General features: G+C 46.5%; 4 protein-coding genes across 4 annotated transcripts in view; all 4 read right to left on the bottom strand.

The window, feature by feature from the left end:
• LOC132583174 (vomeronasal type-2 receptor 26-like) overlaps nucleotides 1–4,388 on the bottom strand; it is a 7,674-nt gene extending 3,286 nt beyond the window's left edge. Inside the window, exons 1-3 of the mRNA XM_060254845.1 lie at nucleotides 4,315–4,388; nucleotides 2,965–3,142; nucleotides 295–1,155 (exon numbers count right to left, since the gene is read on the bottom strand). Coding sequence (XP_060110828.1) covers nucleotides 295–1,155; nucleotides 2,965–3,142; nucleotides 4,315–4,373 — 1,098 coding nt within the window. The 5' untranslated portion in view covers nucleotides 4,374–4,388. The remainder of the gene's footprint in view (nucleotides 1–294; nucleotides 1,156–2,964; nucleotides 3,143–4,314) is intronic.
• A 39,086-nt stretch (nucleotides 4,389–43,474) lies between these two features.
• LOC132583173 (vomeronasal type-2 receptor 26-like) lies at nucleotides 43,475–48,589 on the bottom strand. The gene is made up of 3 exons (XM_060254844.1): nucleotides 48,529–48,589; nucleotides 44,762–44,916; nucleotides 43,475–44,125 (listed from the first exon to the last, which is right to left on the bottom strand). Exons 1-3 carry the CDS (start codon nucleotides 48,587–48,589, stop codon nucleotides 43,475–43,477), a joined length of 867 nt encoding a protein of 288 aa, XP_060110827.1.
• A 178-nt stretch (nucleotides 48,590–48,767) lies between these two features.
• Nucleotides 48,768–57,423, bottom strand: LOC132583172 (vomeronasal type-2 receptor 26-like). The gene is made up of 6 exons (XM_060254843.1): nucleotides 57,206–57,423; nucleotides 55,703–55,994; nucleotides 51,811–52,671; nucleotides 51,134–51,361; nucleotides 50,294–50,420; nucleotides 48,768–49,675 (listed from the first exon to the last, which is right to left on the bottom strand). The coding sequence occupies exons 1-6, from the start codon at nucleotides 57,421–57,423 to the stop codon at nucleotides 48,768–48,770; spliced, it is 2,634 nt and encodes an 877-aa protein (XP_060110826.1).
• A 5,648-nt stretch (nucleotides 57,424–63,071) lies between these two features.
• LOC132583171 (vomeronasal type-2 receptor 26-like) lies at nucleotides 63,072–69,245 on the bottom strand. The gene is made up of 5 exons (XM_060254842.1): nucleotides 69,087–69,245; nucleotides 66,646–67,506; nucleotides 65,453–65,680; nucleotides 64,251–64,377; nucleotides 63,072–63,982 (listed from the first exon to the last, which is right to left on the bottom strand). The coding sequence occupies exons 1-5, from the start codon at nucleotides 69,228–69,230 to the stop codon at nucleotides 63,072–63,074; spliced, it is 2,271 nt and encodes a 756-aa protein (XP_060110825.1). The 5' UTR covers nucleotides 69,231–69,245.
• Nucleotides 69,246–70,415: the final 1,170 nt, after the last annotated feature.

Raw genomic sequence — 70,415 nt, 5'->3', positions numbered from 1 at the left:
TTTTCCAACTTGCTCAAGTCAGACCAGGAAACAAGGAAGGGGGGCGGGGGGAGCAAGAAATGCATCACAGGGCTGGGGCCTTCTTCACTGCCGGGGCCTGGGGTCTGTGGGGGGAGAGAAAATAAAGCACTACGCTCTTTTCTGATGTGATTTTGTGCCCTGTGACCCCCTCCCCCAATCTAAAATTTTCTGGCTATGGGCTCATTTTGCAGTCTGGGGTCTCTAGTTCCCTAATGCTGTCTGATCTCTAATTTTGGGGAGCTGCCCTGCAATCAAGAGCCTTCTAGGCATTACCTGCGATCGCTGTTGATTCAGAAACTTTTTTATCCCTCCATCTGCCAGCGTTCTGTGTTTGAGCATGGATGAAGACATAGCCTGTAACGCATGTGCCAGCACATAGACAGCAGTGTAGATGCTGTAGCTGTGGCCGCTCATGCTCATTTCAAAGACAGACCCAGGAAGACTCTCCAGCTTCTCCTCCCCAGTGCAGATTTTTTCATCAGTTGCGGCTTCTGTGGTACTGGGGAGTGAACAGTCAAAAGCCCGTTTCCAAAAATCCCCAATAAAGCCATCTTCTTTTTCAGAGGCAGGATCCCTTTCCCGAAGAAACTGAACAAATCCTAAGACCTCTTTTGAGTTAACTGCAAAGGATAAAGCACCGTGGATGAAGTTGATGTCCCAACTTCTTTGAATATCAATTGATGTGAAATCTACCTGGGCTGTCAAAATCCAGACTTTGGCTTTCATCCTCATAGGCATTTCTTCAAATTCTGGAGTCCTCAGCAATATTTGGAAAATAATCATGGTTTGAATTTCACCATGCACCACCACTGCTTGGGCTGTGCTTCCCATAACAACTGCGGTTAAGTTGTCGTTTTCTTCTACCATTTTAAAAAAAGCATTAGTAAAAGTCATTGTAGGAAACTTTGCTATAAAATCAAAGCAGACACCATCCTTGGAAAAGATTGGAAGCACCTCCTGTACAAATCGCTGCCCATATCCATCATCCACATAGATCACCCCAACCCATATCCATCTGAAATGAAGAAGTAACTTCACAATCCCCATGTACTGAGTGGCCCAACTCGGAAACATCTTGTAAAGGAAAGCCACTTCATTTTGGCTGGGCATTACTGGAGCAGTGCCATAGAGGAGCTAAAGGAAAGAAAGGAGACAGCAGAGAGCTATTTCATACTCAATTCCCTGGTTTGATGAATGTTCCAGGGACAAATAGTATACATGCCCGATCGTAACGGTTGCTACCAAGATCCACAGTGCATATTTTGCCTTTACAGAGCAGTATATATTAATGAACCTATGTAAATGAGAAGAGAATCTGTCATGGTATAGCCCAATGTCCTCACATCTGAGAAGCTAAGCAGGGTCAGTATTGAGATGGGAGACTACGGGGAAAACTCTGCAGAGGAAAACACTAACAAGCCATCTCTGCTTCTCACTTGTATTGAAAGCCCCTTACTGGGGGCACTGTAAATTGGTTGTAACTTGATGGAACTCAGGTACCATGTAAATAATCCTTTATGTGTTCAAATCTCTTCATATACCTATTCTGCTGTAATCCTTACAATGGTATTGTAATGTGATCCATGTTAGCTCCAGCTTAAAGCTGGGGGGTGGGAAACATTTGCTTAAGAAATTAACGTATAAAAATCATATCTTACTCCTACTACTAGAGCTTTTTTGCTGGAAACAAGAAGATCTGGCATCGAGTTAGAATAATTCTCAATAGAAGCTTTTGTATCTGGCTAAAAAGAACGATGGTCTTCATTTTATAGCAATGAATGTCTAGGAGAACTCTTAGATGAGACAGGCAACCACCTCTGCTCATCTCTTGCTTTGAAAAAACTCATAGTCCTGTGGTCTCCATGAATCAGTTATGATATGAATGCACTGAACTGTAAAAGCATACAAGATCATTAAAAGCAATATGAGTCTGTAAAGAAAGAGCAGGTTATTGGTTCAACAAGTGTTTCTATTATGCTTGCATTGGGCCACCTACAACGTCAATAGGGAGAGGGAAGGGAGTAGTATGGACATGGTGGCAGTTCAGAATATTACGTGAAATTTTCACTTGATAAAAACATACATGGGTAAAGAGAAACTTAGGCTGTCCTTTATGATATACTACGAAAACAGGTCCAGGTGGGCAGCCGCGTCAGTCTGAAGCAATAGAACCAAGTGGGAGTCCAGTAACACCTTTAAGACCAACAAAGTTTTATTCAGAATGTAAGCTGCCATGGGCATGCACACTTCATCAGACAATGAAATGGGGTACAGTGATCAGAGTTACATAAAGCTGGTGGACAGAGGTTAAGCATGCAGTGGTTAAGCATATTAGTTTGCATGCTTAACTACTGCCCACCAGCTGTATGAAGATACGAAGCTGCCTTATACTGAATCAGACCCTTGGTCCATCAAAGTCAGTCTTGTCTACTCAGACTGGCAGCGGCTCTCCAGGGTCTCAAGCTGAGGTTTTTCATACATACTTGCCTGGACCCTTTTTAGTTGGAGATGCCGGAGATTGAACCTGGGACCTTCTGCTTACCAAGCAGATGCTCTACCACTGAGCCACCATCCCTCCCCTGAGCCACCGTCCCTCTCCTAACTCTGATCACTACTTAAAAAAGGGAAACAAGATTCTGCATGCCAAAAACCAGAAAACGCTTCAAGTTGAAGAATATGCTTTAGTCACTTCCACAATAACTTGGTCTAAGAGATGGTGGAAATGTTTTCTAGTATCACAGCAATTACCGTCTGCATAGACAAACCAATACCCATGAATAATTTTGTCTCTCGGTACTAAGTGACCTATCTCTAATATTTTCCTTGGCCATCATGCAGGATGTGTCTCTGGTATTTCAATGAGCCAATTTCTACCTTCAGACTCTGAGACCAAGGAAATGTTGAAGGCTTCTTATCATTCATTGAACCATGAGGCCATTTTACCTGTGGAATCTTGAAGATGCCCAGAATTCCTGCCAAGTAGATACACATATTAGAGCTTGGTCCCCCCAAAACTGCCACTAAGTTGTTCTGGTGGTTGCACTTATAGTTAGGAATGAACCTCCCCTTTGTGGAGAGAAGTTCCATTGCAGCGTGATAGGTCAACCTTGGACTAAAATAGTTATTATAGGCGTGGATACCCAAAGTGATGTTGGGTAAGAGTTGAGGATTTTCATTGATCTCTTTTACAGCAAACACCAAAGCCAGGATGTTCTGGTAAAGCTGAGGCATTACTCTGCAAAGAGAGTGAGATGCTGCATTACAGCAAGTTCAGTTCAAATGATAACATTTAATGCATTTCAGTGCAACATCACTTTACAAAATGAACTCAAGGAAATCAAATCCTATAGCCCTGAGGCCTGGTAACTATGAGCGGTCCCTTAGCTGACCTCGAAATATCAGTTCAACAGTGGAACAGATTGTTAGCATACATACTCATTGGCAATAGGTTCAACTCAGGGCTTTTGTTGTAGCAGGAACTCCTTTGCATTTTAAGCCACACACCCCTAATGTTGCCAATCCTCCAAGAGTTTACAGGGCTGTTCTTACAGGGCCTACTGTAAATCTTTTGGAGGATTGGCTGCATCAGGGGTGTGTGGCTTAAAATGCAAAGGAGTTCCTGCTACAACAAAAGCCCTGCTTTAAATTATTAGTGCAGTCTCATTCTGTTGTGTTAGTGTAGGGGGTATATTCTTTCTTGTGTTCAATATGCTATAGAAATGCTCATGAGGGGAGTCAAAATTGAGAGGCTGGTTCCATACAATTTAGGAAGCTTACATTTGAGAAACAGGTACACATGATGAATCTTATATTGAATCAGACCCTTGGTCCATCAAAATTAGTATCGTCTACTCAAATTGGCAGTAGCTCATCAGTGTCTCTGGCAGAGGTCTTTCACATCTCATATGGCCAGATTTTTCAACTGGATATGCCAAGGATCGAACCTCCAGCCTTCTGCATGCAAAGCAAATGCTTTACCACTGAGCCATGGCCCTAACAATGGAACATCATCCAGTGAAAGTGTATTCTACAGGTGGATGGATCCTTGAATCAGGGAGAAGATTCCAGTGTTAATGCAACAGTAAATTTTAGAGTTCTACAAAAGTTTGTTGTTGTTCTTTTCATGTGGGCATAAAACGCAGAAGATACTATTTGTTTTCTAATGAAACCCATGCAGTTTAAGATGAAGATTTATTGGGAGGGAGCCCATGAATATCATAGCTCACATTTAGCCTTCCATTACAATACACAGAATACAATAAAGCAATACTGTGGGAAAAAAATCATTCTTACATGACTTCATCCGAGAAACTGGAAGAAGGATGTGCTGTAAATGTCACAATATCTGACATCTGAAATGCTTGCGAAACAATGCCAGCAATGAGAAGGTCTCCTGATTGATAGTACTTGTGAACAATAGGAAGTGGCTTACTAGTGAGGCATTGAACAGGTGGAGATTTGCACACCGCCTGCACCAGCAAAACTGACATAGAAGTGAGAAATAACACCATCTTCCATGAAAATCAGAGACACCGATTCATCTGTTCTCTTGTTAATATTCAAACACCCCTTAGAACATCTTGAGATGGAAGGCACACTCACTAGACTGAATCAAAGTCAGGACAGTACAAGTGTAAAATATCAGTGAACAGACAGCCCCTCTCTGTCTTTCTTTCCAGCTGTTGATGGAAGAGGGAACAACAATATCGTACCCCGCCCCCCCACCCCCATGATCACTGAAACTCCCAGTAGATGGAGAAAATAAGTAGAAGTGTTGATGATGAATTTGCTGATTACAGGGAAGGTAATTGACTTACTCAGGTGATAGATTTTCTGTAACTTTGCCAAAGAAAATATTAGTAGACCTGTTCTCAGAATCTCTTCAGGGAACAATGAGCTCCCATTAGAGATCCGGTCCCTGTGGGATTTACCTAAATTTCGCAGGGCCTGTAAAACAGAGCTCTTCCATCAGGCTATTAATCTACCAGGCATCCTCTTGAACCTTCCCCCAGGGCTTTACTATCCATGTGCTTGAGTTGGGTCAAGAGTCAGAGATACAACCTTAAGTAGTGTCAATGACCTGAAGCTGTGCTAAGTGGTGTTAACTAGCTGAAGTCATATCAACTGCTGAACTATGGCCTTTGGCTGGACTATTATTGGAGTTATGACTCTCTATTTTATGTATTGTGTTTATGAGATATTTTAAATTTGTTGTGTTTAATTGGATATGTTTTATTTGTTGTTATTGCAATGTTTTGATGTTGTAAGCCACCCTGAGCCTGCCTTGTGGGATATGGCGGGGTATAAACTGCAAATTAAATTAAATTAAATTAAATTCAGTTGTACACATATTTGTAACAACAGAGAGAAAGGAAACCAGGAAAACAAGGCATCATTTCTAGTGGCATCATAAAACCTTCTATATTTCAAACTGTGCCTGTTTCTAGGGTTGCCAGATGACCAGTAAGGGGGGGGGGGGGAGTCTGCTGAAAAAAATGAAAAATGAAACACAAGGTTGTAACGTACTGAGACAGGAGACGTTGGTAGGGCACCATGCTTTAATGGAGGCACGTTACAAGAGAGAGAACACGCGGCCGGGTTCCGCTTATATACATTCCCGGAACTTTTCCCCCGACAGGCCAGCCCAATCCTGGCCTTTTGAACTTCCCGCCACTGCTGGTGATTGGCGGGCTCAGCGCTCCCGCGGAGTCGCCTGGGTGTCCCCAGTCGCCTCCGCTGTTCGGCTGCACGGAATAACGTTATTGTGTTGTAACGAAATGGTTGTCAAGTTATGCTATCGCAATACACTACACTCCTCCCCCCATAGTTAATGTACATAGTCCTGGAGGTAGGCGGGAGGCCGGCGCTCCCGTGTTGACCTCCTAGGTGCTGCTTGAGGTATAGGGGCGGCTTCTGCAGTCGGGGCATCTCCGGGGAGTGATGCGTCGGCTTGCTGCTGGTCTGGCTCTGGTGGTCGCCCGGCCTCCGCTGGTGTGGGCAGGTGCGGTGCTGGCTCAGCGGCCTCGGGTAGATCCCTCGCTGGCTCCCCCCCGAGCATTGCTTCTCCCGCTTCGGTGGGCCCCTCCGGTAAGGTGCGGTGGCGCATTTGGTCAATGTGCCGCCGTAGGTCTTGGCCCCCCTCTGTAGACACCTCATAGTGGCGGGACCCTATTACCCACAGCACTCGTCCTGCTAGCCACCCCGGTCCCCCGGCGTAGTTGCGGGCAAACACCAGGTCCCCCGCGAAGAAACCCCTGGCTGCATCCCTGGTTTCCGGGGACCCCCTGATGTCGGAGGCTCGGTCGGGGTGTAACCTGTCGAGGCTCGTAATGAGTTTGCGCCCCATGAGGAGCTTTGCCGGGCTCACTCCCGTGACCGGGTTGGGGGTTACCCTGTTGTCAAACAAAAAGGCGGCCAGCCTGTGGTCCCAGTCGCCCTGTACTATCCGGCCCAGGGCTTCCTTGGTAGTTCGGACCATGCGCTCTGCCTGTCCGTTGGTGGCGGGGTGAAACGGGGTAGACCTTATGTGTCTGATCAGGTACCTCTGCAGGAACGCCTGAAATTCCCCAGAGGTGAAAGCCGCCCCATTGTCGGAGACTATAGTGTCTGAAATCCCGTGAGTGCTAAGTGCCCTGCGCAGTGCCCGGATGGCGGCTGCTGATGAAGTGGACGCTACTGGAATGACCTCCAGCCATTTTGTGTAGGCGTCCACCATAATCAGGAAGATCTGTTCCTGGAATGGCCCCGCGAAGTCTAGGTGGAGCCTGGACCAGGGTTTCCGCATGGTTTCCCATCGTGTAACCGGGGCACTGGGTGGCTCTGGCTGTGACTCCTGGCACACGCTGCACCTCCGAACCCAATTCTCGATCTCCTCATCCATTCCTGGCTACCAGACGTAGCTCCTGGCTAAAGCCTTCATTCGGACTATGCCGGGGTGGGTCTCGTGAAGCGACTCTAGCACTCGCTTCTGCAGCGTGGGGGGGACCACCACCCTGCTTCCCCACAAGATGCACCCTTTGTGAGCTGCTAGCTCCTCTCTCCTCGTTTTGTAGAGCCTGAACTCTTCCCCCATGTTCCCTTCCGGCCACCCCCTCACCACCCAGTCGAGAACCCTTGCCAGTGTTCTGTTCTTCCCAGTGGCCTTCGCAACCTCCGCGGCGTGGAGGGGCTGCTCCGGGAGGGACTCGACCAACATGACCTGGTGTGCTGGGGCTGGGTCAGGTCCTGTTTCAGGCAGTGGCAAGTGGCTGAGCGCGTCCGCGTGGCTCATAGCCTTGCCGGCCCGGTGGACCACTGTGTAAGTGTATGAGTTGAGGAATTGGTTCCACCTCAACACGCGCTGTGAAAGGATTTGGGGGGTTTGTCGGTCTGGGGCCAACAGACCTAGGAGGGGCTTGTGGTCCGTGGCTATTGTGAACCTCCGCCCGTACAGATAATCATGGAACTTGCGGACCCCCGCCACAATTGCCAGAGCCTCCTTGTCTATCTGCACGTAATTGCGCTTGGCTGGTGTGAGTGTACGGGAGTAGTACGCTACCGGTACCTCCCTCCCGTCCGGGAGTTGGTGCACCAGGACTGCTCCCACCCCATAAGGCGACGCGTCGCAAGCCAGGATGACGGGGAGGCCCTCGTCAAAATGGTGGAGCACTGCATTAGACACCAGGACGTCCTTAACCGCCTGAAACGCGGCGGCTTGTTGTTTGCCCCAAACCCAAGGGGCTTTTTTGTCCAGCAGCCGGTGAAGGGGCTCTGCTAGGGCTGCCTTGTGGGGGAGGAATGAATGGTAAAAATTAAGCACCCCCAAGAAGCTTTCTAGCTCCGCTTTGCAGGTGGGGGCCGGGGCTTGCACGATGGCTCGGGTCTTTTCCTCCGTGGGGTGGATTCCCGCTGCATCCACGGCGAAGCCCAGGAACTCCACCCGTGGGACCCCCAGCAAGCATTTCTCCCTCTTGACCTTGAGCCCCGCTGCCTGGAACCTGCGGAGCACCTCTCTTAGGCGGTTGCCAAATTCTTCGGGGTCCGGGGCGGCGATTAAAACGTCATCGAAGAACGGTTGTACTCCGGGGATCCCTTTAAGGAGAGCGTCCATTATACTTTGGAAAATCCCCGGAGCGACGCTAACCCCGAACTGTAGCCTCCGCACTCGGAAGGCCCCCCTGTGTGTCACAATAGTTTGGGCCTCCGCCGTCTTAGTATCTACTGGGAGCTGTTGGTAGGCCTGTGCCAGGTCCAGCTTCCCGAAGATCTTAGACCCCGCTAGGGCAGCCAAGACGTGGCTCACCACCGGCACTGGGTAGGGGTTATCCTGCAGTGCCTTATTTATTGTGCACTTATAATCGGCACAGATCCGCACCTCCCCGTTTGGCTTGATTGGGGTTACGATGGGGGTCTCCCAGGTGGCGTAGTCCACCGGCTCCAGAACTCCTTGGGCAGTGAGGCGGTCTAGTTCGGCTGCTATTTTTGGTTTCAAGGCAAACGGGACCCTCCTCGCCTTGAGCCGGATCGGCCTGACCATGGGGTCTAGTGGTAGGGAGATGGCCGCCCCTTTGTAGCTCCCTAGGGAGCCGTCTAACACGTCTGGGAACTCTTGGCATATCTCCCCAAACCCCCTGGGTGTTAGGGTTTGCCCCACCCCCTCCAAGCGGATCCCCAAGGGTTTGAACCACGCCAGTCCTAGCAGGGTGGTAAGCTGGAGCTTTACCACCAGGATGTCCAGCGGGCCGAAGAAGGACCCTCTCTCGACTTGCACCCGGGCCTACCCCACGATTTGCACCGGATTCTTCTGAAAGTCCCGGAGTATGAAGTCCGCCGGCCTTAGTTGAAGCCGCTGGCGGGGGCACAGTTTCCTCAGGGTCTCCTCTGCTATAATGGAAATGGAGGAACCTGAGTCTACCTCCATTTGGCAGGGGTTCCGTTCAATGAGGACGGCCATTTTAATCTTGTCGGGGGTGGCGAGGGGCAAGTTCAGTACCTGTAGGGTTGTGGAGGCTGTGGAGTGGAACTCCGCCGACTCGTGATGCGTGGTCGGCCTCCGGCGGTTGGGCTCGGCAAGCCCTTGCAATGTGGCCGGTCTTTCCGCAGCTCCGGCAGTCCCAGGTCCGGTATTGACAGTCCCTTCGGTCATGGGGGTCACCGCAGCTGGTGCATCTGGTGGCCGGCGGCTTCTCCGTCACTGGGGATCGTTCGGCCTCTCGGGGTCGTTGCGGCGCGTGGTTGGTTGCCCCTGCTCGGCGGCGCAGCTGGAACACTTCTCCCTCGTCCGGCCGGTCGGGGTCCAGCTCCTCATGGTGGACTGCATCGGTCCTCGCTCTGGGGAAGGTCTTCGAGGTCCTCTCGAACGCCACGGCTTTGCTGAAGGCGCTCTGGAGGGTGAGCTCATCCTTCGCGAAGAGCCGCTGCTGGAGCCTTTCGTCGCGAAGGCCCCACGTGAACCGGTCGGCCAGGGTCTCCTCCAAGTGAGGGAAGTTGCAGTTGCCTGTGATCTGGCATAGGGCTGCCAGGTAGTCGGCGGCCGATTCTCCGGTGGCTTGGTCCCTCCTGTGGAAAAGGAACCGGCGAGCCACCCGGGAAGGTTGGGGCAAGAAGTGGCCCGTGAGGAGCGTGACGACTTCCTCGTAGGACTTCTCCGTGAGCCGGCCGGGGGCCAAGAGACCTTTGGCGATCTCGAATGTGGCCGCCCCGCAGACGCTCAGGAGAACGTCCCTCTTCATGCTGTCTTCGGTGATACGGTTGGCCATCAGGTAGCATTCAACCCGTTCCGAGTAGGACTCCCAGGCCTCGGGATGCGCGGGGTTGAATGTCTTGATGTGACCGGTGGTTCCGCTCTGTTGAGCCATGCTGATGGCGGCGGCGGTCGTGGCCTGTGGGTTGCCCTGTCTCTGATGTAGCCGACGTGGCTAGAATCCCACCTTCGTTGCCACTGTAACGTACTGAGACAGGAGACGTTGGTAGGGCAACATGTTTTAATGGAGGCATGTTACAAAAGAGAGAACACGCGGCCAGGTTCTGCTTATATACATTCCCGGAACTTTTTCCCCGAGAGGCCTGCCCAATCCTGGCCTGTTGAACTTCCTGCCACTGCTGGCGATTGGCGGGCTCAGCACTCCCGCGGGGTCACCTGGGTGTCCCCAGTCGCCTCCGCTGTTCGGCTGCGCGGAATAACGCTATTGCGTTATAACGAAATGGTTGTCGCCTTATGCTATCGCAATACACTACAAAGGTCTTGGCTGCTTACCATAAGTTCTGACCATAGAGTTCCTGGTGATTTTTATAATTCCTGGAAGAGACAAGGATAGCTCTAACAATCACTAAAAATCTGTGGTAAAATGAGGCACTATAATAAGGGTAGAATATTAATTTAGATTGTTATCATTAAAGGTACCTTTATAAGTGAACTTTAAGTACATGTCATGGGTGCTGGGGGCCCTGCAGAAGAAGCCGAGCCTGCAGAAGAAACTGTGCCCCTGCCACCTGCACCAGTGCCCCTGCCTCCTGCTGGAGAAGATCCAAGCCCCCCTGCCTCGCCCTCTCGGGTGGCTCGTGTGCGTGACCACCTTCGTCAGGACCTCAGGGATCGGAGGAGGGTGGCACGCTCACAAGCAAGACGCTCCCTGAGCCCTGAGTTTTGAAAGGATTCTGGCCCTTCTAGGAGTGAGGGTGCTTCAGTCCCAGCAGGATCCTGGCTGCCCTCTGAGTCAGCAATTAGCCCAAATGGGCAACAGACAGCAGAGGGCTATATAGCTGTAGGCTTTGAGAGAAGGCTTTGTGGAAGCAACTAGTCATCTACCTGACGTCCTAGCATCCACTTCGGCTTTTGACTTTGGACCTCCTGACCTTGGCTTGACTTCTGGACCCCCTGACTACGGCTTCTGAACCTCTGACCTACGATACCTGGACGATGATTTGGCTTTGGCACCTTGGACACTCTTGCTCACCGGTTACAGACCTTGGACTGCCCCTGGACTTCGCCTGGCCTGGCCCCAGCTCGTGACAGTACATAACTTCGGCGGGAGTCTAGAAACGGAGGGAGGGGGGATTAGAAAATATCATATGGGTTAGGGATAGTGATGATTTAAATGGATATTGTTACCATATGATATCAATAAAATTGTTTAAACACATTCTGTCCTTGATAATGGTTTCTACCAACTTTCTCGGTATTGAAGTCAGACTGACTGGCCTGTAGTTTCCCAGATCTCCTCTGGAACCCTTTTTAAAGATAGGGGTGATATTTGTTACTTTCCAGGCCTCAAGAATGGAGGCAGATTTCAATGAAAGATTACATATTTTTGTCAGGAGATCCACAAGTTCAACTTTGAGTTCTTTTAGAACTCTTGGGTGTATGCCATCCGGACCTGGTGACTTATTAGTTTTTAATTCATCAATCAGTTGTAGGACATCCTCTTTTGTCACCTCAATCTGACTCAGGTCTTTCAACACCCCTTTCAAAATTAGTGGTTCTGGAGCGGGCAAACACTTCTCATCTTCCACAGTAAAGACGGAGGCAAAAAATGCATTCAGTTTCCCAGCCATTTCCCTAACCCCCTTCAGTAATCCTTTTACCCTTGGTCATCCAAGGACCCCACTGCCTCCCTGGCTGGTTTCCTGCTTCTAATATATTTGAAGAAATTTTTATTGTTGGTCTTTATGTTTTTTGCAATATGCTCCTCATAGTCCCTTTTTGCCTGCCTGATCACAGTCTTGCATTTGATTTGCCACAGCCTGTGTTCCCTTTTATTAATCTCACTTGGACTAGCTTTCCACTGCTTAAAGGAGTCCTTCTTACCTTTTACAGCTTCCATTACTTTGTTGGTTAACCATGCAGGCTTTTTCTTATACCTGTTTTTGCCTTTCCTAACTTGTGGTATATATTTTATCTGAGCTGCTAGGACTGTTGTTTTAAATAGCCTCCAAGCTATTGGAGTTTTGACTGTATTTACCTTTCCTTTCAGTTTCCTCTTCACATGCCTCCTCATCTCAAATAATTTACCCCTTTTAAAGTTAAACATGGTTGGGCTGGTCTTTTGGGGCAACTATGGTGAAATCAATAACGTTATGGTTACTGTTCCCAAGTTACTGCTCACTTTTACATCTCTTACCAAGTCTTGGGCATTACTTAGGACCAGATCTAGGATCGCCCCACCCCTGGTAGGTTCTGTGACCATCTTCTCCATCATGGCTTGCAGTGCTGGAGTACTCAGTTGTGTCTTTCACCCAAAATTCTACATCACTATGATAAGGCCTGATCTGAACAAAAGGGAGAAGATAATAAAGGGGTGGGAAGATTAATACATGTCCTTTGTTGTTCGTTGTGCTTGAAAACTGTGTCCATGCACCACAGTGTTTCCAAGATCTTCTCTGTGTGTTGCCGTTTGAGGCAGTGCACAGGTTGGGGGAACAATAAGATGAAAACAAAATTGTCCATTTTTAAACATTAAATAATTTAATTTAATATTGTCACAGTCATGGGGATGTCATTTCCACTCTTTTGTCGCTAGTCTCAATGTCATGTTCCTTATGCTGTGTATCATGAGAAACACATGTGTCTCTTGATGTCCTCTTATAGACATGCCATTCTTCAGGGCCCTATCCACTAGGACCAGCATTGGACTGGATCAGATCTGACCAAAGCCATCTGGAACAAACTGCCTTTCAAATCAGCAGGGAAATCCCAGAGAGAAGTCCATTAGCTGGGCTTCATAAGGCCCTTGGTCCTGTACTGTCCCGGCTTTAGATTCCTTCAGGCTGGTGTAGCAAAATCTATCTGCTTCACTACACTGGCTCTCAACTAGACACAATTCAGGGTGCTGGTGCTGACCCTTGAAAACCTTGTAATGCTTGGGAATTGGGAGGGAAAAGCAGCATGGAATAGCCCAATTTTGTCAGATCTTGGAAAGTTGGTATTTGGATAGGAGAACAGTAAGGAAGACTCTGCATAGAAAGGCCATGGCAAATCACCTCTGCTCTTCACTTGCCTAGAAAGCCCCTTGCTGAAGTTGGAATAAGTTGGCTGCAACCTGTTGGCATTTCACACACAAATGGTGAGGGATCTACTGTCTTATGAACTCAGCCATCATATTAATCTTTGGTTGCTCTGCTTTGGGTGCCCCGCCTTCTGAGATTAGGTGGGTGGCAAAAGGAAATAGGCACCTGGAAAAGGCACCCAGTTGCAGCTTTGGCATTGTAAGCCCAGGGATGAGGAAGGGTGGGTAGAATTGTGCCGTCTTCCCCAGCTCAAGTGGCATATTTATTTTCAGGGGGGGGGGGGTGCATTTTCAATGCTAAAATCCAAAATATGCCTATTACAATAATAGCCCTTGCTCCAAGGGATACTTCATTAAGGCAATGTGAACCATTTCTAGCTGTAGACAGCTGGGCAGCCCTTAACTGTTACTCATCCAATGTAACTAATCCAATGTAACAATTGATTTTGTTGTTCAAGTCCGACTCTTGGTGACCCCATGGACAAAGTCACGCCAGGCCCTCCTGTCTTCCACCATCCTCCGAAGTCTACCCAAATCTTTTGCCATCCCCTACTTCTTTTGCCTTCTGTCTTTCCTAGCATCAGGATCTTCTCCAGGGAGTACTGCCTTCTCATTTGGTGGCCAATGTATTTGAGCTTCAGCTTCAGCATCTGACCTTCCAGGGAACAGTCAGGGTTGATTTCCCTTAGGACTGACTGACTGGAGCTTCTAGCAGTCCAAGGGACTCTCAAGAGTCTTCTCCAGCATCACAGCTCAAAAGTATCTATTCTTCTGTGCTCGGCCTTTCTTATGGTCTAGCTCTCACAGCCACACATTGATAAAGGCAGGCTAACAGCTGATTCACCCAAGATGGGCCATCAAAAAGACATTTAAGCTAATCAATACGCGAATCATTCACATCCAACCATCATCCCACCTTGGAATGTTGGATACTGTCCTACTAATCTTCTTATCAAAATTTGGCACCAGTTACTTTCAAACTGCCCATTCAAATGCAAGCTGTATATCCAAGAAAGTGGGTTCCCATGTCTAGCTATGGGACCCTTCCTCATAAAAAGACCATGCTGACACAGTGGGAGGTGTGCCAAGTTCCCTACTACCCAAACACCCCTCCAACTGTGTTGCAAACTCTTCTCTAGACTTCAAGCCCAGGTTTTCAGATTGAATCCGGCCCTTTCCTGCCCCCGCCGCCGTCAGGCGGCTTAGGGCGGGGGCCGCGTTTTGCCTCCCCGGATGGAGCGAGTCAAACGGTCCCCGTCCATCTGGGCATTTCGTAGGGCGTGGTCTGGGGCTTTATAAGCCCAGCCACGTCTGAGAGCACGCACTTCGTTGCGTCATTGGTCTGATCAGTGCGTGCTCTCTTCGGTTCAGCCGCTTCGAGGCCTGTGGCTGCGACGTTGGGCCTCCTGGGCCTTTTTAGAGCGCGCTTCCTTTGCTGTGGCTGGTGCGGCGCTTGGGCAGCTCCCGCTGGACGGCGGAATCGCTGGCGGCAACGAAGTCGGGCCTCGTGGGCCTTTAAAGTGGCGTGCTCCTTTGCTCGGCGCTTGGGCGTACGTCGGGGCGGCTCTCGCTTGAACTGCGAAATCGCTGGAGGCGGTAACGGCGGCTTTCGGCCACGTGCGGGTCCCTGTTTGTAGCATTAGGCCGGGGGCTTGTTTACTGTTTGTTAGGGCCTGAGGGGAGCTGGCATTTTTTCCTCCCTGCTGCTGCCTCTTCATTGCTTCCTATCTTTATTGCGGGGGTCGTCACCCCTTTACCCCCCCTTTTTTCTCCTGAGAGGTTTTGCCAGGGTGGGGGACTTTGATTAGTGGGAGGGCATCTGCTTGGTAAGCAGAGGGGCCCACGCCTCTGGCCTCTGTATCTTTGGTTAGCTGCAGGGTGCAGGCAGGTGGACCTCTAAAGCCTGGTGGTGCCATTGGATTGCAAGCCCGTCTGTAATGGCTCCTAAAAAAGGCCAGGGGACCTCTAAGGGTAAGCAGCCTGCCAAGGCCCCTGGCAAGAAGCCTGCTCTTAGCAGGCCGGGAGAGGACGAGGAGGCCCGTATTAGACAGGCCATTGTTGAATGCTTAGAGGCATTGGAGCGCCAACAGGGCTTGGACCCTGGCGCATCTGGATTACCCCGAGGGCGGAAAGCCGCGTGGGCGTCCACCAGGGCTTTCGAGCAGGAGGTCCTGGCCCGTCTTTCTACCTTGCAGGACATGGCCGCCCGCCCGGGCCCGTCCGGTGAACCGAGCCAGGTACCTGTCGAATCCACCTCGGATTCCGAAGATGGGGACGTTCCTCCGGAGGGCCCTGCTCCTGCTGAGGGTCGCAGAGGTTCTACACCTGTCGTGGTCGCGGTTGGCGTGACCAATCAAGAAGGTAAGCTTGGGGGGTCGGGGTCTTCCGAGGCATGGCCTTGGGGTGGCTGGGGCCCCCTTTACCCGCCCGCAGCATCCCTGCCACCTTCTTCGGTTAACTTGGGTGCCGCTGGGGGGCCTTTGGCTCTGGTGGCGTCCACCTGCAGTTGAGGTCCTTGTGGGCAGCGCCAGATACTGACTTGGGTGGACTTGGTCTCCACAGGGTGGATCGCTGCTGTGGGGGCAGCTGTGGGGGGGTCAGTGGCCTCTCGGTTGGTCTGGCACCCATGGCGGTATGGGAGGTTGGGCCCAGGCCACACTGGGGTCGGTCCCTTTTCAGTGCCGCCCTTTTGGTGACACGGCCATGCCAGTGGGTGACCACTTGACGGTGGCCACCCGTGAAAAGATACTTCGGGGCGAGTATGTCGACGTCTTTGGCCTTCTCTACAGGGAGCTGGAGAAGAAGGACAAAGATGAGCTTGATGAGAGGGACAAAGAAAAGATTAAACGTAGGAAAGTGGAAAGGAACTGGGCAAATTGGTTGCCTGGATTTCTAATTTATGCTGGTGTGATAGCGCGTGCACAGTCTTTACAGGCGGCACCGCTATTCCAGTACTGCGACATTGTCTACAAGGCATACACGGACTTCTCGGGCGCTGCGTGGCTGCAGTACGACGAGGAGTTCCGGATGAGGACTGCTCTCAACCCAGCCATGCCTTGGGATCAGATAAATCAGCAGCTCTGGCTGCAGCTTATGTTTCCTGCTAAGCTCAACGCGGGGGATAGGTCTGACAGTGGGCACCTGGTCAGTAAGCAGGCAGGCACGTCTGGTCCCCACACCTGAGCGGGGCATCTGGTTCAACCCCGGCTCTTGTGCTGGGAGTATACATCTCAGGGAGTCTGCAACCGTAAGACCTGCAAATACAAGCACGAGTGCCCACTGTGCGGGGGCTCGCATGCTTTGTCGGCGTGCATCCGGTCCAAGCCCCGAGGCGGACCCAAGCGCACTGGGAGGGGGGCCAGAGCCCACGACTCTGGTAAAGGGCCCCAGCCCCATCAAGGTGAGGGTTCTCAATAAGTTGTTGGTGGCTTATCCCAGAGTACGGGATAGGGTATACTTACGGGATGGTTTTATGTTTGGTTATCGTATTCCATTTCAGGGTCCACGCGGACCCTGTATGGCTAAGAATTTAATGTCCATTAAGAGGATAGAACAAGTTGTTAGGGAAAAGATTTTGAAGGAATGCAGAGAGTGCCGGGTCTTGGGCCCTTTCGACGCTCCCCCGGTTCCTTATTTGCGGGTATCGCCCTTGGGGGTGGTGCCTAAGAAGGCGCCGGGTGAATTTAGGCTAATTCATCACCTCTCTTACCCCAAGGGGGGGTCGGTGAATGACGCCATCCCGGACTTCCTGTGCTCGGTCCGGTATACTTCCTTCGACCAGGCTGTCAGGGTCGTCCGGCGATGTGGGCGTGGTGCTGAGATGGCGAAGTGCGACATAAAGTCCGCATTTCGCCTGTTGCCGGTGCACCCGGACGATTTTGAACTCCTGGGTTTTGCGTTCGAGGGCAAGTTTTACATGGACCGGGCCTTGCCCATGGGGTGTGCTATTTCGTGTTCGGCCTTTGAACACTTTAGCACTTTTTTGGAATGGGCCCTCCATGAGCGGGTTAGGTCCGCCAACACTGTTCATTACCTGGATGATTTTTTGTTTGTGGGCCCCCGGGGTTCGGGGCAGTGCACCCAGCTTCTTTTTTCCTTCCTCCAGTTGGCAGTGGACCTTGGTGTCCCGCTTGCCCACGAAAAGACGGAGGGCCCCTCTCCTGTTTGACTTTTTTGGGCATCGAATTGGATACGGTCAGGCAGGCGTCTCGCCTGCCGGCTGATAAAATTGATGGCCTCCAGCAGAAGCTAGCGGGGGTTAGCGGTAAACGTAAGATCTCGCTTCTCAAGCTCCAACAGATTGTGGGCCACCTCAAGTTTGCTTGCAAAGTGGTGGCCCGAGGGAGGGCGTTTCTGCGGCGTCTGTGTGACGCTATGGGGGCCTTCTGTCTTCTCCATCATCGTGTCAGATTTAGTCGGGGAATGCGGGAGGACCTTGAGGTATGGGAACACTTCCTTTCCGACTTCAACGGGGTCTCCTTTTGGTGGGAGGATATGCGGATTGAGGCCGATCTGCAGATCATGTCCGACGCCGCTGGCGCCACTGGTTTTGGGGTTTATTTTCGCGGACGATGGTGCGCGGAGATTTGGCCCGTTGCATGGTTGGATACGGAACTTTGCCATAACTTAACCTTTTTAGAGTTTATTCCAATAGTTGTTGCAGTCCAATTGTGGGGTGAGGAATTAGCCAACCATGTCGTGCACTTTTGGTGCGACAACATGGCGGTGGTTCAGGTGATTAATACCCTCACGTCCAAATCAGTCCCGGTTATGCGCCTAGTTAGGTTTTTTACCTTGCGTTGTTTACGACTAAACATTTTGTTCCTTGCCAAGCACGTGCCCGGTGTGTGCAACGGGGTCGCAGACGCTCTGTCTCGTCGGCAGATGGAGCGGTTTCGACTTCTTGCACCGGAGGCCGACTTCCTGCCTGCCCGGATGCCCCCAGAGATGTGGAGGCTTGGAGAGTCGAGGCCGACCGGGCAATAATGCTGGCCTTAGCCCTTTCCACCCAGAAGGCCTATGATCGCTCTGTTGAGCAGTTCACGGCTTTCAGGGAGCAGGTAGGATTGGCCGACTTGTGGCCGATTCCAGCAGCTCATCTCATGCAGTTCTGCGTTGAATTGAAAGGTAAGGGGCTTTTGGTTAAAACCATCAGGGCAAAGCTGGCTGCACTAGCTTTCACTAGCAAGGTGAGGGGCCTGGCGGATGCTTCCAACGACTTCAGACTTCGTAAAATGTTGGAGGGCTGGTCCCGCGAGCAAGGCCCGCGGCCTGACACCCGGCACCCCTTTTCACCTGAGGTGTTGAAGGGTTTTCATAGAATTTGGCCTATAGTTTTTTTTTCCAAGTTTGAGACAGTTTTGTTTCAGTCCGCTGCAATGTCTGCCTTTTTGGGTGCACTTAGGGTCAGCGAGCTGGTGATCCGCTTGCGTACGGATGGGTCCGGTCGGGCTCTCCAGGCTGGTGATGTAAAAATTACAGGGGATCGCGCATCCATCAGGGTGCGCAGGTCCAAGACTGATCAGAGCCAGCGGGGTGTAACGATCACCTTGGGTTCGTGCCACGACCGTGATATTTGTCCGGTTAGGGCCCTGATCGATTACTTTTCAGTTCGTGGTGACGATGCCGGCCCCTTTTTCCGGCACGAAGATGGGTCCCCTTTGACTAAATTCCAATTTTGGTCGGTTACCAGCCAGGCCTTGGATAGGCTCGGGCTGTCTGGTTTTCTGTTTGGGACCCATTCGTTTCAAATCGGGGCGGCATCGACAGCTGCGGCCATGGGGTACCCGGGGCCGGCTATTCAACAGGTTGGGCGATGGCGGTACTCAGCGTATAAGGGTTATGTCCGCCCTATTTTGCCTGGCAAGTATTAGCAGGTTTGGTTTAAACGTTGTTGCTTTGTTCTTCTGTTTTAGGTGCTGTGGTGCATGGCGAGAGGCAGAGGATAGTGATTGCCGGCCACAGCATGGTTTTTTGGGCTGCCCACCAGGCCCGGCATTCAAGTATTGGATCACAATTGTGGCTCAGTGAGTGGGCAGTCGTCGAGTGGCAGGGTCGTCGGGGCCTCCGCTGGGAGGGGCTCCTGCCACTCCTGTTTCGGGGGAGGAACAGTCCTCTGCCCCATGTTCTTGTAATTCACCTTGGAGGCAACGATTTTGGCCTGGTGCAGGGGAGGGCCCTGTCACTTCAGGTAATTGAGGACCTCAAGGTGATCCAGAGCAGGTGGCCCGAGGTGCAGATACGATGGTCCGCCATCCTCCCGCGGCGGGTGTGGCGGTCGGCTTGGGATCCCGCGGGGTTGGAGAGAGCCAGGCGCAAGGCCAACAGAGCGATTAGGAAGGCGCTTTGTGGGGGCCTTGGCGTTTATGTACCACACCAGGCCATTAGGTCAGATCGGGCGGACCTGTATCGGCAGGATGGTGTCCACCTGTCCGTGTCCGGAAACAGGGCGTTTTTGGGTGAGCTGCAGCTGGGGCTGCGGCAGGCGTTAGGCCTGCCGGTGGGCCCAATAGCCTAAGCTGAGGCTTGGCTTTGGGATGGCGGGTGTTTAAGTAGGTTACAGGTTTCAGTGAGCACCCACGGTTTTCCCTGTTTTAGGGAAGTAGCGGGATGGGACGGTAGCGGGTTTGCACGGCCCTCTACTGTCTTGCCCACTATCGGGTCACCTCTTCTGGCAGGCCATTCCTGGGTGGGCGGCCGCGCCGTTGGGTGTGTACCTGGCCTTCGCCGGCCAGGCTGCAGCCGGCTCTAGCTGGCTGCTGCCGGGGGCAGGGTGGCTCGCCCATCTGGACAGGGTAGGGTCCGGGGTGTTTCCCTTGGCCTGTCCGGTACCAGTTTAGTTTTGCCCCATGCTGTTCAGCTCAATAAAGTTGCCCTGTTTTCATCCAATTACTGTGTTGTCTCGTTCTTCCAACTGGGGGGGGGGGCAATAATTCTTTCCTAAAACTTCCTTTTTATCAAGTGCACCCTCTTACACCATAAATCTGTTTTGCCATGGATCCTGGAGGTTTTAGCCATCTTCTGAGCATGGACCAAGGGTCAAAGAAGATGTGGGAGGGGAGAAGTAGTTGTGAATTTCCTGCATTGTGCAGGGGGTCAGACTGGATGATCCTGGAGGTGCCTTTTAACTCCTGACTGGTAATATTTGTGTACAATAGGAAGCGGATAACTACTGGGGCATTGAACATTCAGAGATTTGCAAACCACCTGCATCAGCAGCGCTAACGTGGAAGTGATAAATAGCACCATCTTCTATGAAAATCTTTCTGATAGACACCAGTTCATCTGTTTTCATGTTAATATTCAAGGATTCCTTAGCAGCACATCAGGAGATGGAAGGCACACTTACTAGCCTTATCCAAAGCCAAGTTGGAACGGTATGAACATATGAAGCTGCCTTATACTGAATCAGACCTTTTGGTCCATCAAAGTCAGTATTGTCTTCTCAGACTGGCAGCAGCTCTCCAGGGTCTCAAGCTGAGGTTTTTCACACCTATTTGCCTGGACCCTTTTTTGGAGATGCCAGGGATTGAACCTGGGACCTTCTGCTTCCCAAGCAGATGCTCTACCACTGAGCCACCATCCCTCCACCGTTTATATCTTCCAAGTATAAAGTATCAGTGAACGCAGTCCCTCTCTGACTCTCTTCCAGCTATGAATGTCAGGGTGAATAGTAACATCATCTTTGAGTGCTTCTCCCCTCCCCTTTCCTAGTGATGACTAGAACTCCCAAAGGATGGAGAGAAAATGGTGATGAATTTGCTGATTACACAGAAGGTAATTTACCAACTCAGATGAACTACCAACCTGTAGAGGTTGTCAGCCTCTAGGTGAAGAACTCACAGCATTAAAATTCACTTCCTCACTATGGAAATCAGTTTCCCTGGAGAAAATGGCACTTTGGAAGGTGGAATTTGTGGCATTATACCCTGCTGAGGCCTCTCCCTTCACCAAATTTCATCCTTCCAAGGTTCCAGTCACCCACTCCTCAAATCTCCAGGAATCTCTCAACCCAGAGCTGGCAACCCTACTTAGGCCACATATACGCTCTGTCCACTTAACAGAACATATGCTCACTCTTGGTTATTTTGTTGGCTTAACAAATGGAATCTTGGATCCAATGTTCCCTCTAAGATGTGGAGTCTTGTGAGCAAAGAATTGTGAGCTAATGGCATTTAAAATTGTGATATGAGACAAAAATGTGTGAGCTGGAGGCTAAAAAATTGTGAGCTATACTAACTCAGCTTAGAGGGAGCACTGCTTGGATCCCCTACTCTTGTTTCTTTCTTTTTTTAATGCAAAGAGGCCTTACAATACCATGCTAATAAACAAGTATGATAGCTACATGATATAAAATATCTGTATTGCTATAAGAAGAGCCCTGTGGCGCAGAGTGGTAAAGCTGCAGCACTGCATTCAGAACCCTCTGCTCATGACCTGAGTTCGATCACAGTCAAATTCAGAGCAAATCTAGGTGGAGTTCCCAGTGTGGAAACAGTTTAAAGGTTTCCACACTTTACTGATAGAATATCCTGTCTCCTGATTCACTTTTTCAGGGTGCTGCTGTGCCTAGTTTCTCTTCTAAATAAGTTATAATAGCCATTAACCTTTGCAATTACTTCTACTTTATCGAACAAGATATTGTGGTTTTCTCCTATGGTGTGCTGGGCTACTGCTGATGTTTCTGGTCGTGTCAATCATTTATAGAGTTTCTGTTCAGTCTCCCTTATAGCTACTGAATGATCTGTCATCCCATTATAAACCTTGTCACACTCAGTGGACTTCCATTCAAGTGCTAGCCCTTTTTAGACTCATGATCTGATGAGATCAGCCTATATCATGCCACCTTCATAGTAAAGTCTCCTACCAGTATGCCCATCCACTGACATGATTCATGCACATTGCATTTCATTTCTATGAACAAATGAATCCGCCTTTGACAATTGAGAACACAAGCTGATGTGTATATCTGGAATTCTCTTAATGGCACTGACCACGATTGCTCCTTAATGAACAAATGGAAATAACATTTGGTCTGGATACCATTTGCGTGGGAAACCAATAAAACAGTAACATGTCAGAATGGGAGAATGATGGTGACAGTGTTATAAGGCAATGATTGCTGTCTGTTAATTGCTCTATTGCTTGCAAGTCTGGGTTAAACTGAAAACATGTCTTTCCCAGAGGTGTTCCTGTCCACCTAATTTACTTTTTAACATGTAACATACATTATAAACATCATTCTAGTTTGCCAATAGGAAAAAAAAAAGAATACATTAAAATATAATGGAAGATGAGTTAGTATATGTAAAGAGATAAACAGCCAATATCCCTTATTTGGGTACGTCAATACAAGAAACATTGTTCTGATACACTATTCTAAAAGAGAAATACATTGGAATATTGTGGATATATAGCTATACTAGGTGAGAATCGGTTCAGTATATGTAATGAGATTAAAAACCCAATATCCCTATTCAGTCCTGGGGAGGTGTTTGTTCTAAGTTTCATAATAATTCCCCCCCCCCCATGTCAGAATAAAGAGGCTGACACAGTATGTTGGGGTAAAACGGGCCACTTTATTAAACATAACTAAATAAATTATCATGGCAAGGGCAACCTACATTGGACAAGCCCTGGGGTTGTACCCCCGACCCCTCCTTGTCCAATAAGGGCGAGCCTCCCTGCCCCCTGCGAGAGCCATACATTAATATTGCTAACGTTGGGTCGCCTAGGGCAATACTACCCCTGATCCCCGCCCCCCAACTCAGGCCTTGATTACTAGAAGGAGGTGCTTTGGGGAGGGGCAGCTTACATACGATTCGCAATATGCGGCATTGAGCTGTACAGTCTATCTGTCACTCCTGCAGATCACTTGCACTCAACAGGTGCATAGCCCCGGGTGCTCACCAGAATTTGATTAAACAAATCAGCCAGTATCATAATGCCCCTGTATAAATCGATGGTGCGGTCTCATTTGGAATACTGTTTGCAATTCTGGTCACCGCACCTCAAAAAGGATATTATAGCATTGGAAAAAGTGCAGAAAAGGGCAACTAGAATGATTACAGGTTTGGAACACTTTACCTATGAAGAAAGGTTAAAACTCTTGGGGCTCTTTAGCTTGGAGAAACGTCGACTGTGGGGTGACATGATAGAGGTTTACAAGATTATGCATGGTCAACCAGGAAGGTAGAGAAAGAAGTATTTTTCTCCCTTTCTCACAATACAAGAACTTGTGGGCATTCAATGAAATTGCTGAGCAGTCGGGTTAGAATGGATAAAAGGAGGTACTTCTTCACCCAAAGGGTGATTAACATGTGGAATTCACTGCCACAGGAGGTGGTGGTGACTACAAGCATAGCCAGCTTCAAGAGGGGGTTAGATAAAAATATGGAGCAGAGGTCCATCAGTGGCTATTAGCCACAGTGTGTGTGTGTGTGTGTATGTATATATAAATTTTTGGCCACTGTGTGATACAGAGTGTTGGACTGGATAGGCCATTGGCCTGATCCAACATGGCTTCTCTTATGTTCTTATGTTCTTAACCCCTTAAACTTCCGCCAACGCCAATGCCAAGCCTCTGCTCAGGTATTCGCGGCCACCTGGCTGCCCAGAGCGGCCCAAAGCCCTTGCCGCAGATCGTGCAAAAAGGCCCGATTACCCCATCTGGTTGGTACAGCTCGCTAAACTCCACTCTAATGTCAGGATGAAGGAAGAAAAGTGCCCATGCCACCCTCCATGGCCTTCTGCAGAGCACAATTAGCTTTGCACCTGACCCACTCGATACCAGCTGGATCCAGGCCACATGCCAGACTCTGCATGGAAGAATGGCTGACCAGACTAAGCAGACCCCCGGCCACCTCTGCACGATGGTCCGGAGATCTGCCACAGCCTGCAAGGAAAGGACTTTCCCCTTCATCAGCCCCAAGTCATTCCCAATGAGGTGGATGACCAATAAGAGGGGCGGAGGAGCGTTCCTCTCTTGAAACAGCAGTGTCAGGAGCCCAGGCCACCTCAGATCCCACTGACCCTCCCACTCAACTACAGTCCACTCGCTCAGTCCCAACTGAGAACCAAACGGGGACCTCCTGGCATAGTTGGCAGCCCAGAACACCATACTGTGCCCACAGATAATCCTCAGCTTCTCCTGTCGAGCCACAGCACTTGGAACAGAGAAAATGGTCAACCAGGAATAAACTTGCCCAACATGCTTAACTGCTTGTAAATCCCCCCAAACTCCCTCATGGCCCAACCAGGGGGTGAACATAAGACCAATAAGCTGCAGAACGCCAAGGGCCCATCCGTTGAATAACTGGGCCTGGATAACACTTTGCTGCTGCCATGGACACAGCCCCAATCCGAAAGGAGTGGGTCCCGAACTTAAGCCCCCCTAATCCCAGTTTAACAAGTGCCCGCAAGGTGGCAGTCCAAAATTGATATTTTGTAAATGGGGCCCCGTCCCTGTGACAAAATAATGGTCACTCTGCCTCCCCCCCTAACCACCATGTAGCGGCGTAAGGCCTTTGCCGGGCATAGTCCAGTCTCCCCACAGGGACCCTTGTGACCCTGATCAGTCTTGGATCGACGAACCATCAACATGACAGCTAGTTGCTTGGGGACCTCATAGGAGCTCTCCAGCCTGATTCAGTCCCCGGGCTGCATGTTAGACACCCCTGTGTTAGCATATTGTGGGGCCATGCGGGTTTCCATGGCTGTACCATTGATCTGTAGGAACAGTTCATTGCCCAATCTGAAGTAGTTATGGGTGAGAACGAAATAGCATATTTGGTGGCTAAATCAGTTGTGTTTTTGTCAGAGATTATATTACTTATGGCTTGTAATCCATTTTGGTGTGGGATGCTGGAATACAGAGATTCCACATGCCAAGATAACAGATTTTCATGAAACTTTTATTGCATTAAGAAGCAACTCTCAAGCATTCTCAATTCTGATACAAGCAATGTGTATTTGCCTCTTTGGACTAATTTTATGGACTTTGTTTGGTTTTCTCATGTAGCTTCATACATTTCTGAGAGATGTCTCCTTCAACAACAGTTCTTGGGAACACATCGCCTTTGATCAAAATGGGGAATTAATGAGTGGGTTTGATGTTCTGAACTGGATGACATTCTCCAATCAGTCCTTTGCTAGAGTCAAAATTGGAAAGATAGATCCAAACATTCACTCAGAAAATCTGTTCACCATTCGCGAGGATGCCATTGTATGGCCCCAGCAGTTCAACCAGGTAGAGTCCATGCATGTTAGTATCATTAATGTACTCATTTCTGGAGTAAATAAAGAATGGGTCTGAGTATGGATGCTGTAATACCTCTATACTCTATGAATTAGCTGAGGGCCAAGATCTCCAGATTTTTATCTGACATGTATAAAACTTCCCAGCATTCTTCTTGTGTGTCCATATAGATTTGTTTGTGTATGAGTGTGGGGAATTCTTTCATAATCCTATTTTAATTCCTTTTGGTATTCCTAGGTGGGGCTGGAGGATAATCATTTGTAGAAAATGGTATTGGAGAGTTGTCTTTCAGTTTCCCAAATGTAGCCTGATTTGTTCACAAGAAAAAACTGCTCCTCCTTTGTTGGCTTATTTAAGAACAGAGCTTGGATTGTTTCTCAAGCAGTTTATTGTATGTCCTTTGGTATAAGTCAGGTTTAGTTATGAGGCATGATGTTTTTTGATCATGTCAGTTTGGACTCAGTGGCAAAAATATTGTAGAGATCAGGGGTCATTTTGTAGAAAAATAGGTGGTGGAACTCATCCAGGGATTGTTATGCAGCTGCACCCACTATTCAAAGGACAAGGTGGCAAGGAGAAGGTGGAACTCTCAGAAAGGTTCAGGAGCTGCGCTCCTGTGAGCTCCCACTGAATTCAAGGCCTGGTAGAGATGTACCATGACATTGTTGTTATCACCAGAAGTTTCACGATACAGTCCTTTGTGTGGGTGGCAATTGGTGGTCATTGTGCCCTCTGTTGGTGAGTTGGACAGATGGCAGCCATTCAGCAGTAGATTGTCAATTGTTATGTTGTGAAGATGATGCCTGTCCATCCAAGTTCTGTTCTGAGGCTTGATTAAAGTACTCCTTGAGATGCAGATGGTGTAAAGGGCCACCGTTTCCGCATAGAATAGTATCACCTGAGTGCATTTAGTGGGACAGTAGGATATTCCCATGAAAGGATAGATTTCTCTGCGAGGCTGAGAGTGTGATGTCAGAGGCTGAAAAAACTGCTGGAGGAGAAGTTAATTTCAAGTGAATTGCTGGCAGTAGAAAAGCAAGATTTGAGTCTAGTAGCACTTAAAGACTGACAGGATTTCCAGCATATAAGCTTTTGAGAATCACAGCTTTCTTCATCGGATAACCTGATGGAGAATTAAAAACATAAGAACAATAACTAGCAACCATTATATCAAACAACAGAAAATTTTGTGCAGACTTCCCTTGTATATGTTAGAAGAAGAAGACGATATGAATATGTTACAGTAGATAAAGCATTGGATTGGCACCAAATACACTTGTTTGCCTGAGAACCCCATTGCATGAAAACACAACTGAAGCTTACTTCTACTGGAAATTGATGGCCAGAAGGCTGGAGAGGCAAGAAAGATGCAGCCACTCAAATGGCAGTGGGAGATGAGATGGATGAAGGATGGAGTTGGGGAGGAGAGGGCTCACCGATTTAGCTGTGAAAGATAGGCTGGGGTGGGACCAGAGCTGGAGGAGAGGTCTTTTGATCTCTTCCCTTTCTGGACTCCGTCCTCTTTTGTCTCTGGCAGTGACTTGCCTACCTCTTCCCTTTGTATTTTGCTAGTAGTTAACATTGCCAGTATTAACGTTTAGTTATCACTACCATTTTGTTGCAAGTTCTGGTTCCGGGAGTGGTCGGGGCGGACGGCTTCTTTATCACGGCTCAGTGAGACTGTATATTTTATCTTGTTATTTTATTTATCCTTTCATTTAACTTCATCCATTTGCTCTTAGTCTGATAAGGAAACCTCAAGGAGTTTGTGTTAGATTTTCAAGCTGTCGCCTTGATGCTTTGGTGTTGATAGTTACTATCTTCTCTAAACAGCTGCTATCTGTTACCGTATCCACTCCCTCAAGAGTGAAAAACTAGAGTGATTTATGGAACCAAGAATGGGAGCACTTAAAAGGAGGAGAGAAAGAGAGGATGAAGGAGAGGTGACAGAAAGAGGAGGGGATGATTTACAACTTCCTGCAAATAAACAGACAAAAATTTGCGACTTTTTTGAAAAAGAAAACACAGTTATTTATAACGTGCCAGTCGCAAATTATTTTTCTCCTCTGGCTGAATGTCATGAGGATTTGGGGTCTGAGCCTGAAACGCCTGATGCAGTTTGTTTTGAAACGCAGTGGGAAAAACTACTGGAACCGCAAATCGTTAGAGAAGAAAAGGCTAGAGAGTCAGACATAACAATTGATAAGCATGCAGACCTTACAGCGAAAACAGTGACTTTGATTTTGGAAAGAGTTTCTGAAATACAAAATAACATCAACAAACTCTCCTCAAAAATTGAACTGTTAATTGAAGACAGGAATCTCCCAGCTGCTGCATATTTTCATGAGAGACGGAGCTCACCTGTAAAGGGAGCTAATGAAGTTAAAAGACAAATGCAGTCTCACTGGGTCGATAGACCCATAAAACAAATCCTTGGTACTTCAAAAGAATAAGATATGTTTAACATTTTGTTGCTTGGTGGTTTGCCACTATTGTCCCAACTTGGCTGTTTTGGGCATTGGGACAGGTTCCTTTGGGGGAGAGGTGGGCTTACGTGCATGCCTCCCCCAACTGGGAGGCCTCCATAAGGGGACTTGGGGCAGGGGGCCACCCAGCCACAGGCCAGGCAGGGTCTGTTGGCTGGCTCCCTCCCAGGTGGCAGAGGGACCAAGAAGAAGCCAGTACCTCTGTGTCCTGGGATGCTGCCACTACTTGGACAAGCCCTCAGCAGGCATGCTGGGGGACGGCAGGCTCTGGGCAGCAAATGTTGCCTGATATGGGAACCATCCCTATACTGAGCCACTGCTCCTTCATCTGTAAAACAGATTTATTTTTTGATTTGTATCCTGCCCTCCCCACCAAAGCAGGCTCAGGGCGGCTTACACGTGGAGGCCACAAGGCCAGCATTAAAACAAGATAAACCATAACTGCATCATAACAAAACAAATGAAACAGTTACATAAAATTGTAATAGGTGCTATTGATCTATTGATAATGGTGTGATAAAGATGGCGGATACTTCCAACTATGTTGATATTAAAATGTTGTTATTCAGTTACTTCTGCTGGATGTCCCGTGAAAGGAGTTCCCCAGTCACACTGTGATGTTTGAGGCGGGCCAGTGGATTTGTTCTGCTGTCCTGTTGTTATAGATTTTGATTCGAAAATGCCTGGCGGAAAAGCGCCGTTTTACAGGCCCTCCGGAACTGTGTGAGCTCTCACAGGGCCCTAACCTCCTCCAGCCGCTCATTCCACCAGGCAGAAGCCGCAGCAGAAAAGGCCCTGGCTCTGGTCACCTTGAGTCTGGCATCTTTGATGCTGGGGATCGAGAGTAGATTCTGCGACCCCAACTGAAGGGCTTTCTGGGGTACGTGCGGGAAAAGGCGGTCCCTAAGGTATGCAGGTCCCTGGCCATATAGGGCTTTAAAGGTAATAACCTTTAAATAAATAAACTGTGGCTATATTTCCTCCAAATTAGAAGTGTGCGTGTGATCTTTGGTGTAGCGATTAAGTGTGCAAACTCTTATCTGGGATAACCAGGTTTGATTCCCCACTCCTCCACTTGCACCTGCTGGAGTGGCCTTGGGTCAGCCATAGCTCTGGCAGAGGTTGTCCTTGAAAGGGCAGCTGCTGTGACAGTCCTCTCAGCCCCACCCACTTCACAGGGTGTCTGTTGTGGGGGAGGAAGATAAAGGAGATTGTGAGTCACTCTGAGACTCTGAGTGGAGGGCGGAATATAAATCCAATGTCTTCCTCTTCATCTTTACCCCTTATACCCTTCTTGAATCTGCAAACAAGAGTTCTGCAGTAGTGAAAGTTCCCAAGAAATCCCATAAGTTAAACAGTTACATATACTTGGAGCAGCTATCCATTGCTTGCCTATTCACATATTCGGGGGGTGGTGGTGGTGGTGTTGAGCAGGAACGCACAGGAACACAGTTCCGGCTGGCTTGGCCTCAGGGGTGTGTGGCCTAATATGCAAATGAGCTCCTGCTGGGCTTTTTCTGCAAAAAAGTCATTTGTGAAACAATGGTGACATCAGGGGGTGTGACCTAATATGCAAATGAGTTCTTGCTGGGCTTTTTCTACTAAAAAAAGCCCTTGCCATGCTAAACCTGAAAACATTTCTGAGAGCATTCTCTTCTTTCTTTTCTGGATAGATGAGACCACTTTCTCATTGTAATGAAAACTGTCATGCTGGTTATGTTAGGAGGATGAAGGAAGGGAAGCCATTTTGCTGTTATGATTGCCTTCCATGTCCAGAGGGGAAGATTTCCAACAAGAAGGGTAAGATATGTGGTGAAAGAATTTCACAAAAATACTTTCTGTATTTTATACTTGGTCATCTGTGGATACAGGCACAGGCAGCCCAGTCCTAACCTCCATGGCGCCCAGCCATGGGCGTAACTTTGGCGGCACAAGTAGACTTCCTACAGGCGTTGGCACATTCAGGCATGGGGGCAGGGGAAGGGAAGCAGCATAGCTTATCAAGAGGGAGACTGTCACCATGGCAACTCTGATGGCATGGGACTCCCAGTGCACAGGAGTGGGGCAGCACTCCGACGGGGCCCTGCCCACGTAAGTTGCCTCTGCCATGGCACAACTGGGCTTCCACCGGCGCAAATGTGACTTGCACCAATTTATCGGCTAGCCTGCTTCCAAAACACCTTTGCTCCCCACCACCCTTAGGACTGAGCTGTAATTCTGCTACTGTCTGAAGAATAATTTATGTGATGGGAGGTGATTTTAAATGCTTGGAAACTTGTAGGTGATCTGATAACAAATCCCTCTTTTCATTTCTGCCATGCACCAGAACAAAATAATAATTTTGGACTGGTATTTATGTTGGACTTCCAGTTCCTTTAATTAAAAAAAAGTATGTTAAACTGATGAATCTTCAAAAGACATCACCAGAAATTGTGAGTAAAAGTAAGGTAAGGAGAGCAGGGATGGGAGAGAGAAAATTAAAGTTGGTATTGGGGGAGTGCAATTTAAAAAAAAAATGAAAGGAAAAGTTGTCATAAAAGCTCAGGGAAATTTGAACAGAGGTAGGATTGATTTTATGTTTGTCCAATAGAGAAAATAAATGTTTTTAAACTCCCAGTCTAGGCAATTATCTCTGGGGGATAGATCATTATGGCCAGGACTTTTTTTTTTTGGTAGCAGAAACTCCTTTGCATATTAGGCCACATGTCCCTGATGTTGCCAATCCTCTGAGAGCTTACAGTAGGCCCCGTACTAAGAGCCCTGTAAGCTCTTGGAGGATTGGCTACATCAGGGGTGTGTGGCCTAATATGCAAAGGAGTTCCTGCTACAAAAAAAGCCCTGATTATGGCTAACTTCCTTAGATTTAAATGAAGACAAAATATGCCTCATAGCAAATAAGGGAAGAGAATAAGTAAAAGATACCTCCATTTACAGAGGCAGCAAACTTCTGAATGCTAGTAATTGTAGCAGAAACTCCTTTGCATATTAGGCCACATGTCCCTGATGTTGCCAATCCTCTGAGAGCTTACAGTAGGCCCTGTACTAAGAGCCCTGTAAGCTCTTGGAGGATTGGCTACATCAGGGGTGTGTGGCCTAATATGCAAAGGAGTTCCTGCTACAACAGAAGCCCTGATTATGGCTAACGTCCTTAGATTTAAATGAAGACAAATATGCCTCATAGCAAATAAGGGAAGAGAATAAGTAAAAGATACCTCCATTTACAGAGGCAGCAAACTTCTGAATGCTAGTAATTGTAGCAGAAACTCCTTTGCATATTAGGCCACATGTCCCTGATGTTGCCAATCCTCTGAGAGCTTACAGTAGGCCCTGTACTAAGAGCCCTGTAAGCTCTTGGAGGATTGGCTACATCAGGGGTGTGTGGCCTAATATGCAAAGGAGTTCCTGCTACAAAAGAAGCCCTGATTATGGCTAACTTCCTTAGATTTAAATGAAGACAAATATGCCTCATAGCAAATAAGGGAAGAGAATAAGTAAAAGATACCTCCATTTACAGAGGCAGCAAACTTCTGAATGCTAGTGCCAGGAGGCATAATTAGGTCAAGGCCTTGGCCCATATGTTCTGTTTGTTGGCATCAAGAGCAACAACTTGGAGTTCATGTCAAAATATGCACCGGACTAGGTGGACCACTGGACTGATCCATAAAGCTCTACTTATATTCCTATGTTTTTGTGAGCATCATCTCAGCTAGTGGGATATACAGCCTGGAAGGGGGCAGATCTTCATATCTGCATCCCTGTACCACCATTTGTAACAGTCAGCAGGCTCTGGGAATTTTTACAATAAGTCATTATTTAACGGTAAACATTATTTAATGGTGTTTTTTTTTACAATAAAAATATTATGTAACGATAAACTGGATGGACCTGTGTGGGTGAGGAAAGCCATCCAAATGTCACCCACAGAGAAGATAGAGGTGTCTTTCTACACTGTACATTTATCAAGTCTAAGAGAGAGATTGGTTTTGTATATTTATTGAATTTATTTATTTATTTAATTTATATCCCACCCTCCTCACCAAAGGCAGGCTCAGGATGGCTAACAAATCAAGGGTCGACACTAACACATTAGTGCGACCGATCCAATAAACAACAAGAAAAACACAGAACATAAAAACAATTTAAAACATTTGCATGTGCTACTATCATAATTTCAGGCAGCAATTTAAATTCTGGTGATCAGCTATACTCAAAGGTCTCAGGATCGCCATAGTGTAGTACAGTAGGCCATTGGTGGTGTTCTTATAGGTCAGTCCCATTGCTGCAGATGTTACTATTCATATAAATACCTGGTGGAAGAGTGCTGTTTTGCAGGCCTCGTGGAACTGTAGAGGCTCTCTCAGGGCCCTAACCTCCTCTGGCAACTCATTCCACCAGCTAGGGGCAGCAATGGAAAAGGCCCTGGCTCTCGTTGTTTTGAGCCTCGCTTCTCTGATGCTGGGGACTGTCAATAGGTTTTGAAACCCTGACTAAAGTTCTCGCTGGGGCATGTGCAGGGAAAGGCGGTCCCTAAGGTATGCAGGACCCTGGCCATATAGGGCTTTAAAGGTAATGACCAGCACCTTGAAGCAAATCCGGTACACTATCGGTAGCCAGTGCAGCGCTTTCAGCACAAGCTGGATGTGTTCCCATAACGAAACTCCCATTAACAGCCTGGCTGCAGTGTTCTGCACTAGCTGAAGTTGCTGGATTTGGGAAAAGGGCAGCTCCATGTAGAAAACATTACAGTAATTCCGTCTCGAGGTGACTGTTGCATGCCATCACGTTCAAGAAAGGGGACCAACTGCTTTGCCATCCACAGATGGTAAAAAGTTGACTTGGCAGTGGTTGTCACGGGCTGGGGCCAGGCCAGGCGAAGTCCAGGGGCAGTCCAAGGTCTGTAGCTGGGTAGCAAGGAGGGTCCAAAGCGCCAAAACCGAATCACCGTCCAGGTATCATAGGTCAGAGGTTCAAAAGCCGAAGTCAGGGGCTCCAGAAGTCAATGCCAGAGTCAGGGGGTCCAGAAGCCGAAGTCAGAAGCCGAAGTGGATGCTAGAACGTCAGGTAAGTGACTAGTTGCTTCCACAAAGCCTTCTCTCAAAGCCCACAGCTATATAGCCCTCTGCTGTCTGTTGCCCATTTGGACTAATTGCTGACTCAGAGGGCAGCCAGGATCCTGCTGAGACTCAAGCACCCTCACTCCTAGAAGGGCCAGAATCCTTTCAAAACTCAGGGCTCAGGGAGCATCTTGCTCGTGAGCGTGCCGCCCTCCTCCGATCCCTGAGGTCCTGACGAAGGCGGTCACGCACACGAGCCACCCGAGAGGGCAAGGCAGGGGGGCTTGGATCTTCTCCAGCAGGAGGCAGGGGCACTGGTGCAGGTGGCAGGGGCACAGTTTCTTCTGCAGGCTCGGCTTCTTCTGCAGGGCCCCCAGCACCCATGACAGTGGTAGCTACTTGGGCCTCCATTGTTAAAGAGGGATCCAAGAGCACCCCTAAGCTTTTAACCTTGGGTGACAGCGTGAGCTGGGCTCCGTCGAAGGTTGGTAAATAGACCTCCAGTCCCGGACAGTAGCGACTCAGATACAGGACCTCTGTCTTCGTCAGATTTAATTTCAGTCTACTCAGTCTGAGCCACCCCGTCACAGCTTGCAATGCTGTGGACAGATCTTCCGGGGTGGAGTCAAACTGGCCGCCCCTCAACAGATAGAGCTGGGTGTCATCCAAATACTGGTGACAACCCAGCCCCTACATCTGGGCAACCTGGGAGAGGGGGAGCATGTAGATGTTGAATGACATCAGAGAAAGAACTGCTCCCTGCGGCACATTACATATAAGTGGGTGTAGTCAAGATAGTTTGTCTCCTAGCGTCACCCTCTGTCTCCAACCCTGGAGGAAGGAGGAAAGCCAGTTCAAGGCCAACCCCTGAATCCCAGCATCGGTGAGGTGACAGGTCAGTAGCTGATGGTCGACCATGTCGAATGCCACTGACAGGTCTAGCAATATCAGCACTGCTGAGCCACCTCTGTCCAAGTGCCTCTGGAGGTCATCTGTGAGGGCAATCAGAACCGTCTCCATCCCTTAACCCGGACAAAAACCAGATTGATGTGGGTTAAGCACAGAAGCATCGTCCAGAAAACTCTGAAGCTGCACTGCCACAGCCCTTTCAATAATCTTGCCTAAGAATGGCAAGTTAGACACCAGCTGGTAATTAGCCAATTCAGCTGGGTCCAAAGATGTTTTTTTTTTCTTTTTTTTTCTTTTTTTTTTTAACATTTTTTTTTTATTATAACATTGCACAACAACAAAAAGAAGACAACAACAATAAACAACCAAAGAAGTAACAACTAAACAACAATTCAGCATTTACAACAATAACAACAACAAAACAAATAACAACAACAAAAAATATGTTATTCATAATCCTATATACATTTTATCTTCTGGAGCGAATATACAAGAAACTAAATATTTATAATATTAATATCTCTATTCAAGACCATTCAAATCCCAATTTTTTTGCCCATTCATACATTTTTTTTTCAAAGGGGATGAACTACTGCCTCTTTTAGAGGCTGGGGGAAGGTTCCTTCAAGAAGGGACCTGTTGACAATTTCCCTTAGCGGAACCCGTAGCTCCTCTCGGCCAGCTTCCCAGTTGGGAAATATTTACCCAACAGGGAAGGTCTTCATTTTTGTACAGATGAAGTTTTGGGGAGAATAAGATTTCAAAATCCACCCCACCCACCAGTGATTCCTCACAAAACCCATCCTATCTGCATAACACTTTAAGTGGCTGGCTGCAATTATACTAATGAAAACAGGACAAAAAACACCAAGCATTTTTTAATGAAGGGATATACATACACTTCAGTGTCTTCATGGGTATACAGAGAAATATAATTTTGTACCTTTATCAGAAGAGAATATGTGGGGGTTCCATAAACACAGACTAATCTGAGTAGGATTGAATGAATGTATTCCACAAGGAACAGAATGATGAGACCAAATGGGAGTAGGTAAGGGGTGGCCAACAGTAGGTCTCCAGGTGTTTTTTGTCTACAACTCCCATCACCCCCAGCCATCAACCATGCTGGCTGGGGCTGATGGGAATTATAGGCAAAAAACCTCTGGAGAGCTACCATTGGCCATCCCTGGAGTAGGTTGAATGGGAAAACGAGGGAAGGAATTACCAGCTGACCAAGCCTAAAGACTGAATATGCCTTCAGTTATTACATACCTTTTGCCATTGAGGGTTTGTTAGCTCTTGGCAAATATAATGGCAAGAGAAAATAACATGTCTTTGTTGTTTTAGCCTGTTTCATTAAAGGTTTTGCAGAATTTTACTGGTTATCAGCTGATGCACTCCATGCGTAGAGTTGGCATGGATGAAAATTGTATTTTCTTTTTCAGATATGGATGACTGTTTTCCATGTCCAGAAGATCACTATCCAAACAATGAGCAAAATCAATGCCTTCCAAAAGATATAAGTTTCCTGTCTTATGGAGAACCTTTGGGGATCAGCTTAGCCATTTTTGCCCTTGCCTTCACGTTCATCACAGCTTTGGTGCTCAGGGTCTTCATTAAGTACTGGGACACTCCCATAGTCAAGCTCTGGAAGGCCTTCCGGGACCAGCGCCGGGTGCTCCGCGGCCTCCCCGCGGCCTCCGCTGGTCCCTGGAGGCCCTCCAGAGACTCTGGAGGGCCTCCAGGGACCAGCGGAGGCCGCGGGGAGGCCTTCGCTGGCCGGCGCTGGTCCCGGAAGGCCTTCCAGAGGCTCTGGAAGGCCTTCCGGGACCAGCGCCGGCTGCTCCGCGGCCTTTCCGCGGCCTCCGCTGGTCCCTGGAGGCCCTCCAGAGACTTTGGAGGGCTTCCAGCGACCAGCGGAGGCCGCGGAGAGGCCTCCGCCACCACTGCCGGCCCCGCGCGCGGGCGGGGAAGGCGGCGAGGGAGGGAGGGAGTGTCCCTGCGCGTGCGCAGGGGCCCTGCGCAGGCGCAGGGATGCTCCCTCCCTCCCTCGCCGCCTTCCCCGCCGGCGCCCGCGGCCCACCGCCTCCGGGGCTGGCTAAACCGGGACCTTTAATGGTCCCGGTATAGGCAGCCCGGGAGCCGGGATTGGGTGGCCAGAACCGGGAATGTCCCGGGAGACCGGGACGGTCTGGCCACCCTACTCTTTCTCTCCACAGCACTTATATGTTATATTTCCTTAAATTAATCTACTTGTATTAATTTCTAAACTTAAAGTAAAGGCTGAGCAATTTGTGAGATAATGTGGAAACCATTAGACTAGGCCATACTGCTGTGCCGAAGCTCAGAAAGAGCACTCTGCTAAGTGAAGGTAAGGACCAGTCCAGCAATCTTAAACCAGACCCAACAGTACTGAGAGAAGAAATGGTGAAATATGAGTTGCTCAGTGTAGGGGGGAAGGTAAAGAGGAGAAACCAGTGCCTCCAGTCCCTCAGTGCAAGGGACAAATAACTAAGAGGCAAAATACAGGGAAACAACATTTCAAAACAAATGCACAGGCCCTCGGATAAGTTCTTACTCAGGACAAGGACAAGTTAAAATATAAACAGGGTTTTTCAAGAGATGTTAGTCATCTCCTTCTTATGGGGGGGAAGGAGGCCCTTCCACCAGAAGGCCAGTTATAGAGTGTTCCAAGCATATCAAGTGGGGTGGTCCCAAATGATTCAAGATGGAAGACTGTCTAGCTCCTATCTCATTGGGCTCACAAGTGGCAAATAGTAACAGAGAAGAATTCGGCCCCTTCCCTGCCGAGTGGTCGATCGACCGCTAAGGCAGGGGGCCATCCATTGCCTTCCCGGACGGATTGGAGGTAGTGGACTTGTCCTACCTTGGGTGAGGGCGAGGCGTGGCCTTAAAAGGCCGGCTCCGCCCTCAAGTGTGCAGATGGAATTAGCTCTCGGATGGCAGAGCGGCGTCTGCTGTGTCTGGAGCTTTTAGAGGGCCTCAGCGTCAGGTGTCAGCTGCGGTAGTGGGTAGTGGCACCCAGGACGAGCAGGCGGCGGCTTGTTGAGCCGTGCAGTTGAGTTTTGCACAGAGCAGGAGCCTCGGGGGAGTCCAGCACCTGATCGAGCTGAAGTGAAGGCCCAGGCGGTGGGGGTGCAGGGCCCTTTGGAGGCTTCAAGGGCATTGGGTTGTGCCTTATAGAAGTCCGTTGCCCATATTGGGGAGAGAGTGGGGTTTCTTGTGGCTTAAGGGGAGTAGGAGAGCCCCTCCTAGATAGTTGTGGCATTTTCTAGTCTGGGTAGGTAGCAGGCCACTGCAGTATTTAGTATGGGGCCTAAGAAGGGCCAAGGAAATTCTAAAGGCAAACAGCCTGCAAAGAGGCCTACTAAGAGCCACCCCCCCTGAACAGCCCCCGCTGGATGAGGGCGAGGAGGCATGTACCAGGCAGGCCATAATGGAGCAGCTGGCTGCCTTGGAAGAAGCAAGAGGGGTGGGTGGCCCTTCTCGGAGAGCCACTGGGCTCTTGGGTTCTGGGAGAGTGGCCACCATATCCTTCCAAAAGGAGGTGCTTGCTAGGCTTTCTGTTTTGCAGGGTGCCGAGGGAAGCAGTGGCGGCACAAAGGAGGTAGTGCCGACGGAGGATGAGCAGAGGGACGAGCCTGATGCAGTGTGGTAGTCCCGCCCGAGGTTGAAGGTAAGTTACCTGCACGGCAGCAGGGGGTGGTATGGCCATGGGGTCCCAGGGGTCCCAGTATGGCATCATGTGCTAGGTCGGTTCCGGGGCCCCAGGCATTAGGGACTACCTATTTTGGGGCGAGGCCACCTGTGTCGCGGCAAGCAGTTTTAGGTACTGCGTCTCCGCAAGCATGCAGTTCTTCCATGAACCCTGCTTTGGAGAGTGCTTGGGTGCCGTGGGGTTCAGCTTCTGTGGGAGGAGATAAAGCTAGCGGCCTTGGGTCAAGTGGACATACTACAGCAGGGGGTGCTTTTCCATGGGGTTGGCAGCAGTCCCCCTCTATGACATCATCTTGGTCCCCACAACAGAGCGGGTTTTGGGGGTTTCCATCTCACCCACCAGTCCCTTACAGCATGGTGGATTTTCACGCATTGCCGTTTGGAGACCTGGTCATGCCCTTGGGTGATCATCTTACCGTTGCCACCAGGGACGAGATTTTAAAAGGCAAATATGTGATGTTTTTAGCCTTTTGTATACGGAATTAGAAAGGAAGTCAAAGGATGAGCTCGATGAGAAAGATAAGGAGAAGCTGAAGCGGAGGAAAGTGGATAGGATGTGGTCGAATTGGCTACCGGGTTTTCTTATTTATGCGGGAGTCATAGCCAGGGCCAGCCATGGCGGGCTGCCCACCTCTTCCACTACTGTGACATTATATACAGGGCGTATAATGACTTTGCTGGTGGGGTGTGGCTTCAGTATGATGAGCAATTCCGCATGCGGGCGGCGGTTAATCCTGGTCTCCCCTGGGACCAGATTAAACAGCAGCTGTGGCTGCAGCTCATGGCGCCTGCAAAGCCAAACGGGGGGGAGAGATAAGATAGCGGCCACCTGGTTCAGAAGACAGCGACTCCTACTGGTTCCCGCGGGACTGCGGGGCAGTCGGTTCAGCCATGGCTGCTTTGCTGGGAGTTTACCTCCCAAGGCAAGTGTGCTAGGAAGGCTTGTAAGTACAAACACGAGTGCCCGCTTTGTGGAGGGCCGCATGCATTCACAGCCTGTAACAGGTCCAAACCAAGGGGACCTAATAAGTGGCTGAGCGGAGGGCTGGGGCAGCATACTGCAAAAGGGGCCCAGCCCCATTCAGCTGAGGGTTCGTAGGGAATTGTTGCGGGATTATCCTTGTTTGGATGAAGCACATTACCTTTTGGAGGGGTTTTCTCACGGTTTCAGAATCCCTTATCAGGGTCCACGGACCCCATTTTCTTGTTCTAATTTGCATTCGGTTAAGGGTTTAGAGCACATTGTGAGGGCAAAGATTAAGAAGCAGTGTGCTGAGGGCAGAGTGTTAGGCCCGTTTATGTCTCCTCCGCTGCCAAATTTGCGGGTGCCCCCTTTGGGGGTGGTGCCTAAGAAAGCGGCTGGCGAATTTCGGTTAATTCATCACCTTTCTTATCCCAGGGGGTGGTCCCAGGGGGCTATCCCAGCGAAGCTTTGCTCGGTAAAGTACACCTCTTTTGACTGGGCAGTGCAGATCGTTCGACGGTGTGAAGTGGGTGCGGAATTGGAGAAGTGTGATATTAAGTCAGCATTTCGCCTTCTTCCTGTGCACCTGAGGAATTTTGAATTGTTAGGTTTTGTGTTTGAAGGGAGTTTTTATGTTGACAGAGCATTGCCGATGGGGTGTTCAGTTTCATGCGCTGCTTTTGAGCGGTTTAGCACCTTTTTGGAATGGGCGTTATGTGTTAGAGCTGGGGTGCGGGACACAGCACATTATCTTGATGATTTTCTCTTTGTGGGCCCTACGGGCTCGTGGCAGTGCCTCGCTCTGTTAACGGCTTTTGAAGGGTTAACTAAAGAGTTAGGGGTGCCACTGGCTTTGGAAAAAATGGAAGGCCCAACTATGGTTTTGACCTTTTGGGGTATCGAGCTTGATACTGTGCACCCGTTTTCCAGGCTGCCCGAGGACAAGCGTGAGAGCCTGTTGGCCCGGGTTAGGTCTTTTCGTAGTAAGCGTAAGGTCACCCTCCTTGAATTGCCGCAGTTGGTGGGCCATTTGAACTTTGCATGCAAAGTCATGGCCCCAGGCAAGACTTTTTAATGGCAATTTTGTGACGGAATGGCCGCCCTGCGTCTGCTGTATCATTTTACCCGGGTTACTAGGGAGATGTGCAGTGACCTTGGGGTTAGGGAGACATTTTTGAAGGAGTTCAATGGGATTTCCTTTTGGCGTGGTGATATGCTGTTAGAAGCAAAGCTCCAGATAGTATCGGATGCTGCTGGTACCACTGGTTTTGGAGTTTATTTCAGGGGGCACTGGTGTGCTGGACAATGGCCACAGGAATGGTTGGGTTCCGAGTTATGTCGGAACTTAACATTTTTGGAATTTTTTCTGATTGTTGTGGAGGTTTTCCGTTGGGGTGAAGTTCTCTCTAATCACACGGTGCACTTCTGGTGCGACAACATGGCTGTTGTGCATGTGGTTAACAGTTTGACATCTAAGTCACCTCCGGTGATGAGGTTGGTTAGGGCATTTACTTTGCACTGTTTGAAGTTAAATACCTTGTTTTTGGCAAAGCATGTTCTTGGCATCTATAATGGTATGGCGGATGCCCTATCCCGTCAACAGATGGAGCGCTTTCGTCAGTTAATTCCGGAGGCCGACCTGTTTCCTGTGTTCATCCCAGCAGAATTGTGGCAGATTGGAGGGATGAAGTTAGCCGGGCAATCCACCTCGCCATAGTGCCCAGCACTAAAAGGTTGTATGACCGGGTGGTTAGCCAGTTTTTAGCCTTCAGGGAAGGGGCCAGGTTACCGGATGTATGGCCCATGCCTGTCGAACAGCTGCTGCAATTATGTGTTCGGCAAAGGGAACAGGGCCTTGCAGTAAAATCTATCCAGGATCAGATGGCGGCGTTGGCTTTTGTTAGTAGGGCGCGCGGGCATCAGGATGCGACTAAGGATTTTCGCATACAAAAAATGCGGAGGGGTGGTCTCGAGAGTTAGGTCATCGTGCCAATAGTAGGCAGCCTATTTCACCATCTATCCTCATCGGGCTTCATGCCACATGGGCCCTTGTTTGTGGCTCCATTTACGAGGAGGTGCTTTTCCATGCTGTAGCATTGACGGCCTTTTTCGGGGCTTTCAGAGTATCTGAGTTGGTAGCACTCTCTCGTGGTGATGCGGAGGATCGGCTGGTCCTCTTTCCCGCCATGTGGATATGTCACTTTTGACTAAGTTTCAATTTTGGACCGTCACGTGCCGGGCTTTGGCCCGGCTAAATCTCGGTGGTGGGGGGGTAAAATTTGGTACCCATCCCTTTAGGATTGGAGCCGCTTCCACAGCCTGCAGCGCTTGGTTACGGGGGCAAGGACATTTGTAGGGTGGGACGTTGGAAGTCCGGGGCCTATTGTTCTTACATTCAGCCATTACGGCCATGAGGCCGGGACCTCTCCACGTTAGCTGCCCCCCCTTTTTTCCTGTTTAGCTGTTAATGTGTTATTGTTATGTTTTGTCATTCAGTTTTAATGGCTTTTTTCTCCTAGGTGGCGTTGAACGGAAAAGGATCCTTATATGCGGCCACATGTGTTTTGGGCGGCACATCAGGCACGACGGACGCCAGTTGGTTCACAGCTGGGCCTGAGCGACAGAGCCTTAATTGAGTGGCAGGGCCGCCGTGGCATGAGGTGGTCCAGGCTCCTGCCTCTTTTGTTCAGGGGCGTGAGGGGCCCTCCTCCGCAGATTTTGGTGATGCATCTGGGAGAAAACGACTTGGGCCTAATGAAGGGGAAGGCCCTTTCGATTAAGGCCCAAGCTGACATCGCCTTGATTGGCAAAAGATGGCCTGGCATTCGTATACTGTGGTCGGCCATGTTGTCGCACTGGGTTTTGCGGGCAGCTTGGGACCCAGTGGGTTTGGAGCAGGCTTGGATTAAGGCCAATAGGACCTTGCAGAAAGCCCTAGCCAGGGGACTAGGCATTTATCTGCCTCATCCTTCCATCCAGTCTAGCCTTCTGGACTTGTACAGGGAAGATGGTGTCCATCTTTCGGTAAGGGGCAACGAGGCCTTTTTGGCCGACTTGCGGCAAGGGCTGGTTCAAGTTTTAGGGGTTGGTTTGGGTACAGTGGCCTAAGCAGAGGCTTGGCACTGTCAGTGGCTGTTTGTTGTTGGGAATATGTTTTAGGGGATTGGTGAGCTCCCGTAGCACTGCACCATTTTTGGAGGATGGCCTCTCTGGGGAACCGTTAAGCTGTACGGCCTAAGGTTGGCTCCAGGGAGCCTGGGGGATCCCATCACAAGGAGAGTGTCCACATTCCAGGCTGTACGGCTTTGGGAATAGTGGAGCTTTTGTGGGCGGTCTGGCTTGACCCCTGGCTTGTTCTGTCACCATGTTCTGCCCTTGCCATTAAGTTAATAAAGTGGCCCTTTAATCCATTCCTGTGTCTGTCTCATTATTCCCACTAGGGGGGCAATTCGGCCCCTTCCCTGCCGAGCGGTCGATTGACCGCTAAGGCAGGGGGCCATGCATTTCCTTGGGATGGGGGCGAGGAGCCTTTTAAGGCTCACCTTGGGTGGGGGCGAGGTGAGCCTTAAAAGGCTGGCCCTGCCCTCAAGTGCGCAGATGGAATTAACTCTCGGCCCGCCCACCACCCGTCATGCAGTCCAGGCAGAGGCTGGTTGCCTATTTTATGGGGCCGGGTAGGAATTTTTCGCCCCCTGACAAATTGGCTGGTCGGGGGGCATTTTTGCCTACCCTGTACTGAGGGTATTGGGTGCTGGCAATTGGACTGGCAGTGTCATTATATAGGTTGGTCACTGGCTGTTTGTTGTTGGGAATATGTTTTTGGGGACTGGTGAGCTCCCGTAGCACTGCACCATTTTTGGTGGATGGCCTCCCTGGGGGACCGTTAAGCTGTATGGCCCAAGGTTGGCTCCAGGGAGCCTGGGGGATCCCATCACAAGGAGAGTGTCCACATTCCAGGCTGTACGGCTTTGGGAATAGTGGAGCTTTTGTGAGCGGTGATCATGTTGCTGGGCTGGCCGGGTCTGAGCCGTTTGGTTGGCTCATACCCGGGGCTTTGGGGGCTCACCATTTTCAGGTCATGGAGGTGGTCTGGCTTGACCCCTGGCTTGTTCTGTCACCATGTTCTGCCCTTGCCATTAAGTTAATAAAGTGGCCCTTTAATCCATTCCTGTGTCTGTCTCATTATTCCAACTGGGGGGGCAATAGGCTTTCACCTACAGCAGAATCTCAGGATGGTGGAATGATGTATTTCTGTTGCCCTTTCTCCATTGGGAATTATGGTTGACACTGTTCAGGACATTCTGTGTTATTTATGTTCCTCACCACAGTTTAGCTTGACGTAGATATTATTTCACTCCACTGAAAGCAAAGGGGTAAGTTAGTCCATGAAATTAAGACTTTTCCTCCTTGAGAGGACAGCTATGGCAAACCTGGGTAGTATAATAAAAAGTAGAGACATCACTCTGCCAACAAAAGTCCATATAGTCAAAGCAATGGTATTCCCAGTAGTAATGTATGGTTGTGAGAGCTGGACCATAAGGAAGGTGGAGCACAGAAGAATAGATGCTTTTCAGCTGTGGTGCTGGAGAAGAATCTTGAGAGTCCCTTAGACTGCTAGAAGATCAAATAAGTCAGTCCTAAGTGAAATCAACCCCAACTTTTCCCTGGAAGGTCAGATGCTGAAGCTGAAGCTCAAATACTTTGGCCACCAAATGAGAAGGGAGCATTCACTGGAGAAGACCCTGATGCTGGGAAAGACAGAAGGCAAAAAAAGAAAGGGATGGCAAAAGATGAAATGGCTGGACAGCATTACTGATATAACAAACACAAATTTGAGCAGACTTCAGAGGATGGTGGAAGACAGGAGGGCCTGGCGTGACTTTGTCCATGGGGTCGCAAAGAGTCGGACTCGACTGTGCGACTGAACAACAACAGTCCAGTCAAAGTTAAGTCATTTTCTTTCTGTGAGACTAAGTATTAATGACTTTTATATTCTTTTATTTGGTCTTCTCATAATTTGAACCTTGTTCTTTAGTTCAGGCCTCAAAACTATAATATAGCATTTAGGGCAAAAAATACAACCCAGCACCAGAGGCTATGATAGAGAAGACCTCCACAGCTACCATGTATTTTCCTTTGGTGCTCAAATAGGTTGGGACAAAGGTCAGCCAAACACTGCAAAAGACCAGCATGCTGAAGGTGATGAACTTGGCTTCATTAAAACTATCAGGCAACTTTCTGCCTAAGAAAGCTACCATGAAGCTCACAGTGGCCAGGAAGCCCATGTAGCCCAAGACACAGTAAAACATGGTGACTGATCCTTCATTACATTTCAGAATTATTTCTTCTGTCATTGAGTGCATATCAAATTCTGGGAAAGGAGGAGAAGTTATTAACCAAACTGTACAAATAGTTGTTTGAATCAAAGAGCAAGAAAGAACAATGGAGTTGGCCAGTCGTTTCCCCACCCAGTTTCTCATCCTGAACCCTGGCTTGGTGGCTATGAAAGCTAGAACCACAATGACAGTCTTGGCCAGCACACAAGAAACAGCCACTGAGAAGATGATGCCAAAAGTAGTTTGTAGAAGGAGACATGAAAGCTTCTCAGGTCTGCCGATGAAAAGCAAGGCACAAAGGAAGGAGAGCAGGAGGGAGATGAGGAGAATGTAGGAGAGATTCCGGTTGTTGGCTTTGACTATGGGAGTATCCTTGCTCTTAAGGAAGATACTGAGCACCTCTACTTGAGATCTAAATGTCTGATTGTGATCTCAGTTCTGTTAAAGTAACCATGGACCCTCATCAAGTGAAATTGTGTTCTACCTTGGAAGGCTTCTTGATTTGGGGAAGGCGTTTTGCCTTTAAACCAACAGCAAAATTTTCTGATTTACCTCCCAATTCTACAAAAAGTTAGTGGTTGTTGTGTTTCATGTAAGGATCAATACTCAGGGGATGCTGTTTGTTTTCTAATGAAATCCATGCAATATAAAAGAAAGATTCATTGCGGGGGGGGGGGGGAGACTATGAATATAAAACCATACCTTGAGGCTTTCATTTCAATAAAGTAATACAACCAGGGCTTTTTTTGAGCAGGAATGCACAGGAACACAGTTCCGTCTGGCTTGGTGTCAGGGGGTGTGGCTTGATATGCAAATTAGTTCTTGCTGGGCTTTTTCTACAAAAAAGCCACTTGTGAAACAGTGATGGTGTCAGGGGGTGTGGCCTAATATGCAAATGAATTCCTGCTGGGCTTTTTCTACCAAAAAAGCCCTGAATACATCAAAACAATACTACGCGAGGGGAAAAAATCCTTCTTACATGACTTCATCAGAGAAACTGGGAGAGGGACGTACTTCAAATTTGACAGTATCTGATAACTGAAATGCTTGCGAAGCAATGCCAGCATTGAGAAGGTCTCCTGATTGGTAATACTTGTGGACAAGAGGAAGTGGGTATCTTATTGAGCATTGAACAGGCTGAGATTTGCACACCACTTGCACCAGCAACACTAACACAGAAGCAACAAATAGCACCATCTTCCATGAAAATCTTTCTCATAGACACCAATTCGTCTGTTCTCATGCCGATAGTCAAACCTTAGTAGCAGTCATGAGATGGAAGGCACACTCACTAGCCTGATTCAAAGCCAGAATGGCACAGTTTAAAATATCAGTGAACAGACAGCCCCTCTCTGTCTCTCTTTCCAGGAACAATAATAGTAATATCATCTTTGTGTGTTTTCCCCCCTTTCCTAGTGGTCACTGGACTCCCAAGGAATGGAGAGAAAATTATGATGAATTTGCTGATTATAGGGAAAGTAATTTACCTACTCAGATGAACAGATGAACAGATTTTCTGCACCTTTGAAGAAGACAACATGTTGACTACTGACTACATCTTAGCAGTTTTGTATTCTGGGCTTCCTTAGTGGTAATAACTGAATCCATGGGGAGGGGGAATGAAAAATAAGGCCTTGATTGTGTAACAAAAAATTCTCAACATAGGGTCCCTGATGATTCCTTGAGCCACCTGGAAGTGACAAGGGTGGCTGGATTACACAGGACTGAATCAACATGCTTTTTGAGGGGGGCAAAATTAAAAAAAAATGGTGCCCCCTTATGGACCATTCTATCTTATGGTCCCATAGAATACAATGGACTCCATGCCCAATTTGGCACCCCCACCCACTGTCAGTGCCCGGGGCAAGCACCCCCTTCTCCTCCCCCCCCCCCCAGATCCGGCCTTGGGTTTACAAGTTTCCATTGATTCCTAGAGATAGCTGAAAGTGACAAGGATAGCTCTAGCAATGCTGACAATAGACATTGATTCCTGTAGCTACCTGGAAGTGACAAGTGTAGCTCTACTAATCACCAGAAACTCTATTTTCATTTTTTTTTTCTCCTCAGCACCAGTGCTCCACTTTGGCCTCAGTTTCCATCCATTGATCAGTTGAGCCACCAGGAGGAAAGGGTTAAAATTTGCCCAAATGGGAGCTCTACCTGTTTTGAGCAAATGGGATCCCTACCTACTTGAGTTATCATGAAGTACCATCCAATTATATTCCAATTTGTGATGTCCTGATCTGGAAGGCAGCGCCAGCTTGTACAAGTTCAGTGAAGTAACGTAAAGAGTTAGAGTCTTGCAAGATGGCTGGCCAGGAAGAGAGAATACAAAAACAGGTGAATGGACTATGATGTTGGAACAAACTGAGCTGAGGTTCAGGTCATATATATGCTTATACTGGGTAACTGTGTCCACTGGGAAGTTCTCAGCCTGACTAGTTTTAACCTAGGGCTTCTTTGAAATCTAGTTGGAGATCTCCCAACATTCCCACACTATAGAAATCCGTTTCCCTGGAGAGAAAGGCAGCTCTCAAACATGGAGTCCGTGGCAGTATACCCTGCTGAGGTCCATCCCTTCACCAAATTCCATCCTTCCAAGCTTCCAGCCCCCCACTCCCAAAATCTCCAGGAATCTCTCAACCCAGAGCTGGCAACCCTACTTAGACTACATATACTATTTGTCCACTTAGCAGAACATATACACATTCGTGGTTCTGTTATTGGCTTGGAAAGCAGAAACTTGGATCCCTTATCACAGCTCTTGTTTCTTGTTTCCTTTTTTAAGGCAAATAGACCTCACAATACAATGCTGAATAAACAAGTGCTATAGTATATGATATCAAATTACTGCCATAAGAAGATACAAGTGCCATCCTTATTCTTCCAGTGTGATTGCAGCAATTGGTGATTGCAACAATATCGGGGTGAACTTTTTAGGAGAGGCCCTTTTTCCATAGGGGCAATATGCTGCAGTCCCTTACTTATCTGGGATATGTATATTGGCCCCCACAGTGATTCTTTAGCAAAGAACTGAGTAAAATGTCTTCTTGTTGCCATTGTAACCTAGAGGATACATTCCTCAGACAAACATTTTGGTGTGTTCAGTCATATCAATCCATGATAACCTTGTGTGACACAAAACTGCCAGACTTTATCTTTGTAACCTTACAACTGATTCTCTTCTTTTACAGTCATTCTGTGTTAATATTATTTGATCACAAATGGCTTATTATAGGACCATAATGTATAAATGTCATAAAAGAAATAAACATATTGGGAGTATCAACAGTGGAAATGTGTAAAATGAAAACTCAGCAATAGAGCAGGAAAACAATATGTAAGAAAAAGAGCATCTCTCAGCACAATAATTAGGAAATACATTTCTCAAAATGATGGAGGTAGACCACCATGTTGGTTGATCTAGGAAAAGGAAACTTTAAGATTCCCATGCATATTTTATTTTCAGTTGAAAATGTGATGTGAATTCAGTAGAGACAAAACACCTTAACATAGATTCACCCAAAAAGTCCATCCATAGTTTTCACATATATTTGTTTACATCTACCTCACAAAAAGAGGCTTACAAAATTGCTGAGCATCATACAACAGTAACCCCACAGACTTCTACTGACACCATGATGAAGGAAGCAACTGTGGAACCTGGGTTGCTCACTGGAGAGGAACAGGTAAAGAGGAGAAAGAAGCAGTGCAACTAACTTTGGAGGAATAACCAAGGGGCAAAATGCAAGGGAACATTATTTCAAAATGAATGCACAGGCCCTCTAATAATTTCTTATTGCTTACAAGGAGAAGTGAAAATACAAATAGGGTTATTCAAGAAAAATGAGATATCTCCTCCTTAGGAGGGAGGAAAACAGTTTCCCTCACAAAATTCTACCAGAAAATTCTATAGTATCTGAAGCATATCAAGTGGGAAATCATTTTGGGTGGTCCTAAATGAGTCAAGTCAAGTCAAGTTAGCCTTTATTGGCATAAAATACATAGATATATACATCAGAGCAAATTGGTTAAAAAAAAAAGATAAAATGTAACAATTGCATACATATGCATCAGGAAAAGCATAAACATAAACTATTTCTATGAGATCCTCTGGCGTGCCTTTAAAACAGAATAAAGAAACTTAGCCACTTTCTCAGTGACACTAGATGAAGTATCGTTCAAAAGACGATAGACCTTAAGTGCATCAGAACAATCAACCATGCTGACTAAAAGAGGATATAAATACTTGTGATGAAGATCTGTATGCAAACTGACTCCACACATTTCTGCTTACAGAGACAGTATCTGACTGAGTAGGCTGTCTTGTTGAATCTGCCATAAAGAATGGCAGAGGGCATGGCGTTGCATCTGGCAAGGGAAAAAGCTCTACGCTGCTGTGGCACCTGCAAGATGGATAGATATGAGGCCATTTTCCCAGTACTAAGAGAGATCTCAAAACTCAGTGGGGAACAAGTTTTCTTAGCCAGACTGTATAGGTCGTGGCGCTCAATATCTACCAACCTTTTTTTTAATTTGTTGGACTGCAGTGGTGAAGGACAGCATGGACAATAGTTCTAGGGATAAACCCATTGCTTGGATTTTTCTCTCAATATGTGCCGACCAATTTGACAAATTAAATTCAGAGACCATTTGAGAGATATAGCTCCCCGGTTCAGAGTTGCAGTGCAAGCGTAGCCAGAATGGAAGAATCTCTAGCTCCTATCCCATTGGGCTCATGGGTGGCAAACAGTAGCAGAGAAGAATAGGATGTCACCTACAGCTGAATCTCAGGATGGTGAAATGATACATTTCTGCTGCCTTTTCTCCATTGAGCTTCATTGTTGACACTCAGTTCAGGGCATAAATGAAATAGGAGAAAACGCTCGCCTTAGTTTAGCTAGATGTAGACAGTATTACACCCCCCTGAAAGCAAACTGGTAAGTTAGTCAGGTCAAAGTTATGTCATTTTCTTTCTGTGAGACTGAGTACTGGCTAACTGTATCTATGTGGGAGACTTTTATATTCTTTCCTTTGGTCTTCTGATAATTTGAACCCTGTTCAGCTCAGGCCTCAAAACTATAATATAACATTTAGGGAAAAATATGCAACCCAGCAACCCAGCACTGGAGGCTAAGATAGAGAAGACCTCCACAGCCACCATGTATTTTCCTTTTGTACTGGAATAGGTTGGAACAAAGGTCAGCCAAACACTGCAAAAGACCAGCATGCTGAAGGTGATGAACTTGGCTTCATTAAAACTATCAGGCAACTTCCTGCCTAAGAAAGCTACCGTGAAGCTGACAGTGGCCAGGAAGCCCATGTAGCCCAAGACACAATAAAACATGGCAACCGACCCTTCGTTACATTTCATAATAATTTCTTCAGTCACTGAGTGCATGTCAAAATCTGGGAATGGAGGAGAAGTTATTAACCAAGCTGTACAAATAGTTGTTTGAATCAAAGAGCAAGAAAGAACAATGGAGTTGACCAATCGTTTCCCCATCCAGTTTCTCATCCTGGACCCTGGCTTGGTGGACATGAAGGCTAGAACCACAATGATGGTCTTAGCCAGCACACAAGAAACAGCCACTGAGAAGATAATGCCAAATGTAGTTTGTTGAAGGAGACACGAGAGCTTCTCAGGTCGGCCAATGAAAAACAAAGTGCAATGGAAGGAGAGCAGGAGGGAAACAAGGAGAATATAGGAGAGATTCCGGTTGTTGGCTTTGACTATGGGAGTGTCCTGGTTCTTAATGAAGATACCAAGCACAAGAGCTGCCATAAAAGAGAAGGAAAGTGCAAAACTGATCAAAGTGATCCCCAAAGGTTCGTCATAAGACAAGAAAATTATATGTTTTTGGAGGCATAAATCCTGAATGGCATTTGGATATTTATCTTCTGGGCACTGAAAACAATCATTGGTATCTGAAAAAGAAATGCGGGTATAGGTATATATAAGACTTTTGTATAGTGTTCTGCATTAATCTATATTATATGTACTACATAGGGCTGCTACATGCAAACCACAACACTGCACAGAATTATTCACAGTTCATCTAAGACTTCTGACCTTGGTAAACGCAACCCCGTCGCTGAGCATGGTTTTCAATTTCAGACACTGGAAGTTAACAGTACTTCCATTTCATCCAAACATCTCATAATTTTATTCATTTGCATCCAATAGTCTGTTTGAACACATACAACATGCAATATCACACATGCACCAGAGCCTGTTGTATCATTTCTGAAAACCCCACCACCACCACCACTGGAAACAAAATGGAAATCAGGTTTCAGAGCTAATGTACTGATTTAGTTAGGGGAGAGTTGGATATAAATCTGATAAAATAAACAAAACTTATCCTGCATCTCCACTCTTCCAAACCATCATACCTTGTAACTTTAAAAAAACAACATGAAATTAAAAAGCAAAAATATATTCAAAACTTTAACTGTCACAAAAATGCAGCCTTAAAATTGTCAGTTTCTGATGTGGTGAAGAAACAGGTATTTTTTTATAAACTCAGTGCATAAAGTCCTTACCCTCCAGGTATGAGATCTGCCCTTCTGGACATGGAAGGCAATCATAGCAGCAAAATGGCTGCCCTTCCTTCTTTTTCTTACTGTGGCCTGAATGGCATCTGTCATTGCACAGAGAAAGAGGCTGAACCTGTCCATAAATGAAAGAGAGGAAAGGTTTTGTTTTTGTTTTACATTCAGGAAATATATTCCAAGAGTTTGCATTTCACTGGTTAATCTTCTGTGTTAACACTCATGGAGGATAGCATTTCTTTTGGAGAACACTTGATATGTAATAGGATATTTGAATGTTGTCCACTAGAAGACAGATTTCTATATATCATGCAGATCCCAGGGAATCAGAAGTGCCATAAAGTCATAGCCAATTTATGGATCTCTTATAGGGTTTTCAAGACAATAGATGTTTGGGAGTGGTTTGCAATTGGCTGCCTCTGTGTAGCAACCCTGGCCGTCCTTGGTGGTCTCCCACCTATGGATGAATCAGGGCTAACCCTGCTTAAGTTCCCAGATCTGATGTAATTGGGCCACTCTGGGCCCTCCAGATCAGAGCAGCACAAGGATTAGAAATTCTATTTGCTTTAGTTGAAATTAAGACTCAAAGTTTGCAGAATGACTTACTCCTGAGTAAATCACCAAAGCTGCACAACAGAAAGCAAATAATGCAATAAATGCAATAAATGTTCAAAGTTTTGCAATTTTATGATTTCAAATTGAAAAATATGATCGAATTGGGGGTTATCTGATTGGCAGGCCACAAAGGCAGAACTGAATTTGAACTAGGAACCAGTAACAGAACTTCAGGAAACTGAACTGATATTCTTCTGAAAAGCACATAAAGCCCACCTGGTTAAACATGTGGGGCCAAATGATTCCATCTTCATGAATGGTGATCATTGTATCTTCTGGAGATTTTGGGTCCATCCTTCCAACTTTGGTTCTAAGAAAGGACTGGTTGGCAAAGGTGACCCAGTTGATGATATCAAGTCCAGCCACTATCTCCGCATCTTGATCAAAGGAAACCAAGTCCCCAGCACTGTTGTTGAATGAGACCCTTTTCAAAAATTTATGGAACTAAGATACATATGTAAGAATGTTAATACTTGATTATAGCAGTTAAGCCCTGTGAAAATACTCAAATTATTATCCCCTTAATAGACTCACTTGAACCCACATGAAGGTGCCTTATACTGAATCAGACCCTTGGCCATGGTCACTACTGTCTACTCAGATCTCCAGCATTTCAGGCAGAGGTCTTTCCCATCACCTACTGTGAGATTCTTTTACTGGGGATGCTTGGGACTGAACCGGCAACCTTCTGCATATCAAGCAAATACTATGCTCCTGAGCCACAGCCCCACCATTTAAATGAAAGCAGTTATTGGCTATAAAGTAAGTGTTTAAATACTAAAATATCTGTTTTTGAGCCAAGGGCAGTCTGAGTTCTCTTGTGCACCAATTCTGTCTGTCTGATCTCCAATCCTGGTGAGCTACCTAGCATTTAACTGTCTTCTAGGCATTACCTGCCACGGGTGTTGATTCAGAAATCTTTTTCTCCCTCCATCAGCCAGCGCTCTGTGTTTGAGCATGGATGAGTACATGGCATGTAATGCATGTGCCACCACGTAGACAGCAGTGTAGATCCTGTAGCTGTGGCCGGTCATGCTCATTTCAAAGACAGACCCAGGAAGATTCTCCAGCTTCTCCTCCCCAGTGCAGATTTCTTCATCGGTCATGGCTTCTGTAGTACCAGAGAGTGAACAGCCAAAAGTCTGTTTCCAGAAATCCCCAACAAAGCCATCTTCTTTTTCAGAAGCAGGATCCCTTGCCTGAAGAAACTTAACAAATCCTAAAACCTTTCTTGAGTGAACAGCAAAGGATAAAGCACCATACATAAAGTCTATATCCCAACTTCGTTGAATTTCAGTTGATGTGAAATCCATCTGGGCAGGCAGAATCCAGACTTTAGCTTTTGTCCTCATGGGTATCTCTTTAAATTCTGCTGCCTTCACCAAAAATTGCAAAACTATTACAGTTTGAATTTCACCATGCATGACCACCACGTTGGCTGTGCTTCCCATGACAAGCGTCGATAAGTCATTGTTTCCTACTACCTTTTCAGAAAAAGAACTAAAAAAAGAAAGTACTGGGAACTTTGCTATGAACTCAAAGCAGACTCCATGCTCAGAAAAGTTAGGAAGCACCTCCTGTACAAATCGCTCCCCATGTTCATCACTCACATAGATCAGCCCAACCCATATCCACCTGAAATAAAGCAATAATTTCATGATCCCTATGTATTGACTGTCCCAACTGGGGAACATCTTGTAGAGGAAAGCTGCTTCATTTCTGTTAGTCATCACTGGAGCAGAGCCATAAAGAAACTAAAGGAAATTAAGGAGACAACAGAGAATGATTTCAGAACGGGTTGATGAACGTGCCAGGAACAAATGATATACATGCCGCTACTGGTTTCTGCTGGAAATGGGAAAACCTGGCATCTCGTTAGAATAATTCTCAATAGAAAGTCTTGTATCTGGCCAAAAAGCACTATGGTCTTCATCAATGAATGTCTAGGAATAGTCTTAGATGATACGTAATGGTTTGTTCGGATTCACTTGAATTTGGGCTCTCCCTCTCTGAAGAGTGGACACATACCAAACTGATCCTTGAAAAAACTGTTCAGTTATCTTTCATGAGGTCAGGAACGACAATATGTGGGAACCAAGACTTCAGCCTTTGAGACTTTGGACCTATTGCACTTGTATCAATCCTATATTTTCTTTCTTTTTTTAATTGGAAAATATTTTCCTCATCTATTATAGAGACAAACATATATGAAAGCTGAATAATTAAATGTTTCACAAACCAAGTTATGCACATAACCAATATAAAGGAAGGGGAAAGAAACCTAATAGAAGTGCTGCTGGTGGTGGAAAATACCATCAAGTCATAGCCAACAAATCGTGCCACCTTAGGGATTTCATGAGACAAACAGAAGTGGTTTTCATTGTCTGCATCTGTGCAGCAACCCTGGACTTCCTTGATGTGCTCCAATCGAAGTACTGACTAGGGCCAAGCCTACTTAGCTTCAGAGATCTGAACATCCTGGTCCATCAAGGTCACTGTCAGAAGCACTGCAGTATTTCAATTAACGAGCAACACTATCTGCCATATATCAACTATGCTTTGAAGGACTAACAAGGATTAGCAAAGCACAAAAACTTTGACTCTTTTCAGTGAGTTTATCAGAATATGAGAAAGCTTTTCACACATTCTAATCCAATTCCCTCCTGACTACAACCGCCATCTGTTTTTGTCCATACAGGGGCCGTGATTCCCTGCACAGACATTTTTGGTAGTCAAAGGAACCCCTTCTATTTGTGCCAGGAGAAAAGCTTTTTGCACACAACCCCTATGTCTTCAGCCTTTGAGTATTACCATGTACTAACTTCAGCAAGATATTCCATCTCCTTTGATGACACATATAAGAATGAAAACAGAATGGTATTCCCTCTTGATAGTCATCTGGAATCAAGGTCATCTTCAAAACTCACTCTTTTCAACATCTTCAAAACTTTTATTACACTTTACTGCCCATTACTGAGAGCTGAAAAGCTTCAACCAGTCCCTAAATGTTGCCAACTTTTTACAAATCTTATTCCTGCTTTACTACTAAGGTCTTGTTATAGAGACTTTCCTCAAAAACAATTCATCCATCATCTCCTATTTGACATTAATGAGCAGGACATGGGAGGCGAATTCATATGAACTTTATCAAAGATAGTTAGAATTTGTAACACATATCAAAAACTGCTGCAAGACCTATCTCAGAAGAAATATTCCAGGCGCTGTTCTGTCCACGTTTTACTCCATTTGAAAACAAAGGGAGACAACTTTTGATAAAGTTCTTCATCAAAGGCTCCTTAATAAGCTTGAGAGTCATGGAGTAAAAGGACGTCCTCTTGTGGATCAAAAACTGGCTAATTAATAGAAAACAGAGAGTGAGTATAAATGGGCAATTTTCTCAGTGGAGGATAGTAAGCAGTGAGGCGCCACAGGGCTCAGTACTGGGTCTCATGCTCTTTAACGTCTTCATTAATGATTTGGAGTTGGGAGTAAGCAGTGAAGTGGCTACGTTTGTGGATGACACTAAATGTTCAGGGTGGTGAGAACCAGGGAGGATTGTGAGGCACTCCAAAGGGATCCGTCGAGGCTGGATGAGTGGGTGTCAACTTGGGGCTCTTTAGCTTGGAGAAACATTGACTGAGAGGTGACATGATAGAGGTTTACAAGATTATGCATGGGATAGAGAAGGTAGAGAAAGAAGTACTTTTCTCCCTTCCTCACAATATAAGAACTTGTGGGCACTCAATGAAATTGCTGAGCAGCCAGGTTAGAATGGATAAAAGGAAGTACTTCTTCACCCAAGGGGTGATTAACACATGGAATTCACTGCCACAGGAGGTGGTGGTGGCTACAAGCATAGACATCTTCAAGAGGGGATTGGATCAACACATGGAGCAGAGGGGATTGGATCAACATATGGAGCATAAACGTATTGTTGGCACTCTCTTTCTGGGGCAAGTGATGCTCTGTATTCTTGGTGCTTGGAGGGCACAGTGGGAGGGCTTCTAGTGTCCTGGTCCCACTGGTGGACCTCCCGATGGCCCTTGGGTTTTTTGGCCACTGTGTGACACAGAGTGTTGGCCTGATACAACATTCCTTCTGTTATGTTCTAATGGCAAACTACCTCTGCCAATCTCTTGCCCTGCAAAGCCCATAGTCCTGTAACCACCATGAATCAGCTGTGATTTGAGTGCACACATCTGTGAAAACATGCAAAGTCATTAAAAGCAATATGAATTTGTAAAGAAAGGTTATTGGTTCAGCAAATGTTCATGCTTTGCTTGCATTGGATCACCTTCAACATCAATAAGAAGAGGGATGGCAGTAACATGGAGATGGTGGCATTTCAGAATATTATGCCATGTGAAAACATTTCTGAACAAAGAATGTACTACATGACATACAGAAGCCTAGGCTATCCTTTGTGATATACTACTAAAACAGGGAAACATGATGCTGCACTCCAAATGCCAGAAAACACTTCAAGTCATGTTGCTGAAGAATAGGTTTTAGCCACCTTTCACAATAACATGCTCTAAGAGATGGTGGAAATGTTTTCCAGTATCATATTGATTAGTGTCTGCACAGCTAAACAAATACCCATGAATTATTCTGTCTCCCGATTCTAAATAATTTATCTCTGATATGCTCCTTGGCCAGCATGCAAGATGAGCCTTTGGTATTCCAAACAGGTCAATTTCTGCCTTCATACTCTGAAACCACTTCTAAAAGTGAAGGAAATGTTAAAGGCTTCTTATCATTCAATGAACCATGAGGCCATTTTACCTGTGGAATCTTGAAGATGCCCAGAATTTCTGCCATGTAGAAAAAGAAATCAGAGTTTGGTCCCCCCAAAACTGCCACTAAGTTGTTCTGGTGGTCACACTTGTAGTTAGGAATGAACCTCCCCTTCGTGGAGAGAAGTTCCATTGCAGCGTGATAGGTCAAGCTTGGGCTAAAATAGTTATTATAGGTGTGGATACCCAGAGTGATGTTGGGTAAGAGCTGAGGGTTTTCATTGACCTCCTTTACAGCAAACACCAAAGCCAGGATGTTCTGGTAAAGCTGAGTCAATATTCTGCAAAGAGAGCGAGAAGAAGCATCACAGCAAGTTCACTTCAGAGGATAACATTTCATGCATTCCAGTGCAACATCACTTTAGAAGATATTGGATTTATATCCCGCCCTCCACTCCAAAGAGTCTCAGAGCAGCTCACAATCTCCTTTACCTTCCTCCCCCACAACAGACACCCTGTGAGGTAGATGAAGATATTGGATTTATATCCCGCCCTCCACTCCGAAGAGTCTCAGAGCGGCTCACAATCTCCTTTCTCTTCCTCCCCCACAACAGACACCCTGTGAGGTGGGTGGGGCTGGAGAGGGCTCTCACAGCAACTGCCCTTTCAAGGACAACCTCTGCCAGAGCTATGGCTGACCCAAGGCCATGCAAGCAGGTGCAAGTGGAGGAGTGGGGAATCAAACCCGGTTCTCCCAGATAAGAGTCCGCACACTTTACTAAATAAACTCAAGGAAAACAAATTATGTAGCCCTGAGACCTGGCAACTATGAGGACTCCCACAGCCTGACTTCTCAAATCCTACTTTAACAGTGGAATGACTTTGAAACCTATTTGTTGGTACACATACCCAATGGCAATAACAGTTTCCAGTGTTTATTGCAGTCTCATTTAGGTGTCTGTGGTGGGGTATAATCTTTCCTGTGCTCAATATACTATAGAGATGTTCATGGGAGGTGTCAAATTTTGAGAAGCTGGTTCTATAGAATTTAGGGTGCTTACATTTGAGAAACAGGTACACATGAAGTTTTGTATGCTGAATCAAACCCTTAGTCCATCAAAATTAGTATTGTCTCCTCAAATTGGCGCCAGCTCTTTAGGGTCTCCAGCAGAGGTATTTTACATCTCCTAGTGCCAGATTCGTCAACTGGAAATGCCAAGGCCGAACTTCTTCTGCAAATGCCCTCCCACTGAGCCCTACCCAACTCCAGTTCCATTAAACTAACAATGGAACCTCATCCAGTGAAAGGGGGGATGGATCCTTGAATCAGGGAAAACAGCAAACGCAACAGCAAATTTTATGATTCAACCTCCAAAGCTACAAGTTTGTTGTTGTTTTCTACGTGAACATCAAAACTCAGGAGATACCATTTGTTTTCTAACCCATGTAATTTAAGATGAAGACTCATTGGGAGGGAGAACATGAATATTGTTGCACACATTTAGCATAATACATAACATAATATAACAATACGATGAGAAAAAAATCTTACAAGAGTGAATCAGAGGAATTGAGAGAGGGACACACTTCAAAATTGACAGTATTGGAAAACTTAAATGCATGAGAAACAATCCCAGCAATGAGAAGGTCTCCTGACTGGTAATATTTGTGTATAATAGGAAGCGGATAACTGCTGGGGCATTGAACAGTCAGAGATTTGCACACCACCTGCACCAGCAGCGCTAACATGGAAGTGATAAATAGCACCATCTTCTATGAAAATCTTTCTGATAGACACCAGTTCATCTGTTTTCATGTTAATATTCAAGGATTCCTTAGCAGCACATCAGGAGATGGAAGGGACATTAATAGCCTTATCCAAAGCCAAGTTGGAACAGTATGAACATATGTACATATGAAGCTGCTTTATACTGAATCAGACCTTTTGGTCCATCAAAGTCAGTATTGTCTTCTCAGACTGGCAGCGGCTCTCCAGGGTCTCAAGCTGAGGTTTTTCACACCTATTTGCCTGGACCCTTTTTTGGAGATGCCAGGGATTAAACCTGGGACCTTCTGCTTCCCAAGCAGATGCTCTACCACTGAGCCACCATCCCTCCACCGTTTATACCTTCCAAGTATAAAGTATCAGTGAACGCAGCCCCTCCCTGACTCTCTTTCAGCTATGAAAGTCAGGGTGAATAGTAACATCATCTTTGAGTGCTTCTCCCCTCCCCTTTCCTAGTGATGACTAGAACTCCCAAAGGGTGGAGAGAAAATGGTGATGAATTTGCTGATTACACAGAAGATAATTTACCAACTCAGATTAACAATTTTCTACAACATTGAGAAGACAATATGTTGACTACATCTTAGCAGGCTTGTATTCTGGGTACAGGTACACGGATCTGTAACAACTGGACACCAATGAGAAAGACAACCAGGAAAACAAGGCCTTAACAAGTGCATTCCGAGAGACAGCATACAACTTTCTGTATTGGAAAACTGGCCTGTTCTAGGGTTGCCAGCAATGCCAAGTCACCAGCTGGAGGGTTGCAGTGGGGGGGAGGCAAAATCCACAGGAAAAATAAAATTAAAAAAGAAATTAAAAATTAGCCCTTAGCTACTTAACAGAAGTTCTGACCATAGAGTTACTGGTGACTCCTAGAGCCGCATAGAAGTGCAAGGGTATCTCTAGCAATGTTGACCATACTGTTCCAAGTGATTCCTAGAGGTACCTGAAAGTGACAAGGGTAGCTCTTCCAATCACCAGAAACCATCTTTTTAATTTTTATCTTCAGAACCAGTGCCCCCCTTTAGCCTCAGTTTCCACGCATTGATCAATTGAGCTATCAGTGAGAATGGGTTAAAATTGGTAGAAGTTCTTCCACTATAAGTGGACAAATGGGAACTCTACCTGTTTCTCAAAATGGAAATCCTTAGAGGAAACGGGTGATATAAGATAATAAGATTCAGCACAGAAAATGACTCATGGTTAGCAAATAGGTGTATTAATTGTGTGTGGATTAATTGGAAAATGTTTTCTATTATAAAACATGGATGAACAATATAGTAGATTGATGGAACAATGTGGTCAGTAACCTGTATTAATGTTCACTGTAGAATTTAATTTAATTTAATAAATTGTGAATGGAGAAAAAATTGAAATCCTTCAAAATCCAAATGGCACTTGAGTTATCATTAAATACTACCCAATGGTATTCCATTTTGGGCTGCTCAGATCTGGAAGACAGCAACATATTTTTCAGCTCCAATGATGTAACATAATCAATTAGAGTCTTTCCAGATGGTCAGCCAGGAAAAGAAATAGGGCAATGAACTATGATGATGGGACAAACTGAGCTGAGGTTCACGTCACGTATATGCATAAACCTGTTGACTGTGTTCACTGGGAAGTTCTCAGCCTACCAGTCTTAAACCTAGGGTTGTCAACCTCTAGGTGAATATCCCACAGCATTAAAATTCACTTCCACACAATGGAAATCAGTTTCCTTGGAGAAAATGGCACTTTGGAAAGTGGAGTCTGGGGCATTATACCCTGCTGAGGCCTCTCCCTTCACCAAATTCCATCCTTCCAAGGTTCCAGTCATTCACTCCTCAAATCTCCAGGAATCTCTCAGCCTACCAACCTCTAGAGCTTGTCAACCTCTAGGTGAAGAGCTCACAGCATTAAAATTCACTTCCTCACTATGGAAATCAGTTTCTCTGGAGAAAATGGCACTTTGGAAGGTGGAATTTGTGGCATTATACCCTGCTGAGGCCTCTCCCTTCACCAAATTTCATCCTTCCAAGGTTCCAGTCACCCACTCCTCAAATCTTCAGGAATCTCTCAACCCAGAGTTGGCAAGCCTACTTAGACCACATATACGCTCTGTCCACTTAAGAGAACATATGCTCACTCTTGGTTATTTTCTTGGCTTAACAAATGGAAACTTGGATCCAATGTTCCCTCTAAGCTGTGGAGTCTTGTGAGCAAAGAATTCTACTTTGGGGGCTACTGGCATTTAAAATTGTGAGCTACTGCATAAATTAGTTTGTTCTGATATGAGACAAAAATGTGTGAGCTGGAGGCTAAAAAATTGTGAGCTATACTAACTCAGCTTAGAGGGAGCACTGCTTGGATCCCCTACTCTTGTTTCTTTCTTTTTTTAATGCAAAGAGGCCTTACAATACCATGCTAATAAACAAGTATGATAGCTACATGATATAAAATATCTGTATTGCTATAAGAAGAGGGGAGGGACAGTGGCTCAGTGGTAGAGCATCTGCTTGGGAAGCAGAAGGTCCCAGGTTCAATCCCCGGCATCTCCAAAAAAGGGTCCAGGCAAATAGGTGTGAAAAGCCTCAGCTTGAGACCCTGGAGAGCCGCTGCCAGTCTGAGAAGACAATACTGACTTTGATGGACCGAGGGTCTGATTCAGTAGAAGGCAGCTTCATATGTTCATATGTTCAAGAGCCCTGTGGCGCAGAGTGGTAAAGCTGCAGCACTGCATTCAGAACCCTCTGCTCATGACCTGAGTTCGATCACAGCGGAAGTTGGTTCAGGTAGCCAGCTCTAGGTTGACTCAGCCTTCCATCCTTCCGAGGTCGGTAAAATGAGACCCAGTTTGCTGGGGGGGGGTGTAGATGACTAGGGAAGGCAAGGTAAAAAGTCTGGTGTGAAACTGTTGTGAAAGCAATGTCACCCTAGAGTCAAAAATGACTGGTGCTTGCACAGGGACCTACCTTTACCTTTTTATTGCTATAAGAAGACACAAGTGCCATCATTACTCTTCTGATGTGCTTGCAGCAAGTGGTACCTTTTAATTTCTCTTCCCAGGGGAGGGGGGTAGAATGCTGTGACCATTTGCTTTCTTCCACTTTCAGAAGGCCCAGGAGTGTTCCTTGCTCTTTCCACCCACTTAATGTTCATTCTTTGTTTTTGTAGTTGTCTCTCTTGGCTCAACTGCCCTCTTTCCCTCCACAGAAAGAAAGTTCTTCCCCCCCAAAAGGGAAGGCTGATGCCTAGTCTTTTTTTACGCCATCTATTATCACTGCAGAGTAATGATATGCTTGTGCCTTTATATCCAGAACCGCACCATTCACTATGATTTATGTGTGTGTGTGTGTGTGTAAATTTTATATGGGCGGAATATTTTTTATAACTTCTTTATTATTTACATCCTCAATGGTCCACTTCATTACTCTCATCCTTTTAGATATGTTTCCATGAGTAAACTTGACTTACCAACTGCTTGAAAACAATCAACTAGATGGGGGAGTAATTGACTCCTCTTCTCTCACCTGAAGTTTGTTGACAGGAAAACTTGTTAAAACTTGTTAAAACCAGGTTGAAGCCCCCATATTGGGGTGAACCTTTTAGGAATGGCCATTTTTTCCACAGGGACAATAAGCAACAGCCCCAAACTTACTTTGCAGCCACAGGCCTGAAGCAGGATCATAGGCAGATTGGAGGAGTGCCTGTGTAGCTCCTGTTCTCATGGTCAGTGCCTTGATGGTGACTGGTGGGTACCTGGAGAGTTTCCTTCTTTACCAGCCTATTCCTCGCTGCCTTATTGGCGGGGTGTGGGTAGGCCAGGGAGGGCTCTTGGCCAGGAGGCTGCTCTGGAACACCTCCTGCCTCTTTAAAAGGCCATGTGGCCACCAGAAGCTCACAAATTCATCTTCAGCCACCCCTCCCGCCATCCCATTGTCTTCTGCTTACAGCAGTGTATTTCTTTTTGTCTTGGGGGGGAGCCAAGGGGTTACAAGCTCAGCTCACATAGCAAGGCACACACACAGAGGTAAATGGCCATGTGCTCCACCATACTTGCCATTCTAAATTTCCCCTTCCATCAGGGAGAATGAGGGGAGTGGCTCCATCAGCCATCAGGTGGGTCACCCATTACCTTGATCCATACCCTGTACTTCACCAATACTACTGCTGTTGTCAATAAAACTTTGTCCTGTTTCACCCCATCCATGTTTCTCCATGTTGGTTTGGAAAGAGTTGCCTGAGCCCTCACCCCTTCACATGACCTTAGGACCACAAAGTTATCCACACCAACATGTGTGCTAAACCCATCTTCTAGTGCATAAGCAACAAAAAAAAATGGAGTCTGGTAGTGAGATGTCATAGAAGACACAGCACTCTTAAGAATTCCTGATTTTTAAGGAGCATCTGCAAGAAAATATATTGAAATAGGGGGGAACATATAAGGAAAGAAAGAAAGAAAGAAAGAAAGAAAGAAAGAAAGAAAGAAAGAAAGAAAGAAAGAAAGAAAGAAAGAAAGAAAGAAAGAAAGAAAGAAAGAAAGAAAGAAAGAAAGAAAGAAAGAAAGAAAGAAAGAAAGAAAGAAAGAAAGAAAGAAAGAAAGAAAGAAGGGAAGAATAACCAAGAGGCAAAATACAGGGAACAATATTTCAAAATGAATACAAAGGCTCTCTAATAATTTCTTACCCCTCATAAGGAGAAGTTAAAACACAAACAGGGTTTATTCAAGAGAGGTGAAGCATCTCCTCCTTAGGAGGGTGGAAAACAGTTTTGTGACTAATTTCGCACTCAGCTTACCCCGTGGTCACATTCCTCTTCTCTGCGCAGGGTCCGTCGGATTTCCAACTATCTGTGCCAGAGTTACAGGAAGCATTGTGTCTTTCATGCAGCAAATGGAAACCACTAAAAACCAGTTTCCGTTCACTGTGCGAAAGCCACAACACTTCATGTAACTCCGTCGCAGATAGTGGGAAATCCGACGGACGCTGCGCAAAGAAGCGGAACGTGACCACGGGGTAAGCTGAGTGTGAAATTGGTCTACCAGTTTCTACCGAAAGTCTACCAACAGGCCAGTACCAGAGTTTCCCAAGGATATCAAGTGGGATATCATTTTGGGTAGTCCCAAATGAGGCAAAATGGAAGACTATCTCACAGCTATCTAGCAGATATCTCACTGGGTTCATGAATGCCAAATGGTAGCAGAGACGAAGAGGACTTCAGCTAGAATTGAATCCCAGGATGATGGAACAATCAATTTCTGCTGCCTTTTCTCTGTTGGGCTTCACTGTTCACACTCTATACAGGGCATAAATGACATAGCAGAAAGCACCTCAGTTTACTTAGATGTAGACATTATTACAACCTACTGAAAGCAAACTGGTGAGTTGGTCAGGTCAAAGTTAAGATTTCGCACACAGCTTACCATGCGGTCACATTTCTGTTCTCTGCGCAGTGTCCGTCGGATTTTGCACTATCTGCGCTGGAGTTACAGGAAGTGTCGTGGGTTTCGCTTAAAAAACGTAAACCGTTAAAACCGATGGACGCTGCGCAGAGAACAGGAACGTGACCGTGAGGTAAACTGTGTGAAATCGGTCATTTTATTTTTGTGAGACAGAGTATTGGCTAACTGTATCAATGTGGAAGATGGTTAGAATCTTCCATTTGGTCTTCTGATAATTTGAACTTTGCCATTCAGTTCAGGCCTCAAAACTATAATATAACATTTAGGGAAAAATATGCAGCCTAGCAACCCAGCACTGGAGGCTAAGATGGAGAAGACCTCCACAGCCACCATGTATTTTCCTTTGGTGCTCAAATAGGTTGGAACAAACGACAGCCAAACACTGCAAAAGACCAGCATGCTGAAGGTGATGAACTTGGCTTCATTAAAACTATCAGGTAACTTCCTGCCTAAGAAAGCTACCATGAAACTCACAGTGGCCAGGAAGCTCATGTAGCCCAAGACACAATAAAACATGGAGACTGACCCTTCGTTACATTTCAGAACAATTTCTTCAGTCATTGAGTGCATGTCAAATTCTGGGAATGGAGGAGACGTTATTAACCAAACTGTACAAATAGTTGTTTGAATCAAAGAGCAAGAAAGAACAATGGAGTTGGCCAGTCGTTTCCCCACCCAATTTCTCATCCTGGACCCTGGCTTGGTGGCCATGAAAGCTAGAACCACAATGACAGTCTTGGCCAGCACACAAGAAACAGCCACTGAGAAGATGATGCCAAAAGTAGTTTGTTGAAGGAGACACGAGAGCTTCTCAGGTCTGCCGATGAAAAGCAAGGCACAAAGGAAGGAGAGTAGGAGGGAGATGAGGAGAATGTAGGAGAGATTCCGGTTGTTGGCTTTGACTATGGGAGTGTCCTGGTTCTTAATGAAGATGCCAAGCACAAGAGCTGCCATAAAAGAGAAGGAAAGTGCAAAACTGGCCAAAGCGATCCCCAAAGGATCTTCATAACTTAAGAAACTTATACGTTTTTGCAGGCATAAGTCCTGATTAGTATTTGGATATTGATCTTCCGAGCACTGAAAACAGTCATTGGTATCTGAAAAAGAAATGTGGGCATAGGTACATATAAGACCTTTGTACAGTGCTCTGCATTAGTATATTTACTATAGGGTACTTAGGGATGTTTCATGGAAATCTCAATATTGCATGCATCACACCTTGTGAGTTTTTTTTTTAATTACTCTAAAATTAACGAGGAAATCTATATTCAAAGTTTTAACTATAACAAAAATCTAGCCTTAAAACTGTAAGTTTCTGAAGAAGAAACAGGAATATGTTATAAACTCAGAGTATTCAGTTCTTACCCTCCAGGTTTGAAATCTTCCCTTCTGGACATGAATGGCAATCATAGCAGCAAAATGGTTTCCCTTCCTTCTTTTTCTTTCTTTGGCCTGAATGGCATCTGTCATTGCACAGAGAAAGGGGCTGAACCTGTCAAGAATGAAAGAGAGGAAGGATTTTGTCTCTCTCCCCCCCCCCCCATCCAGGAAATACATTTCAATAGCTGAATTTCACTGGTCAATCATCTACGTAAGTAGAGGGTTGACACTGGAGTGGCATAACAACATCTCTTTTGGAGACCACGTGATATGTAATGGAATATTGGGATGTTTTCCACTAGAAGACAGATTTACATATACTATACAGAACTCAAGAAAACTTAGCTGCCTCTAGAACGTAGGAAGTGCCATCAAGTAACAGACAACTTATAGACACCATGTGGAGCTTGTAAGGTAAAAGATGCTCAGTGGTGGTTTGCCATTGACTGCCTTTGTTTTGTAATCCTGGACTTCCTGGCTTCTCCCATTTTAGGATTAACCAGGGCTAACCTTTGCTTAGCTTCCCAGATCTGATGCAATTGGGCTAGTCTGGGCCATCCAGTTCAGGGCAACACATGGCTAACAAATCCTATTTTCTTTAGTGGAAATGAAGACTCACTCTTTGAAGGATGACTTACTCTGTCCTGAGTAAATCACCTAAGATGCACAATAAGCAGCAAATGGTTTAAATGCAATATATGTTCAAAATTTTGCAATTTTATGATTTCAAATTGTTATGTGTGTGGAGTCAAGTGAGAACTGAATTGAGTGTTCCCATATGGCTCATTGGAGCCAGATGACCAGAGCTTGGGGAGTTGGGAACAATAGGCAGCAGGATCCAAATCCCTGTTGCCCTGCTCCAATCATGAGTCCCCTGCTAGTTTGAATGGACCAATAGAACGCTAGCACGGGAACCCTGACATGTATAAAAGGTTGGCCCTGTTGGCCCTTTTCTCCAGTCATACTTAGGCCTTACTATGCTGAAATCAATAAAGAGCTTATGATTCACTACCACCTCGCCTCTTCCATGTATGGAATGCACTATATCATACAAATTGAAAAATATGACCAGATTGGGGCTTATCTGATTGACAGACCACAGAGGCTGTTCCAGAATTTAACTAGAAACCACTAATGGAACTCCAGGAAATGGAACTGATAGTCTCTGAAAAGCAACTAAAGCCCACCTGATTAAACATGCGGGGCCAAATGATTCCATCTTCATGAATGGTGAACACTTTGTCTTCTGGAAGTTTTGGGTCCATCCTTCCAACTTTGGCTCTAAAAAAGGACTTGTTGGGAAATGTGACCCAGTTGATGATATCAAGTCCAGCCGCTATCTCCATATTTTGATCAAAGGCAACCAGGTCCCCAGCAGTGTTGTTGAATGAGACCCTTTTCAAAAATTCATGGAACTAGATGCATATGTAAGAATGTTAGTACTTGGTTATAGCAGTTAAGCCCAGAGAAAATAATCAGATTCCTGTCTCCTTAATGGACTTACTTGAACCCACATATGGCTGCCTTGAGCTGAATGAGACCCTGGGCCATAGTCAGTATTGTCCACTCAGATGGCAGCGGCTCTCAAGCATCTCAGATAGAAAGGTCTTTCCCATCACCTACTGCATGATTCTTTAACTGGAGATGTTGGGGATTGAACCTGTGACCTTTTGCATGCAAAACAAATACTATCTCTCTGAGCCACAGAACCTCCCTTGAAACATAACCAGGGAATGATTATGAAGTAGATGTTTAATTGCTAAAATCTCTGCTTTTGCAGCCAGGGCCGGCTCGCCCACTAAGCAAACTAGGCAGTTGCCTAGGGCGCCGGGAGCGAGGGGTCACCGAATTGGGCTCCCCCCCTTCCGGCATGTGCATCTGTTCTTCCCTGGAAGGTAGCGGCAGTGACTGTTTGGAGCTCAACAGTTCCTCTGCCAGACACGCCAGCTATAGCAGAGGTGGCTGGGAGCAAGAGCAGCTAGGAACAGTGGGGCCCATGTTTGTCCTGGCCAAGCAGCAGCAGCTGCCCCGGGAATAGCCCCTTGGAGTAAGCCGCCAGATTCCCATCTCCTCCTCTGGGCTTCTCGCTTTTTTCCAACTTGCTCAAGTCAGACCAGGCAAGCAAGGAAGGGCGGGGAGCAAGAAATGCATCACAGGGCTGGGGCCTTCTTCACTACCGGGGACTGGGTTCTGTGGGGGGAGAGAAAATAAAGCACTATGCTCTTTTCTGATGTGATTTTGTGCCCTGTGACCCCCTCCCCCAATCTAAAATTTTCTGGCTACGGGCTCATTTTGCAGTCTGGGGTCTCTAGTTCCCTAATGCTGTCTGATCTCTAATTTTGGGGCGCTCCCCTGCAATCAAGAGCCTTCTAGGCATTACCTGCGATGGCTGTTGATTCAGAAACTTTTTTATCCCTGCATCTGCCAGCGTTCTGTGTTTGAGCATGGATGAAGACATAGCCTGTAATGCATGTGCCACCACATAGACAGCAGTGTAGATGCTGTAGCTGTGGCCGCTCATGCTCATTTCAAAGACAGACCCAGGAAGACTCTCCAGCTTCTCCTCCCCAGTGCAGATTTCTTCATCAGTTGCGGCTTCTGTGGTACTGGGGAGTGAACAGTCAAAAGCCCGTTTCCAAAAATCCCCAATAAAGCCATCTTCTTTTTCAGAGGCAGGATCCCTTTCCCGAAGAAATTGAACAAATCCTAAGACCTCTTTTGAGTTAACTGCAAAGGATAAAGCACCGTGGATGAAGTTGATGTCCCAACTTCTTTGAATATCAATTGATGTGAAATCTACCTGGGCTGTCAAAATCCAGACTTTGCCTTTCATCCTCATAGGCATTTCTTTAAATTCTGCAGTCCTCAGCAATATTTGGAAAATAATCATGGTTTGAATTTCACCATGTACCACCACTGCTTGGGCTGTGCTTCCCATAACAACTGCAGTTATGTTGTTGTTTTCTTCTACCATTTTAAAAAAAGCATTAGTAAAAGTCATTGTAGGAAACTTTGCTATAAAATCAAAGCAGACACCATCCTTGGAAAAGATTGGAAGCACCTCCTGTACAAATCGCTGCCCATATTCATCATCCACATAGATCACCCCAACCCATATCCATCTGAAATGAAGAAGTAACTTCACAATCCCCATGTACTGAGTGGCCCAACTGGGAAACATCTTGTAAAGGAAAGCCACTTCATTTTGGCTGGGCATTACTGGAGCAGAGCCATAGAGGAGCTAAAGGAAAGAAAGGAGACAGCAGAGAGCTATTTCATACTCAATTCCCTGGTTTGATGAATGTGCCAGGGACAAATAGTATACATGCCAGATGGTAACAGTTGCTACCAAGATCCACAATGCACATTTTGCCTTTACAGAGCAGTATATATCAATGAACCTATGTAAATGAGAAGAGAATGTGTCATGGTATAGCTCAATGTCCTCACATCTGAGAAGCTAAGCAGGGTCAGTATTTGGATGGGAGACTACGGGGAAAACTCTGCAGAGGAAAACACTAACAAGCCATCTCTACTTCTCACTTGTATTGAAAGCCCCTTACTGGGGGCACTATAAATTGGTTGTAACTTGATGGAACTCAGGTACCATGTAAATAATCCTTTATGTGTTCAAATCTCTTCATATACCTATTCTGCTGTAATCCTTACAATGGTATTGTAATGTGATCCATGTTAGCTCCAGCTTAAAGCTGTGGGGTGGGAAACATTTGCTTAAGAAATTAACGTATAAAAATCATATCTTACTCCTACTACTAGAGCTTTTTTGCTGGAAACAAGAAGACCTGGCATCGAGTTAGAATAATTCTCAATAGAAGCTTTTGCACCTGGCTAAAAAGAACGATGGTCTTCGTTTTATAGTAATGAATGTCTAGAAGAACTCTTAGATGAGACAGGCAACCACCTCTGCTCATCTCTTGCTTTGAAAAAACTCATAGTCCTGTGGTCTCCACGAATCAGTTATTATATGAATGCACTGAACTATAAAAGCATACAAGATCATTAAAAGCAATATGAGTCTGTAAAGAAAGAGCAGGTTATTGGTTCAACAAGTGTTTCTATTTTGCTTGCATTGGGCCACCTACAACGTCAATAGGGAGAGGGAAGGGAGTAGCATGGACATTGTGGCTGTTCAGAATATTATGTGAAATTTTCACTTGATAAAAAACATACATGGGTAAAGAGAAACTTAGGCTGTCCTTTATGGTATACTACTAAAACAGGTCCAGGTGGGCAGCCATGTCGGTCTGAAGCAATAGAACCAAGTGGGAGTCCAGTAACACCTTTAAGACCAACGGAGTTTTATTCAGAATGTAAACTGCTGTGGGCATGCACACTTCATCAGACAATGAAATGGGGTACAGTGATCAGAGTTACATATAGCTGGTGGATACAGGTTAAGTGGTTAAGCATATTAGTTTGCATGCTTAACTACTGCCCACCAGCTATATGTAACTCTGATCACTACTCAAAAAAGGGAAACATGATTCTGCATGCCAAAACCCAGAAAACCCTTCAAGTGATTGTGTTGAAGAATATGCTTTAGTCACTTCCACAATAACTTGCTCTAAGAGATGGTGGAAATGTTTTCCAGTATCACAGCAATTACCGTCTGCATAGACAAACCAATACCCATGAATTATTTTGTATCTCGGTACTAAATAATCTATCTCTAATATTTTCCTTGGCCATCATGCAGGATGTGTCTCTGGTATTTCAATGAGCCAATTTCTACCTTCAGACACTGAGACCAAGGAAATGTTGAAGGCTTCTTATCATTCATTGAACTATGAGCCATTTTACCTGTGGAATCTTGAAGATGCCCAGAATTTCTGCCAAGTAGATACACAAATTAGAGTTTGGTCCCCCCAAAACTGCCACTAAGTTGTTCTGGTGGTTGCACTTATAGTTGGGAATGAACCTCCCCTTTGTGGAGAGAAGTTCCATTGCAGCGTGATAGGTTAAGCTTGGACTAAAATAGTTATTATAGGTGTGGATACCCAACGTGATGTTGGGTAAGAGTTGAGGATTTTCATTGATCTCTTTTACAGCAAACACCAAAGCCAGGATGTTCTGGTAAAGCTGAGGCATTACTCTGCAAAGAGAGTGAGATGCTGCATTACAGCAAGTTCAGTTCAAATGATAACATTTAATGCATTTCAGTGCAACATCACTTTACAAAATGAACTCAAGGAAATCAAATCCTATAGCCCTGAGGCCTGGTAACTATGAGCGGTCCCTTAGCTGACCTCGAAATATCAGTTCAACAGTGGAACAGATTGTTAGCATACATACTCATTGGCAATAGGTTCAACTCAGGGCTTTTGTTGTAGCAGGAACTCCTTTGCATTTTAAGCCACACACCCCTAATGTTGCCAATCCTCCAAGAGTTTACAGGGCTGTTCTTACAGGGCCTCCTGTAAATCTCTTGGAGAATTGGCTACATCAGGGGTGTGTGGCTTAAAATGCAAAGGAGTTCCTGCTACAACAAAAGCCCTGCTTTAAATTATTAGTGCAGTCTCATTCTTTTGTGTGTGTGTAGGGGGAATATTCTTTCTTGTGTTCAATATGCTATAGAAATGTTCATGAGGGGAGTCAAAATTGAGAGGCTGGTTCCATACAATTTAGGAAGCTTACATTTGAGAAACAGGTACACATGATGAATCTTATATTGAATCAGACCCTTGGTCCATCAAAATTAGTACTGTCTACTCAAATTGGCAGTAGCTCATCAGTGTCCCTGGCAGAGGTCTTTCACATCTAATATGGCCAGATTTTTCAACTGGATATGCCAAGGATCGAACCTCCAACCTTCTGCATGCAAAGTAAATGCTTTACCACTGAGCCATGGCCCTAACAATGGAACATCATCTAGTGAAAGTGTATTCTACAGGGGGATGGTTCCTTGAATCAGGGAGAAGATTCCACTGTTAATGCAACAGTAAAATTTAGAGTTCTACAAAAGTTTGTTGTTGTTCTTTTCATGTGGGCATAAAACGCAGAAGATACTATTTGTTTTCTAATGAAACCCATGCAGTTTAAGATGAAGATTTATTGGGAGGGAGCCCATGAATATCATAGCTCACATTTAGCCTTCCATTACAATACACAGAATACAATAAAGCAATACTG

This window comes from Heteronotia binoei, chromosome 15 (assembly GCF_032191835.1).
Source record: "Heteronotia binoei isolate CCM8104 ecotype False Entrance Well chromosome 15, APGP_CSIRO_Hbin_v1, whole genome shotgun sequence".
Classification (NCBI taxonomy): domain Eukaryota; kingdom Metazoa; phylum Chordata; class Lepidosauria; order Squamata; family Gekkonidae; genus Heteronotia; species Heteronotia binoei.
Note: the sequence above shows the minus strand (reverse complement) of the source record. Positions and strands in the feature narration are given on the sequence as shown.

Coding starts and splice junctions, on each gene's coding strand:
- LOC132583172 (XM_060254843.1), bottom strand. CDS start 57,423: ATGGTGCTATTTATCACTTCCATGTTAGCGCTGCTGGTGCAGGTGGTG. Junction 55,995..57,205: donor AATTCCTCTGATTCACTCTT/GTAAGATTTTTT, acceptor CTCTCTTTGCAG/AATATTGACTCAGCTTTACC. Junction 52,672..55,702: donor GCATCTTCAAGATTCCACAG/GTAAAATGGCCT, acceptor AATTTCCTTTAG/TTTCTTTATGGCTCTGCTCC.
- LOC132583171 (XM_060254842.1), bottom strand. CDS start 69,230: ATGGAACTTCTCTCCACAAAGGGGAGGTTCATTCCCAACTATAAGTGC. Junction 65,681..66,645: donor TGAATCAACAGCCATCGCAG/GTAATGCCTAGA, acceptor ATATGCATCTAG/TTCCATGAATTTTTGAAAAG. Junction 63,983..64,250: donor GAAGATTTCAAACCTGGAGG/GTAAGAACTGAA, acceptor TTTCTTTTTCAG/ATACCAATGACTGTTTTCAG.
- LOC132583173 (XM_060254844.1), bottom strand. CDS start 48,589: ATGAAGCTCAATGGAGAAAAGGCAGCAGAAATGTATCATTTCACCATC. Junction 44,917..48,528: donor CACCATCCTGAGATTCAGCT/GTAGGTGACATC, acceptor CTTCTGTGTTAG/TGTTGCTGGTGCAAGTGGTG. Junction 44,126..44,761: donor CAGATACTGTCAAATTTGAA/GTACGTCCCTCT, acceptor ATCTTCCTTAAG/AGCAAGGATACTCCCATAGT.